The sequence below is a fragment of the Barbus barbus genome (genome assembly GCF_936440315.1).
Source record: "Barbus barbus genome assembly, chromosome: 39".
NCBI classification, from domain to species: domain Eukaryota; kingdom Metazoa; phylum Chordata; class Actinopteri; order Cypriniformes; family Cyprinidae; genus Barbus; species Barbus barbus.
In genome coordinates this window covers 1,205,553-1,277,641 of record NC_136717.1, presented here as the reverse complement: position 1 = coordinate 1,277,641, position 72,089 = coordinate 1,205,553, and the positions used below count along the sequence as shown (strand labels likewise).

The window sequence follows — 72,089 nt, the reverse complement described above, 5'->3', positions numbered from 1 at the left end:
CTTGATGATAATTCAGAGTAACATGATGTTGTGTGATATCCTCCCATTTTGCCAGTTTGTAGAATAGCATCAGGGAAATGTGTATTTGAACACATCAAACTGCTGTTCATTTGAACACAAATAAATCTCAACGGTAGAGACACAGAAGTAGTCATGGAACCAGAACAAGATGTTGAACAAAAGACCAATAGCAGCTCAAATGAGAGGGAACTGGACAGAGATAAAGCTGTTTTTGTTAATAAAGACCAGAAAACCCAAGAGAGAGCCCAAAACCACAGTAAGCAATCTTTTATTGTGAATCAGAAGTTATTTTAACTGTAGTTTGATTATTTTATTGGTGTGATTTGGTAGTTAAAATGTCTGTTTTATTGAAGTTTAGTTTAGTAGTTTTTGTTTTTAACCAATGTATATTTTCAGATATATTTATCATATTTATGGACACACTTTAACAGTTCATGTACTTTAAATTAAAAATGAACCTTCCTAATTTTGATTTTGCTGTTCCTGTTTTGCAGGAGTTGTCTTGAGTACAGCATGCTTTGGCTTCATATGCATTTTCCTTTTGGCTGCCATTGTAGTACTGCATATCAAGCTCATGGCAGATAAAGATATAAAAGTTACACACATGTTACAGTCCAATTCAAGATGTCAACCTGAGAAAGACCAGCTACAGAAAAACCTCAACTCTCTGAGTGAGAAGAATCAGGAGTTGAAGAAAAGAGTCAACGATCCCATTTTTGAAATAACCCAGTTACAGAGAAAATATGACTCTTTCAAACAGAAGAATCAGGAGTTGGAGAAAAGAGTCAATGATCTCTCTTCTGAAAAAAGCCAGTTGCAGGAAAGTCTAGACTCTTTGAATCAGACGAAACTGGAGCTGGACAAGACAGTCAACAATCTCACTTCTGACAAAAGCCAGTTACAGAGAAGTTTTGACTCTTTGAATCAGAAGAATCAGGAGTCTGAGAAAAGAGTCAATGATCTCTCTTCAAAGAAAAGCCAGTTACAGAGAGATTTTGACTCTTTCAAGCAGAAGAATCAGGAGTTGGAGAAAAGAGTCAATGATCTCTCTTCTGAAAAAAGCCAGTTGCAAGGAAGTTTTGACTCTTTGAATCAGACGAAACTGGAGCTGGACAAGACAGTCAACAATCTCACTTCTGAAAAAAGCCAGTTACAGAGAAGTTTTGACTCTTTGAATCAGAAGAATCAGGAGGCACAGAAAAGAGTCAATGATCTTACTTCTGAATACGGCCAGTTACAGAGAAGTTTTCAATCTTTGAATCAGAAGAATCAGGAGTTGGAGAAAAGAGTCAATGATCTCTCTTCTGAAAAAAGCCAGTTGCAAGGAAGTTTTGACTCTTTGAATCAGAAGAATCAGGAGGCACAGAAAAGAGTCAATAATCTTACTTCTGAATACGGCCAGTTACAGAGAAGTTTTCAATCTTTGAGTCAAAAGAATCAGGAGTCTGAGAAAAGAGTCAATGATCTCTCTTCAAAGAAAAGCCAGTTACAGAGAGATTTTGACTCTTTCACGCAGAAGAATCAGGAGTTGGAGAAAAGAGTCAATCAGCTCTCTTCTGAAAAAAGCCAGTTGCAAGGAAGTTTTGACTCTTTGAATCAGACGAAACTGGAGCTGGACAAGACAGTCAACAATCTCACTTCTGAAAAAAGCCAGTTACAGAGAAGTTTTGACTCTTTGAGTCAGAAGAATCTAGAGTTAAAGACTGAACTAAAAAAGATATTTGAAAAAGGTTTGTAGCACATGATTTGTATGTACTTGCAGTTCAGATAGCACACGTACGTCTGCAAGATGTCTGTTAAAGATCTCTTGATCTGGAAAGCATCTGCTGTCTACACACATCTGGCAGACGTCTTCCAGATGTCCGTTTTACATGCATTCTAAATCATAAACATCTTAAAGACATATAATAGACGTCTATTTGACATCTAAAAGGAAATGTCCTATAGACGTATTGCTGATGAGCAAACACCCTAAAAAATACGTCTTGCAGATGTAAATGCAGACATCAAATAGACGTCTCGGAGATGTACGTGTGCTATCAGGACAGTACAAATAAAACTACAATTGTATTTTGTTTTGTTTATTGAAAGCAGCTGGTTTTCTTTTCATATCCATTTTAAAAAGTGTGTTGCTGTGTATTTCAGAGTTGTTGTTCTGGTCCAGTGAAGCAATGAACTGGTCTGACAGCAGGCAGTACTGCAGGGATCGTGGTGCCGATCTGGTCATTATCAAAAGTGAAGACAAGCAGGTGCGTTTCGGAGCAATTCTGTGCACATCTTTAAATAGATTTCCTCATACAAACAACCAATCAGTAATGAAACCAAAATTAACTACAATGTCTCACATTTTAACATTTATATTAATGCTAGTAAAATGTTGTACAAATATGCATTGGACGTATCTTTTGTTAGTCCTTGCTGTTGAAAATGTATTATTAATATTAGCAACTGTCTTTGTTCTATATCAGTTAAATAATCCCAGATAAAGAACACAAATGTATTGAAGGTCAAAAACACTGAGATTCTCACTCATGTCTTGTTTTATACACAGAAGTTCATTTCTTCATTTGTCAAGGAGATTGTGTGGATCGGTTTGTCTGACATAGAAAACGAGGGGAAAATGAAATGGGTGGATAATTCATCACTAAGTCAAGGGTAAGTGTTAAAACACTCACAGAAAACCACTGTTGAGCGTATGCATTTTAAAGGAACACTCAATCTTTATTGAAAATAGGCAAATTTTCCAACTCCCCAAGAGTTAAACAGTAGAGTTTTATCGCTTTCGAATTCATTCAGCCGATCTCCGGGTCTGGCGGTAGCACTTTTAGCTTAGCTTAGCATAGATCAATGAATCCAATTAGACCATTAGCATCGCGCTCAAAAATTACCAAAGAGTTTCAATATTTTTCCTATTTAAAGCTACGCCAGAATGAGAGTATAGTTCCTAGCCGTATTGGTCTAGAAAATCGCAACTTTTAATTTTCCGTCAGTCTTAGTGCACGATGTAACTACAGAAGAGTCGAGTTTTAAATAGGAAAAATATCTAAACTCTTTGCTCATTTTTTGAGCGAGATGCTAACGGTCTAATCAGATTCAATGATCTATGTTAAGCTACGCTAAAAGTGCTACCGCCAGACCCAGAGATTGGCTGAATGGGTTAGAAAGCGATAAAACTCAACTGTTTAACTCTTGGGGAGTTGGAAAATTACCCTATTTCCAATAAAAATTGAGTGTTCCTTTAAACCCGTATTTTTATATACTTGCATGACTTAGTAAATGCTTAGAGTTGTTCAGGAACCCAATCTGTACATTTTTCAGGTTTTGGTCTGGGAGGGAGCCAAATAATGCCGGTGGAGACGAGGACTGTGTTGATCTGATACCTTCAAATGCTGTCCTGAAAAACTGGAATGATGCCCCATGCTCACTTAAGAAAAGAGGGATTTGTGAGAAGTAGCATTGCTTCCGTCATCTTCCTGATATTTAATAATGCTTTAACTATTTTAGTTCTTTTTATAGCATCATTTGCAGGTTTCTGACAGGAAAACTATTTTAATAATACAATTATAATTCATTTTATGATTTCACTGTTTAAAGGAGTTTCTTACTATCAATGATAAGTATGGATTACACAAACCTAAACCTATGGTTTAAGATCTGTTATTTGTAGGATCCAGATTTGCATAATTACCCTATAATTTGATTTACATAATGACTCTTTTAGTTTGATTTGTACATGTATCTACTTTTCATAACAATGTGTTTGATGCTTTGCATCTTTTCTGATCCAAACAATATCCTTACAAACTGTAATGGTACAAATAACTTTCTTTAGGTGCCGTTCTCCACCCCAGCGACAATAAACCTTTGTTGAACTAACCACACAGTGCATTTTGTGCAACTTTAATCAACTGTTATGAAATATTTTTCAAGGTAGTGAGGCACACCCGTTTTTCTGCTGTTTCACTACTTCATCTGTTACAAGTGTGATGCAAAAGGGGAAAAACTTGCAGCATTTCACAACTTTATACTTTGTTTTATCAATCTTTCTGGCCTGTGTTTGGCTTTTACTTTAGGGTGTGGACTGGATTAATAAATGGAATAGTTTCTCTGGTTTGTTGGTATAGTGACGTCTAAATAATAACGTGGAATATTGACCTTTTTTTCAGGGATAATCTAAGGATTTGCAAGTGTTTGCAGACCACTTACTGGTAACTAAGAAAATGCATTTTATTTACTTTCATTTATACTCAAACTGCTTACATCAACAGAGTGAAAAAGTCAGAATTTCTCCAGTATAGCAGAGGAGAATGAAATGTCCTTCGAGAATAATCATATATAGGGTTCTACGAACAATTAGCACTGCTTTTATATTTGGATATGTCACTACTGTTTGTGGAAATAAAAGATGCTGCTTGTGCAGGACAGGATGCAGAAGTGACTTCAGCTATTTTCTTGCAACTTGCATTTATACAAGAAAAAAAAATGATTTCTTAAATCTTAAGGTGAAACAGAAGTGGGTGTACATGTGCATACAAGAGCACAGGAAAAAACACACATATACAGAAAGAGAACACTCCACTCATTCAAGTCAGTTTAATCTGAGGTTACACATAAACTCAAGAAGACACAGGTAAGGATCATGCTTCAGTCCTTACTGTAAGTGAAACAATCAGCAAAGGGACATTTCTATTATAAATCATGTAAAACTGATGGAGTTCTGCTATAACATTAGGACTAATAATCTGTTTATCCTATCGAAATGAGGAGTAAAACAGAAAATCATTTTGCCATATGCTGACATAAAATGCTTTAATCTTATTTCTAAGGTCAGGATGGACATACTTGGGATTTTTTTGGCTGCACTTCTGTCTGGGCTGTGTGTCACTTATTTCATGTAATGTAGATGAGCTTCAGACATGAGGGAGAGTAAGATCCATGTGCAGTATTCATCAATAACCCTAAAAAAGAGCAGGTACAATGAAACAGGAACAGAACTGAAGCCACCAACACTAGGGCTGTATCCGAAATGCCCCCTAGGGGACAGCCATTTTAAGTGGTGTTTCGAAACCATAGTGGATGATCTCGAGTGCACTCATTCAATCCCACAATGCACCGCAAAAACGAGTGTACAACCGATGTACACTCAACAGCTAGAGAATCCCCAGAATGCACTGTGAGAGTCGCGCGCCGAGTGAATTCTCGCGTCTCGCCAGAAGATGGCGCCCGCAGCTGAATCATCCATTCATTCATTTTAGAAGCGCACGTCCACGGCGTAATACAACACAGGTACAAATGAATTGTAAATTGACTATTAGGGTTTATACATCATTTCCGTGACAGAGTTCAAGTTTAATCCTTAACACTAAGTGCACCGGAAGGACTGCCGCTTTTGCATAGTTTACTTGCTGTTTAATAATCATTTGAAACGGGCAGCTCCAGTAGTAAGACTTAGTGCACTTAGTTTAATCTTACTACTGGAGCTGCCCGTTTCAAATGATTATTAAACAGCAAGTAAACTATGCAAAAGCGGCAGTCCTTCCGGTGCACTCAGTGTCTGAATTCACTCACTCGTTTTCATTCACTCCTTCCATAATTGCCTCCCGGAACTAAGTAGTTAAGCTACGTTCAAGCTACCCTACCGTTACTACGAAAGAGTAGCTAGCTACATTGAAACTACTTTCAATTTTTTTCTCCTCCTTCTTTACATTAGGCTACAAATAACTGAATAATTGTTAATAAAGAATTATGAAGTCATAATCATCATACGATCTCTTGTCGGTGGAAAGACTGTAAAGCCGCGAGGTGCGTTATATCACCACAGATGGCGGTAATGAACAAATTTAGTTTGTGATCTAGTCAGAAGAAGATGCTGCGCTGCTTCAATGCATTACAGCTATTGCCCTCATCACATTTAAGGATTTTCTATATTGTTCTTCAATTTTGTTCCCCGTATATATCTACTATTAAACCAGACTCCTAAATATTTAAATGTTTCCACTCATTTCCACAAATGTTTCCAAGACTTTACCATATAATGTTTATTCGTGATGTTCTGGGATTTTCCTTTTATAGGTGTATAATATTCAACTATTCACTTGTTGACATTTTAAAAATCCAGTCTATAGTCCAGTTTCACCTTTTTAAAGGCCACCTGGATGCAAAAAATGACTGCAAAAAAGTTTGACCCCTCTTCCATATGGCACTATCATTGCATATAAGGTCCTACATTTTCAAATATATCATTAAACATAACATTAAAAAGTAAAGGACTGGTTACACTTCCCTGTGGTATACCTTTATCTGCATTAAATGCAGATGACTTACTTGAACCCACCCATACTACAAATGTACTTGGAAAACAAATTGTAACGAACAATTATACATTTTACGTGTTATTCCCATTCTAGTAGCTTTTATGAACAATCCATCTCTTCATGCTGTATCATATGCTTTTTCAATCTCTTTGTAATGTTTAGATTAGCTTTTTCTATAAGTGATATCGACTCATTTCTTGTATGAATCTAGCGGGTTCGAGTCTCGGGCGTGGTTCTGTGAACCTCAAGATTGTCTTGTTTCTGTCTCTCCACAGAAACTCCACAATTCCAAACTGGTGACATAAAATACAGTTCTCTCATATGTGAAAACTCATGTGGGACTTAAGGCCTGTTTTATACCTGAAACTCTTTCCACAGTGACCACATATAAACGGCTTCTCTCCAGTGTGAACTCTCATGTGCCTGTTAAGGCTTCCTTTTCGGTTGAAACATTTCCCACATTGCTGGCAGGTGAAAGGCTTCTCGCCAGTGTGAATTCTTATGTGGTCTTCAAAGTGTCGTTTATAATTGAAACTCTTTCCGCACTGAGGGCATGTATAGGGTTGCTCTCCAGAGTGAATTCTCATGTGGTCTTCAAAGTGTCGTTTTTGACGGAAACTCTTTCCACACTGAGGGCATGTGTGGGGTTTCCCTCTATGAGTTCTCATATGGACTTTAAGGTTTTCGTGTTGATCAAAACTCTTTCCACACTGATCACACGTGTAAGGCTGCTTTCCATTGTGAATTCTCATGTGTCTGTTAAAGCTTTCTTTTTGAGTGAAACTTGTTCCACACTGTTGGCAGGTGAAAAGGCTCTCTCCAGTGTGAACTGTCATGTGGGAGTTAAGATTTCCTTTCCGGTTAAAACCTCTTCCACACTGTTGGCATTTGTAAGGCTTTTCTCCAGCGTGAACACTCATGTGGACTCCAAAGTTTCCAAGTTGAGTGAAACTCCTTCCACACTGAGGGCATATGTAAGGCCTCTCTCCATTGTGAATTCTAATGTGTGCTTTAAGAGTTACTTTTTGACTGAAACATTTTCCACACTGTTGGCAGACATAAGGCTTATCTCCTGTGTGAACTCTCATGTGTCTTTTTATGCCTTCTTTTTGACTGAAACTCTTTCCACAGTGTTGGCAGGTGAAATAAATACTACTTCCTATCTTTTGAGCCTTCTTTCTTGAGGAAGTCTTTTCAGTCTGTGAACAACTAAAAGATTTTTCTCCAGTTATGAAATCATGTTGATTCTTAAATTGATCTTTCTCTCCCATTTCATTCAGTTCTTGACTCTCCTCTTTCAGCACCATCAGGTCTAAGGGGAAAATAGACAAAAATTAACCCCAATTTAATGGTACAAAGCAACAGACATCAAAATATTCTGACATGTAAAGCGACAAAACTCAACATTCAACTAGATACCCAATAAGCAACTGAAACAGGTGTTGCTGTTTGAGTATGAAAAAGATCTGCAAAGTTACAAAGCAGAAAGTCACTCCAAAATAAGTTATTCTCTATTTCAGTAAGCACTGTTTCTGAGCTTCCTCAAATGTCTAGATTGTAGTCCTGAATTTTCTTCCGGGAATGTATATGTCACAATATCCCAAATTTAAATAATTACTGTCCAAGGTCTAGTTGAGGTGCATTAGAGGTTTGTTGTCAGCATGTGATTTCTTCCCCAGTTGTTTGCATTTGTTCTGTGCTTTTAACATTACCTGTATCTGACAGTTGATGTGTAAAAGAACTTAGTTTAATACTCACGTGACAGCTGGCTTGCTGTTTGGGTACTTTGTGTGTGTGGTTAGAAAACGTCTTGGGTTACGCATGTAACCATGGTTCCCCGAGAGGGAACGAGATGCTGCGCCCTCTAGTAGACCCTATGGGGACTGCCGCCAGCAGGACTGATGTCTGAAGCACATGTGAAACAACTCCAAACAAATTGGCCCACGTAGCCCGTGACATCACAGGCGAGCACCCGGAGGGATAAAAGGATTATTGCAGAACACGTCACCAACTTAGTTGTCTGAAGGAGACGTGAACAGGCAGGCCAAAGGCATGGCGAGAGGATGCAGCATCTCGGGTTGCTCACATAGATTGGCAGAAATGGGGAACCCAGTTTCAGATGAAAGAGGGATATCCACACCAAGTTAGAACACAGCTACCCTCAGATAGCTATTTTATGTGAGCAACGCTTTAGCCTGAGAATACAAGGACTACAGAGGCTAGATAGAGGCTCCAGGGGACCACTACTTAAAAATCCTAGTAAAAAAGAGTAGTACTTAAACCCTGACAAGGGGGCAGTAAAGAGCTGAAACAGCTATCCTTGGATAGCTATTTTTCAAGGCAAGGACTTGGGGAGGAACCCAACCTACTCATAGAAGCCAGGCTGGAACACTGCTCTGGAATATAGCGGTCTGAGGGCAACTAAGTAAGTTTGAGCATAACTATCCAACGATAGCTACACTCTGAGCAGGTGCTGTCCACTTAAAATCCCCAAGATGGGATGAGCAGTCTACTCAGCCCAAATTTAACATGCGGAATTCAGAGGGACCGCTTAATTAAGTCCTGGGGAGGCGGGCCAGCTTATCACAGTAAGGAACATTCCCCAAAATTAGCTATGAATACAGCTGTCCTCAGACAACTATGTTCCAAAGCAATGGGCTATCCACTTGAAAAACCCTATCAAAAGCGGGGAAAACCCATACTTATGCAGGATTCAAGAGGACTGCCTCCTTTGAAATACCCTGAAATCAGGCGCGGCCACCCAACCTTACTGGCCAGCAATGAGAAACACTCTGGAGGGGGAGCGAGGTATCATCATCTGCATTCAACTCCTGCAGGGGGATGAGAAGGAGTACTGGCACATTAGCCCCGTCTATGATCCTCAGCTCATGATGGGCCAGGCCCCTCAGAGTGAACTTTTTAAGAGGTAACCTAAACTAAGAATGAACGCTTCCAGGCCTTCCTGAGCTCAAAGACCACTGCCTTGATGATGTCAAAGGAGCAGAAAAGCCAGTCTACCTAGAGATTCAATATCATGAGTGAGGCGTGGCACAGCAGCTGTTTCAGGGGACACCCCCAAACCAATCTGGGTCACCCTGGGAGAGAAAGCTCGCACGCTCAGTGAGACTCTCCACATAATAATATGCATATTAGAGAGACACAGCCGAGCGGAATATAGCTCCTCCCGCACACTCAGACACTAACACTAATCGTGGCATCAAGCAACCCGATCATAGAGGGTATGTGGATCCCGCAGATCAAAGCAATCACTGCAAGTTGAGATAAACTGTGCTGCGGCAATGTCCCGCAAGACACAAGCGCTTTGTCCCGCATTGCTCAGGAATAGGAACAAGCATGAGGGAGCCTTTAGATTGTGACTCATCACAATGAACTTGCTCCTGACCAAGACAATAATGCAAAAGTCAGAATATGCCCTAAAGTGTTAGAATCACCAGGATGATGCTTCAAAACACGCTGAACAAACAGACGGCTACTGAAAACAACAAAAGCTGGTGATATGTTCTGCAGGCGTCCTCTTATACTTCTGGACGCCCACCTGTAAAGTAAGGGTGTGGGATACGATGATTTTTGATTGTGGACGATGAAAATGTCTCGACAGTCTGCTTTTGAAGAAATATCGTAGTATCGTGCTACAGCACACATTCTATCAGCTGCAGTTCTGGTGCCTCCGTCTCAATGCTGTACAACGCCACATATATTCACATCTAATGTTAACTCAGTGGTGCAGATACTCTTACGAGACACTGCACTTATTCGCAATCACAAAAGTACATTGTGCATGTGCTTTAAAGCCTTTAGAGTGGATGAGACCGATCCCATTCCAATATTCTGCGTATACTATTCTGTGTTATTGTTAAGCCCCACGAAAGCCACAAAAACATCAAAGTTTTCGTGCACTATATTCCAAGTGTTCTGAAGCCGATTTTATATCATTATTGTGCACTCATGATTTTTCTAGAGTAACTTTGGGTCACCCTGGGAGAGGGTATTCTCTAACCTAGTTCATAATAGTATTATAGATTTTGTCATAGATTATGATTATATATATATATATATATATATATATATATATATATATATATATATATATATATATATATATATATATGTTCCGTTTGTTCATTTTTCTTTGTAAGAAAGTTGTATAAATTTAGTAGATTTTGTGTAACACAAAAGAGTGATGATCAGTTCAATACATTGAGGTAGGGATGAACGATATTGGATTTTTGCCAAGATCCGATATTTTTCAACTCTGCTGATAGCCGATGCCGATATATTTCCTTTTGTTTGGAAACAACACCAAGAAATTATAAGCAAATTATTTTTTAATTTTAGTTACTTTTTAACAAGAACTTATTTGTTATTATTAAATAAACAATGACGAAGTTATTTTATAATGACTATGCTTTGAAAATAACTATAACTCTCAATCACTGCATTTTTTTTCAGAAAGATGCAGTAGAAACCTTAACATTTTACTTTAAGATTTAACATTTGTAGATGGTCTAAAGCAAAAGAGTTGTAAGAATTCAGAAAATCTTGTAGAGCTCAATTTGTTAAAAAATATAACAGAGACAGACTAAGTCATTAACTTAAGCAATGTCAACTAACTGCATGTTTATAATTATTTATTTACGTTAATATACACTAATCAACATCTGAAGTGGATCAAAATCTTTCAAAGTCAAAACCTACAACTAAAATACATTCATGTTTTAGGACAACTTTGATAAACCTTTTTGATCCACTTCAAATGTTGACTACCGTATCCTTGGTGGACCTTTAATATTATTGGCTATTTTGTGTTATCGGAAAATATATTCTGAGTCAGTGTCGGCTGCAAAGATAAGGTTGAGAATGCTGCCTCGCCATCTCCGCAGTACAGTGGACACGTCATCAGAGAGAAATGTACCTTTAATACAGATAAACCATATCTGACGTTTGATGAATGATGTAGTGTAATTACCTCAAAGACTGATCTATCCATCCTGGACACAGACATTTTTTGTGACTAATAACACTCTAGTTGAACTAAGCCACTTCTCGTTGACTAATGAAGGGCAGCCCTAGTCGGGTGAAAGCAACTGCGGTCATCAGAGTTTATTTTGCATGCATCAGCATGAAATCAGACCAGCATAGACCACATTCAGACCACTATTCGTTATTAGTTAATCCTGACACCTGTAGAGGTGTAAGAAACATTTTCACAAGACTACCACATGTAGTTACTAATTTCACATGGTTCCTCAATCCTAGCCGTGGGCATTTACACTGAAGAATGAAGTACATGACTCTCTGAATGCAGTGTTTAAATCAGAGCATTAAAATAGGAGCAGGAAATGGCTTTTTAAGAGTACTTGAATTGAGAAAAGGTACAGGACAAAATCAGTTCACCTTTCAGAATGAAACCAACCTGTTTGTTCCTCAGTTTCGTCATGTTTGACTCTGAATGTGTCTTCTCTCTCCTCTTTAATAAACTCCATCTTTATAACAGTGTCACTGGATCTGAGTCTCTTCAGCAGGAGTTTTTCTGTGTTTGGACACTTTCTCCTGTTTAAGATCAGAAATATTAACACCTAAATCTCTCTGGGTGCGTCTCAATCAGTTCAGTAGTCAGTGCACTAATAAGGGATCAGAGTGAGAGTTAATGGCATTGAATCACTAGATAAAGATCACCTAGCTAAAACACTCTTTTAAACTTTAACAATAAATAATTATATTAAACAACTTAATAAAAGAACAAAGTTTACACAAATACTTTAATATTAGGTGTATTATTATATATATTGAGGTATATTACATTTAGAATAGATTAAACTTTCATAAAATGCTATTGTTTGTAAAAGTTGTCATTACTCATGTTTGTTGTTGTTGTTGTTTTGAGCAGCAGTGAATCGAATCATTGAATCATTTTGCGAACTAATTGATTCAATTGACTCGGAGTTTCAAAAAGGTCATCGTGACTGAATTCGTGTTTAATTAATGTTAGATAAAGTATTGCAATGTTACACCATTTACATTTGTAAACCATTTCAAATAGACTGTTTGTATGAATGCAAACAGTTTAAATGATGAAGAGCACAAACCTTTGTTCAGCTGAAGCTCAGACGCAGACTGATGACCTCATGCCGCCAGATCAAAATAAAAGTCCTGTTCACGCGCTGCTGCCTCTACAATCCAGAGACTGCATAGATATTTACATAAACAAAACACATACGAATAATACAACATGTGTCAGATATATGTGAAATACATATTTAAATATACTGTCTGAGTGCTAAAAATAACTACCAACGAAAGACTGTAGATTCTGTCTAAAAGGCAAAACAGGCATGTTTGATATAAACAAACAAATATGCAATATATATTTTTTGACATGCATTAATTTATACATTCATTTACTTCTGTGTTCATTCATTTCCACATTTATTTATTTACTCTTGTATTTCTGTCAGCATTTACTTACACAATTATTTATTTCCAAATGTATTTAATATTAACGTATTTTTGTCAGCACATATTTATTTCCACATGTATTTATTTCTACATTTATTACAAGCTGCTTGGAGCTGAATTGAGTAAAACAGTGGTTGAGCATCTGTACTAGGTGGCTTGATTCTCACATCAGTACTACCTACAGCAATTTTGACAATGACTTGGGCTCTTTGGCTCACAATCTTATCTGCCATGTACAGTTGACTGGGGTATGTCAAAGACTCCGCATACGACCCGATAGGAAGTTGCGCTGGCCGACCAGAACACAAAAACCCACACTTCAGGCTCAAGGCCCCAGCCATGATTATAATGGTCACGTAGGAATGAGAAGAGATTTGTCAGCGTCTGCCTTGAAAGCCTGTAGTCTGGTCTCAGATCTCTAACTCCATCATAGAAAACAGATAGAACTGGGATGTGATGAGCATGAGTCTCACTCATTTCTTAGGTGGTCTGACCTAAGAAATTGTGAAAATATCTCCATAATGTGTCTCATGCTTCATCATTTTGACCTAAAAACATGGATGACCTTTTATTTTTAAATGTACAGCCTTAAACTGATTCAAAAAGAAGGTGGTCATGTTTCCCCCTTAGAGTTTATGCATGTACAACTAGTTAATATGTAAAAAAACAAAACAAAAAAAACTATTAAGTCTTTATTTTTTACATTAGATGCTTAGGAGTTACTTGCATTATTATTGTGACATTACACTTTACCACCCAAGACAAGTGCTATAGCGCTGTCAGCATTTTTATTTTTTATCAACAAACAAAAGCGGCAGTCCTTCCGGTGCACTCAGTGTCTGACTCGTTTTCATTCACTCCTTCAAGTGAACCGTATGAGTGCACTAATGTAGGGAATGAGAGTACAGGGGGTGATTTCCCATTCAGCCTCTGTCTTTATTCAGTATCTGTGGTCAGATGAGTCGTTGTCGAGCTACATGTCAGTATCATTATCATTAACTTTATTTGAAGAAAAAAGTCTGTTTTAGCTCAGAAAAAATCACTTTCTTCTACTGTCAGCTGTTATGTTTGTTGAGCACACTCTTCACATAGTGCAGCACCTTTTAATTAAAGCAAGGGAACAAATTAATAAAACGAGGGAACAAATTCTGAATTTGTGGCCATGATAAATATAGGCCTAATATATACATTTGTTGTCAGTGTGTCATGTGCAGGGCATGTCAATTTCTTTTTTGCTTGTTATTTTTGCACTCTGCAACTGAACCGTAATTTTTTAAACTATGGGTGCGTTCGAAACGCATACTCAGGGGTTAAATTGGGCGATTCGTTCAAAACACTGAATCATCAGGTTCCGCCAAAAATGTTAGGGACCTAATAGTATTGTATTTGCTCATTGAACTGGTTATAGAACTATTAGCGAGTCGTAATGGTGAAAACGTTGAGTGATGTTGCCTAACTAACTGTATTTTAAATATAAAAACTTTCCTTTTTGAATTTTTACCGTAGTATGCTGAGTTTCTTAGTGTTGCGTGTTTTGATTTCTCCAGCAGCGCAATACTGTCAATAGATGCCTTATATACCGTAGCTATATCCACTATTCGCCACTTACTCTAATTGTAGTCAAATCAGAATAATACTTGCGTTTTGGTGTTTACATAGTTATTTTTGGTTAGTGATGTTTTAATCATGTTACTTGTCTGGCATTGATGAAGCGTTAATGTGGAGCCCTGGAGTCTATTATGCCCCGGACGGCCCGGCCCAATTTAAACCCTGCGCATACTCAATGAGTAAGTACTTAATTTCAATAAGTATGTACTTAACGAGCGCTTAAAAGAGCACGTACTCAGTCAAATCTCATTAAGTATGAACAACTTCATCCGCCACGTTGACGTTATCTTCTTCTTCTTCTTCAATGGCCGTTCACTCCTTAGGAGTATTACCGCCACCTACTGTACAGCTTGGGTGATGAATCTTTGTTGACATTATCATGTGACCTGCGACGTTATACCAAGCGCAACAATTTAAAAGGTATGACTGACAGGTGCACTAACACCTGATTTCATCAGTAGCAATAACGTCTTCACAAAGGAGACGTCGGGCAGCTGCTCGAAGATCTCGCCTTTGGAGAAGACTGTTGATTTTACACTCGAAAAATGTAAGTATCAATAATTAAAAATTGTAATTAACTCAGGATTAATTGCATTGTTAGCTCACCCCAACACTTATGTAATAATGATAAATGCTGACCAATAGTTAATTATATTGCATTAATTATATTATTTTTACTTTTTTCTTACTGAAAATTATATATTTTAGTAAAACAAGCCAAAATGAATGAAAAAACCTTTTTTGTATTGTTATATGACAGATAAACAGATTCAACCAATGTGAATACATTTTTAAAAAAAATCATTAATGCAATGAATTAATGAAATTATATATTATTTACTGCCAACAATAGGTTGGTTATTCACTCCCCCCCCCCACCTACAATCCCTGCCGGACCTGAGACTCGAACCCACGACCAAGTCTGACTCTCTATCCATTAGGTCACGACTGCCCCATGATGCTGGATTCTTTCTCGAAATATCAGTGATAAGCAATGGACGGGACAAAAATGCCTCAGTGATTTAATTCTGGAACCAGTCCTGGCCAAATGTCCACAGACGGCGCGCGTCCTGAGCTAGATCCAGTTCACAGAAAGTGTGTGTAAACGTTATTGAGATCGGGACATATTACCCAGTCATTTCGTTTCCAGTAATGAACAATAGAAAGTTCAGAAAATGAATGGTATGCGATTTATTACAGAATAGTCCCACTACTGATTGTTTATTTTTTCCTCGTGTCTCAAAATGGACAGATTTCAAGTGACACGGGAAAAAGACACGGAAAACTGCTCCGGGGCGTGAATAAAGGCCTCCTGTAGTGTTTTTGTAAGAAAAATATCCATATTTCAAGTGAAAAAAGCACTTTTCTCTCACTTCTGCTGACGGTCGTCTGTGGAAGCCGTTCCAGTGATGACGTATCCACCATACTTGATGCTCTGGTTAGTCCTTTAATTGGATGCTGTTTACTCTAAGTGCAAATAATTATAGATTCTATTTACACTGTTAAAATAGCAAGATTTTCTGTTATTTATACTACTTATTGCAAATAGTGGCAATTATTTGCACCTCAGTGTTGTAGTACTTTATAAAACAGTACGCAATAATAACAAATTGAATGTAAATTAACTTTATTCAAATTATTAAATTGATGCCACCTTATTAAGACAATAAAGCCTTCCCTACACCTACCCTATACTTTATTTTCAACTTTTCAATTATATGCTTCATTTTTATTGAAAATAATACCTTGCCGATGTGATATGAAATTTGAAAAAAGTTTGGCAAAAGGCGGGTTTGAACTCTGGTCAGTCGTGATGCCAAAAAGCAGATGCTTATCCATCTTCACTACAGGAGGTGATTTTTGTAGAGTTAACTAGTCCAATCACACGTCGCTGGGCAAAGTTAGTGTAAATATCCTCTGCCAACAACGTTAAAAATATGTTTTTACCCTCTATATATTTGAGTCCAAGAAAATGCATTCACATATGTCACATTTGAAGAAAAACTAGAATAACGTGTGAACATTTAAATAAACTTCAGCAAGAAACAATTTAAAATGCTCAAAACAATGTAGCTGGAGTGGCCATGAGCTCCACCAGAGGGCACTCTTCCTGTCTCTTTGATTTGATTTTACTGAATAAATCAGCCGTTTGAATGAATCAATCATTTTTAAACATTTACTTTACAGCCACCTACTGGCTGTTTTTGATGCATATTTGGCAAACATCATGCATTGATTCCAAACTTAAGAGACTATAGATAAATTTAGATTAATTAAAAAAAAGGGTTCATAACGAGGCTAGTTTCTGTGTTCATCCTCATGAATGAAATTGATTGTTTTATCTGATTTTTGAATGTGTTATTTAGCTGAACGTGGACTAGTCTAGTGTTTAAATCACACTTCATTATGAATATAACTGATTGACTTGAGTGCCTTGTTGCTTGATTTCAGTTTTCTGTTTCTTTGTGATTGACTTTGTTCCTTCAAAAAATATTTTTCCGTTCTTTAAAAATGCTGTTCAGTATTTTTTGTTTAATAAAACATGATGTGATCTTATTGGGAACGGGTGTGCTTAAAGCTTTGGCATTTAATGATGTATATCTTAATTAAAATGCTTTTGTCATTTAAAATGAAATGAAATATAATTGTGTGAGAGATTAATAATTGGTTTTAAGATAACTTCTTGCCGATATCTAGATTTTGGTGAGCTTAATAGGTACGTTTAGCCTAAATTGAAAGTCTAGCTCGTTCAACAATAAAATTAATCAACTGCCTTAGAAGTGAATTTTTCATTTGATTTTAAGAACAATTCATTCATTAAATCAAAAACGGATCTCGGTCTATATTCCACAAAGCAATGAAACACAGTCTCTCTTATTCCGCAAAAACACATTCAACTAAAAAGAAATTCAACTCCACAAACACTCACATTGTATGATGTCCCATTATTTTGACAAGCGAATCTTATGCGCCTATAGGAAGAGGAAATATTAAGAAACTCCCTGTAGTTGAAAACTCACATCTAACATTTTTTAAAATTTATAGAGTTATAGAAAAATAAGACGTTTATTATTATTATCGTTTTAATAAATTACAGCCATTTGGAAAATGATCAACGTCTCATTGGGTGGGTAGCCTTGCCACTGCAGCAAACCAAACATAGGAAAATTAAATACATGATGTTGAAACAAGCTATGTTTGGAAAATGCATAATTATACAGAAAAACATGACTACAGCTCGACTTCTCGACTACAACTGGGCCAAAGTAGGAGTCGACAAGGACAACCTCGACAAGGTAATTTACTATTTCTTATTTTTAGCATTTTGTATTATTTCTATTCGAGATCAAATAGCACATATGAAGTGAACTGTCATGTGAGAGGACAGTTTGTGGAAAATAAAGGTACTTTAATAAATAAAGTACTTAAAACTGTATTTTTTTAACAATAAAAGAAATTTAATTGTGACAAATGTCAGTTTTGGTCGAATTTGAGGTTTTCACAAAAATGAGTTCATTAAGCCCTCTTCTAGCGATCCCAATGCTCCAAATAGTATTTAAACATCTAAAATGATCTTTATTTGTACGTTTTCATATCGAATTCTCCATGACATGAGTCCAAACCAGTGAAATATGACATTTGCAAAGCATAAGTGCATAAGACGTGCCTTTCTGCAAGCACCCGATCTCCCTTATGAGCATTATTGAGAAATATGTATTGGCGAGATTCACATCATAATCTGTTATGACTGATCCATGCATTACAGTAGATCTTAATATAGATCTGTCTCAATGTTACATTAAAAGAAAAGATGGAATCACTCGCTGCTCTTGATTAAATACTGTTTATTTACATCTTTGTGCTTGTTTTTAATAACAAAGATAAAATAAAAATAGCTATATTGTGATATATTGAATAATATAGTAATTATTATTAAGAAAAGAATTGCAGGCAAATATGCAGCGTTGCTTGGTGATTCTGCTTTGGAATCTTTTCTCAAAATCAGATCTGCTGCTTCTCTATTGCCTTCAAACGGCTGTAGCTCAGTCATTTTTATCCGATTCCAAGTCATGTCTCATTTTGAAGGGATTTTAATGGAGAATGTGAAAATAAAAATAAAATGTGCGCATTCCGACTCATCTTGCCAGCACCGGTCACAGTTCAAAAATAGATAAATAAAGGGACCAATGAGGCAAACATCTGAATCACTTCAACTGTCTGAGACTGAAATATTCTGCTTTGTTTGCAAAGTGGTGAGTTTATGACTTTATTCGTCACCTGAAACTTATTTAAGCTTATCTTGGGTTGGCTTGAAATGTGCACAGAACAACTGTAAAGATTTTTTTTATTAGTATTTTGTTTTACACAACAATATACATATATTTGTTTTTTTCAAATTTTCAAAAACAAATTTTTTAAACTTATGACATTGATTTTTTTTTTTTTCATGTTTCATCATTACTTGTAGCACACAAATATTACAGAAATCAATTATCTCTCTGTCTCTGTATCTATCTATCTATATATATATATATATCTATCTATATATATGAAAGACTTTAAAGGGACTTTGATAGTGATATTATGCAAATTTCTATGCACTTTTGTGATTATAGACAGAACGGGACTTTTACTTTGGCGGGGCGCCATGACGTCATAAGGCCGCGCCGACTCCTGCTTCTGTTGTGATTTGGATGAAGAAAGGTTTGTTTTTAAGCCTTTAAAACGGTGAATAGACAAGATAACGATCAAGTGTTACAATGTTATAAGTAAAGCGCATTCATGCATGAGTAAGAGAAAAGCTGCGTCTCATTTTGCTGTCTATAGGCTATCATGTTAGTGAATAAGTTGATTGTATACTCTACATTAACTCTCTCTCTGACTCCCTCAGTAGTGCGCTGACTCCCTCACTAGTGCGCTGACTCCCTCACTAGCGTGCTGACTACTGAACTAGTGCGCTGACTACTGAACTAGTGCGCTGACTACTGAACTAGTGCGCTGACTACTGAACTAGTGCGCTGACTACTGAACTAGTGCGCTGACTCCCTCACTAGCGTGCTGACTACTGAACTAGTGCGCTGACTACTGAACTAGTGCACTGACTACTGAACTAGTGCGCTGACTACTGAACTAGTGCGCTGACTACTGAACTAGTGCGCTGACTACTGAACTAGTGCGCTGACTACTGAACTAGTGTGCTGACTACTGAACTAGTGCGCTGACTACTGAACTAGTGTGCTGACTACTGAACTAGTGTGCTGACTACTGAACTAGTGCGCTGACTACTAAACTAGTGTGCTGACTACTGAACTAGTGTGCTGACTACTGAACTAGTGCGCACCCAGAGAGATTTAGTTTGGCTTTATATTTCTTTCTGTTAATTATTCTGATCTTAAACAGGATAAAGTGTCCAAACACAGAAAAACTCCTGCTGAAGAGACAGAGATCCAGAGACACTGTTATAAAGATGGAGTTTATTAAAGAGGAGAGAGAAGATATGAAGATTGAAGAAACATTCAGAGTCAAACATGAAGATACTGAAGAACAAACAGAGATGGAGTTTATTAAAGAGGAGAGAGAAGATATGAAGATTGAAGAAACATTGATTGTGAAACAGGAAGATACTGAGGAAGGTTGGTTTTCATTCTCAAAGCTGAACTCACTCATTTGATCATTATTCAAATGTCCAGCTCTACAGAAATGAATGATATTTTTGAAGAGTGTCATAATTAAGCAGTTTTTATTTGACATGGAGCGGTTCGCTTATGACCAGACGTATACTAATACAGAAGTAGCCTCACACACACACACACACACACACACGAGTTCATCGAACCATATATCTGCTTCTGAAATGGCTGGGTGTGGAATATAACCTCGCGGCGGCGGGACTAAAACACAGACCTCTAGGGCAGGGTTAAAAAAATGAAGTTACATTGTGTTGCCCTGAATGTAGTAATGATCAGATGCTGAAAGCAAATAAACATCATCCCCCGGTTTCACAAACAAGGTTTAGGCATAATCCCAGACTAATATGTAAATATGAGCCGTTTCAATTTAAAGAAACTTGCACTGACTGATCTTGAAATATATCAGTGCCTTTGTTTTGTCTCAAGATACACATGAGTATTGTTTTTTCAAAGGCATGTTTATAAAAAGTACTTAAATGTCCTAATTTACCTATTGCCCAATCCTGTCTTAACCTAAACCCTGTCTGTGAAACCAGGCCCATGTGTAATACCCCCCAGCACTGAAAAATCAGTGTAAATCTAACTCTAAAGCTGATCACAGGCTGACAGAAGACAAGGCATCTCATCTTGTGCTGCGCTGATTAGATGCATCATGAAAGTGCATAAAAGTGGCTTGCTATCAATAAACAACAATGTCCCCTTTTTATTTTTCTCTGTAAATTTGTTACTTTTTAATCTCTAAGTAGACATGTTAAATGGTATATTTAGATCATTCTATAACTAGGTCTTTGGGTCAAACTGCATTTAAAGAAATGGTTTAACAGCCAGTTTAAAGGTCTTTGGGATGTGTCCTGAAGAAGGTTAAGAATTAGCATTATTATGAAGATCTTCTCAGATTACATGTTACTGATTGCAGTAGTGAAGTGGACAGACGTGTCCAATCCTGCTCCTGGAGGACAACTATCCTGCAACGTTTAGCTCCAACCCCAATTAAACACACCTGAACCAGCCAATCAACGTCTTTAGGCAACTTCTAGCAACCCTTTAGTTCCAACCCTGATCAAACTCACCTGTCTGTAATTATCAAGTGCTCCTTCAGATCCTAATTAGTTGGTTCAGTTGTGTTTGATCAGGGTTGGAGCTAGCTCTCCAGGAGCAGGTTTGGACACCCCTGTTTTAGGATCTAGCATACATATTTTTGGTTTTGATACATTACATATGTATGTTTTGTGCATTATACTGGGGTTAACTTTTATTTGTTTTTTCATCCTAGACCCAATAGCACTGAAAGAGGACAAGGAAGAGCTGAATGAAACTGAAGAGAAAGATCAGTTCGAGAATCTTCATGATTTCATAACTGGAGAACAATCTCTTTGTTGCTCACAGTCTGAAAAGACTTCCACACCAGAAGAGGCTCAAAAGACAGGAAATACAAGTCATTTCACTTGCTTTGAGTGTGGAAAGTGTTTCAGATTTAAAGGAAGCCTTAAAAGGCACATGATGCTTCACACTGGAGAGAAGCCCTACACATGCCTTCAGTGTGGAAAGAGATTCAGTATACAGCAAAACCTTACTTACCACCAGAGAGTTCACACTGGAGAGAGACCTTTCACCTGCGAACAGTGTGGATCGAGTTTCATTCAAAAAGTATGCCTTAACAGGCACATGAGAATTCACACTGGAGAAAAACCGTTCACATGCCAACAGTGTGGAGAGCGTTTCACTCAACCTGGAAAACTTACAACCCACATGAGACTTCACACCGGAGAGAAACCTTACACATGTCCTCAGTGTGGAAAGAGCTTTGAACAAAATGGAAACCTGACAGTCCACATGAGAGTTCACACTGGAGAAAAGCCTTACACATGCGCTCAGTGTGGAAAGCGTTTCGCTCAAAAAGGAGTTTGTAACAGGCACATGAGTTCACACTGGAGAGAATCCGTTCACAAGCTCTCGTTGTGAAAAGAGTAGTGATCAACACGGAAACCTTAGCGTCTGGAGAAAACAGAGTTCACACACCTGCCAACAGTGCAGAAAACATTTCAAGCAAGAAGAGAATCTTGTGAAGATTGACTCAAGAGGGAACTGTTTTAAATGTCGTCAGCGAGGAATGAATTTTACAGACAAGAAACATCTGGGAATCATGCAGGGAGACCAGAGAGAAGGCTTACAGAAACAAAGCAAATCTTGAGTTTTACATAAGCTGGATTAGGTGTGGGCAATCTTCACAAAATGTCATGATTTTATCACACAAAATCACAATCTGAATATCATACTATCATACTGGATTTTCATACTATCCAGAATATCTAAACCTATTTGAACAATTTAAAATATTGTTGCATTAAACAATCAAAATGTTCACGGCATGAATTATTGCATGAATGGTCACTGTATGAATCAAATATGTATTAATTCCTATTAAAGTTCAAAAGTGATTCAGTCAAGAGCAGTCTTCTGTTGTTTGATTAACATGAAGACCGCAGCATTAGGCTTTCAGACGGAATGCATGGATCTAATACTCTGACATGCATTCGATTTCTTTCCCAATTTTTTATGTTCACTTAAGACTTAAGTGACTGTCTTTATGTAAATACTTGCCAAGACAGACATTTGTGACCATTTATGCGCACTCCTGAAACCCCAAGTATATTTAGTTTTCGTGTTCAGCTCTGCTCAGACCGCGCCTGGGTCTCTTTTGCAGTTAATGCGCTTTTAATAAATTTTTTAAATAAAGCATGTCCCATGGGCACAAGTAGACTGCGTTTCAAGACAGGCACATTTCATTTGGTTTTAACATTATTATGAGGACATAAATTATCACAATCTCTTCGATTTGCTTGAAAAGTAGATCGTAGACGTCTTCAAGATGGATATGTATATGATATAAAATCATCAAATCGCCTATTCGTCTGTAAGCAGACTTGCTTTATTTGCCAGAACCAAAGAACTCTTAATTGTGCTACACAATAAAAAAAAAACACAAATCAGGTAGCTGTAGCCTTTCTTTATGAAATGTCTCTAAATATTTCACCACTTTTTTAATCAAAGGAGCATAATTTAAATTATACACGTGAGTATGCTGATGATGTTCTATATGCAGATGCAAAAGGCTTCACAGAAATTGAAATATATGATGGATCAGGTTTCACAACGGCTTACTAAATTATGTTTATATCTTAATGTCAAGAAAACTATGAGAATTTATTTTTACTAAAAGGGATATCGGGATGTTTGTCCAGGGAGGTAGTATATGAATTTAAATACTTATGAATAATAATAGATTCTCTGCCTTTTTTTTTTTTTTTACGTGATTAAAGTTAACAAAGTGAAATTTAATTTAGCACATTTTAGATTAATTAGAAATGGTTTGATTTAGGAAGCAGCAGGTTTGTTTAAGAATTACGTACTGTATAAATACCTGGACGTGCAAGTCTATTCTTAATCTGGTTGAAATAGTTTATAAACAAGCTATTAAGGTTTTAGATAAAAGGCTGAATAGTTGTCATCATTGTAATGTCTTAACCAAGTATTCTCTTTTAAGTTGGGAACATTAGATTAGATTAGATAATACTTTATTCATCCCTTTAGGGAAATTCCTTGATCCAGCAGCCTCCCCCTGTATACAAACAAGCTGGAGATGTATGTTAGATGTGTGAAAATCCAAGACCAACTTAGTCTTTGTGGTATTAAGAAGACGACAGTTCTTATTACTCCAGTCACTGAAGGCCTTTACAAGATCCCTGTACTCCCCTTCCTGCCCATCCCTTATACACGCCACAAGTTTATACAATGCACTCAAGTTTATCTCTCAGGATGGATGGGCCTGATAGTATTAAATGCACTTGAAAATTCAAAAAACATCATCCTCGCATAAAAGCCAGTCTCAGTCTCCTCCAAGTAGGAATAGGCCCGCTGCAGCATGTACAAGACCGCATCTTCCACTCCAATACGTTTCTGATAAGCGAACTGAAGGGAATCCTGTGCAAATGCAGTCACTGATCTTAAGGAGCGAAGAAATAGGCACTCCATGGTTTTCATAATATGCGAGGTGAGTGTAACCAGTCTGAAACCCTTAATTTCCTTCGGGCGTGCTAATTTAGTTACAGGCACCAGACATGTTGTTTTCCACAAAAGTGGCACCTTGCTTGTCCGTAGGCTTAGATTGAAAATCCTCTGCAGAGTATAAGCCAGTTGTGTTGAGGAGAGTGAGCAAGGCTTGTAGGAAGTTGCCCCAACATTACAAGCAGCAGATGAACCGCAGTGTACGCCGTAGATGATTGAATAACAGGGAAGTGTTAAATCCCTAGGATGCAGTGAGTCATGGCCAAAAATATCAGCACCCTTGCAATTCTGCCAGAAAATGCAACACTTCTCTCAGAAAATTGTTCCAATTGCAAATGTTTTGGTATTCACGAGCTTATTGTTTTTGTTTGCACTGCAACAACACACACACACACACACAAATTGAATAGAAAAGTCAAATTTGGAAAAAAATTCACACAGAACTCAAAAGTGGACTGGACAAAATTATTGGCACCTTGTCAAAATTGTAAGAAATATTTGAAATAATAAAATAATAATAAAAAGCAAGACTGGAGTTTGCCAAAACTTATATGACAAAACCACAATCCTTCTGGCAGAACGTACTGTGGACAGATGAGACAAATGTAGAGGTTTTTGGTAAAGGACATCATGGCACTGTTTACAGAAAAAGAAATGAGGCCTTCAAAGAAAAGAACACAGTCCCTACAGTCAAACATGGTGGAGGTTCAAAGATGTTTTGGGGTTGCTTTGCTGCTTCTGGCACTGGATGCCTTGATTGTGTGTACGGTATCATGAAATCTGAGGATTACCAACGTAGTGGCCAGTGTCAGAAAGTTGCGTCTCCACCAGAGGTCATGGGTCTTCCAGCAGGACAATGACCCGAAACACACTTCAAAAAGCACTCAGAAATGGTTACAAATAGGGATGTTAATTTGAACTGTTTAACCGTTAACCAACCGATAAGAATTTTGACCGATTAATACAATCAGTTAAACGGTTTAAAGCCTCAGTTACGTAACGTATTGGTAATTTTTGGTCATTTCATGACTTACCAATTGACAACGTAACTACGACGTTGCATGCCCGTAATTTAATTACCATGAAATTACCAACTCACAACGCTGTCAGTACGTCCTCCTAACGTCGTAATATTACCAAGCACATCCCGATGCATCCTCTATTGGTAATATATTGGTAACAACGTCGTCGCAGTTACTGACTGGCAACGTCACAAAGTTACATTCCTTTCACTTTTCCACGACGTAACTTTGATCACCAGATTACGTTGCAGTTACATAATTTTATTAGTATATAAACGACAAACCAAAACGAATTCATTTAGGCTCAAACAAAACTGAAACCAATGTTGGGTCTCTCGTTCGACACAAAATCAAATGTTTCCGTATTCGCGATGTATTTGAAAGTCAAAATATTTACCTTTTATGTAGGCCTGCTTCACTCGCGTTCCAATATCCACGTAAAACAAAATGTTTTGCATAACTTCACGGCAATATGGTGATAACGCTTAATTGCACAGATTTTACTCCATATTTAAACTGAGCAGTGTTTTTTTTATAATGATAATGAACAGGCTGCATTGTCAAGGTAGAATGCTTAACTGTGTGCGCGCATGCGGTGCTGGAGCAATCACTTTTTTTCCCCTTCTAACAGTGGAAGCAAATACTCCTTTTAGTCATGAAGATAATCAGAATTGTAAAAGGTTTGGTTTTATTTGTGTACATTCACAAAAAAATAATAATTTTGCGCGGCACAAAAATGAACCGAAACTTTCCATAAGCTACTTGAGGCACAGTTTTTATTTAGTTTTCTTAAATTATTATTTAAGTGAACATATATTTCTCGTATAGGCCTATTTATTCGTTATATAACTTTATAGTGTTTTTCTCCACTCGCAGAAGCGCTGCAGGCGCATGATGGGATAGCTATGATGACCATGTGAATCCTCACGTTCTGTTGTTTGCTGCTTTTTGCGCATGTAAAATTAATCCCCAGAAATTTTTTTTTAGTATTTTTAACGGGTCACAGTTATTTTTTCTAAAGGAGGTGCTACCAAATATTAAGTTAAGGGTGCCAATAATTTTGTCCAGTGCATTTTTTGGGTTCTGTGTGGAATTGTATCAGATTTGACTTTTCTTCTCTGTTTTTTGTGTTGTTCCAATGCAAAAAATAAACATGTGAGTACCAAAACATTTGCAACTGCAACAATTTTCTGAGAGAAGGGTTGTATTTTCTGACAGAATTGCAAGGGTGCCGATATTTTTGGCCATGACTGTGCACGCGCTCTCTCTCCCTCTCTCTCCCTCTCACTCTCTGCATGCTTGGCAGTTGCAAATTGCTCACAGGTGGTGCTCATCAGAGAGTGTGCTGCCGAGTGAACACTGCTTGGAGAGGTTCTCCCCTGCTCCAGACTTGTGTTGGGTGCTTCTATCAAAGTCTTTAGCTGTTGAATGTGGTGCAAACTTGAATTTTTTTTTTTTAAAGTTTGGGGAAAAATAAAAAAAATCTCTTGGACAAACCTTATCTAAGTTTTCATCTTGCCCGCTAATCTATATTCATCTGTATATAGATCAGTGAATTTGCCATTATGATGTCATCTAGTGACATTTAGCTACCGGTTTTAGCTCCTTTCAATTGAAAGCAGTTGGCAACACTGTCTAAAAGTGACAACTTTAGTTCACTTTCTTTAAGGTATTAAAAGGTATTGTCACTTATCTTGTTTATTTGATTTATAGTTAGATTGGAAGCTGTAGGGAGAGGGTTGTACTCATGTGTATCCCTGTTTTTGGTTAATGAGGGAGTTGAGGAAAGCTTTTGTTGTTGATTTCTTTTCTTTTACCTAGATAGGTTATTTAGTACTCATGCTGTTTTGGCCAGGTCTGCTCCTGAAGACATTTATTGCTTCCATGATTCTTGCTTTTCTAAATAAATGGGTTAAGTTTGCCAAACTAAGTGGTTGTTGTATTTCTGGGGCAGAGGACTGGAGTGATTCCTCCATGTTTTATTGATTTCTTATAAGTTTAGTTAACCTGTTACTTCCTAGACTGGGGGAATGGGAACGAAACAGAGGCTTTTAGCTGCGGTAGAAAGAGAGTACAAGGAGTAAAAATAGATCCATTCGAGGCTGGACAGCCACTGGCAGCTCCATCAAACCTGCTGTAAAACAGGTTAAACTCATTGGCCCTGTCCACATCACCCTCTATTATCTGGCTGTTCTTCTTATAGCCAGTGATATTTCTCATGCCTCTCCACACTTCTTTGATGGTATCTTGCTGCAGCTTCTTCTCGGCTTTCTTTTATAGTCTAGTTTGGCCTGCTTTAAACTCCTCTTCAGTTGAACACACTTGATCTTCTCCCTGTCACCTTCTCTGAATGCCTGCTTTTTCAGATTAAGCAGCGTCTTAATGTTGCTAGTAATCCAAGGTTTGTTATTAGGAAAACAGCGTACTGTCCTTACTGGCATGACAGTGTCCCAACAAAAAAGTATATAATATGTAACATTGCCAAACATCCGATCAGTATCTATGTCCCCACTGTTTTCCTGTGGCTCCTCTGGTGTGACTTTAAATGCAGACCTTGAGCCAAAAACTCGTCACCAAACACCCAATGACTTGTACATACACTATATGGGTAAAAGTATTGGGACACCCCCTTCTTCAGAACAGGAAAAGGCACTTCTAAAACTGTGGCAACAAAGAAGAAAACATAGAGACTGAAATACAATTTTTAAATACATGAACTGTTGAAACAGTTTTGGACGCGTCTAAAATGACTGTACCCATGTACAAGTCATTGGTGTTTGGTGATGAGTTTTTGGCTCAAGGTCTGCATATAAAGTCACACCAGAGGTGTTCAGCTGGGATCAGGACTTGGCTTTCTGCAGACCAGTCAAGTTCTTCCACACTGACTCAATCAATCATGTCTTTCTGAACCGTGTCTTATACACAGAGACACTGTCATGTTAGAATAGAAAAGGGTCCTGTCCAAACTGTTGCTATACAATTAGAAGCACTCAGTTCCCTAGAATATCATTATATGCTTAAACATGAAGATTTGTACTCATAGAAATTACTAAAGTAGTCAAACCTGTTCATTAGAACTGAGAAGTACCACCTTTGCCAGATATCATTTGCTTGAGGCTAAATCTGACACATTTTACATGTTGTATGTATTATTAATAATGTGTATTGTCCCTCATTAAATAGATAAAGAGAAATAATAGAATTAGAGTTAAATATCTGGGTATTTATTTGCAGCCTTAAGGCTAGTTCACACTACAGGATTTTAAGCCCGATTTGCAAGTTAACGAGCTCGCCGTCAGGTTGGGCTGTAATCTGGGGAAAATCAGCGGGTGATCAGCGCTCCGCAGTCTTTATGTGTGAACTACACAACGATGCATCAAAGACGATCGCTGACGCGTCGCCAACACCTCGCTGACGCCAAACAAATATCTAGCATGCCAAATATCTGGACCGGTCGGCCGACTCGACATCACGTGGTGTCAGGTGTGGTGACGAGCTACAGCCAATGAAAGAGCAAGGCATGGGTTGAGGTCACCGGAAGAAAAACAGCAGCAACTTTGCTTAAAGAAAAGGCTTATATTTTTGCACATAAGCGTCTTTCACAGGCTTTTGGCTGCTCTATTTTTTATTAACCACCAATAGTTACTGTTGCCATGACTGACAAACACTCTCACTACACTCCTGTTCTCACGCAGTGAAAAACACGTCGCAGAGCAGAGAGGAAACTGACCACACCGACAGAGAAGACCGAGCAGGTTACTGCTGATATGAAACAAGGTCTCAGGACTCTCAGCTTTTAAACTGAGTCAATTTTATATAAATTGAAACAATAAATACCTTTTTATGGCTCTTCAATGTGTCGTGACAGATCACTGTATATTGCCTCGTGTGAAAAAGAAATATGAATCGTCTTTTCATATTTACTTAATGCACGAAATGAACATGAATAAACATCAGAAGGTGTTTAATTTCAACCGCGGAACACACTATTTTAAGTCCACCGAAGTTAATCTACTCCTGTCTGATTTGGGGTTAAGGCTAGAAGAGATACAGCTGCGGCTACTGGGCATGCGCATTCACATATTTTCCGAGCCCACAATACAACATGAAACCTATGAAAATGGTTTTTAAAAAAGCACATAGAGCCATAGTTTCATCACTTTGCGAGTGTTGCAGTGACTGTCTTTTTGCAGTAAAGGACCTGTCATAGTTTAAAGGTCCCATGACATGCTGTTTTTTGGATGCTTTTATATAGGCCTAAGTGGTCCCTAGTACTGTATCTGAAGTCTTTTCCCCAAAATTCAGCCTTGGTGCAGAATTTCAGCCACTATGAGCCAGTCCCAAAATGAGCTTTTCTTAGGACGAGCCATTCCAGTGTCTGTAGCTTTAAATGCTAATGAGGAGGAGAGAGGCGGGGCAATCTGTGTATTCCTCTGAATTGATTGCAATTCATCTGGCTCTTCAATGCCTAGAAGAGGTTCGTTTAAATAAAGTTGTTATCTGTTCTGACTCTTTATCGAGCCTTGTTAGTTTAAAAAATGGAAAATCTTATTCAAGACAGGACATTCTAATAGAAATACTCTGTACAGAATTCACCGCTTGGGAGTTGAAGTATTCTTTTTATGGATCCCTGCACATGTGGGGGTTGTGGGAAATTAAATAGCAGACGAGTTGGCAAAGAAAGCTCTTAAGTGTTCTAGAATAAATGTTAATGTCCCATTGGGGAAATCGGAAATGAAGAGGTTAATTAAAAAGATAGTAAAGATGGCAAATGATATGGACTTTTATTTGACATTTGTTTGCAATAAATAACGAAGTAGGAAGTATGAGAAATGTTTGTGGCAAAAGAAGGGATGACAGTAATTTCACGCCTCCGTATTGGGCACACTGCATTGAATCAATCACTTCTTATAATTGGCAAACACGATACAGGTTTGTGCAATATATGTGGAAATCCAGAGACAGTCGAGCATGTTCTTCTCTACTGTTATGGTTATAAGGAAGAAAGATCTCAGCTTATGGAGGAAATTAAGAAACCAGGAATCAAAGAGTTAACATTAAAGAGCTTACTAGATGGTAATTTAAAGGTGCCATAGAATGAAAAACTGTCTTTACCCTGGCATATTTAAATAATAACAGTTCTGTACATGGAAATGACATACAGTGAGCCTCAAACACCATAGTTTTCTCCTTCATATGTAAATCTCGTGATTAAAAAAGACCACTGAAAAACAGGCGAATCAGAACATAACACCGACTGTGACGCAACAGTCAGGATCACTACGCCCCCAACATCTGCATAAACCCGTCCTTGTTCTAAGCCGGCCGAACCATCAGAAGCTCTGCAGGTATTGTAAATAAACAAGCGCGGACAACAGCGAAAATAACTAAATAAATGTTATGTTCCAGGCCGTGCAGGGGGTGTGAAGTGCAGGGATGGGTTGGTGTCTGTATTCAGAAAGGCACAGAAAGCAAATAACGCGAGCCACTAAAGGGACATGGTTAGCTCCTTGCTAGCGGTAGCCTGTTACAGTGCATAAGATTTCACTCTCAGTAAGGAGAGATGAGGATGATGGCGAATGACTTACAGATCCTGAGCACCACTGACAAGCATCTGATCTTGTGAAATGTGTGGTAAGTACTGTTGCTCCATAATGTAAACATAGTTTGTGTGATCGCGTCTCTTGGAAGTGAAACTATAACGCGATCGATGGATCGTTCAAAAGCAGTTTCAATGTCTCGCATATATTAATAACGGCCCTGATGCCTGCGTTTTATATACAGTATAATTACCCGACGATATAACTGCGAGAGAAAGTATTTAAATATATATTTTCCTCCCTGTGCTTCCTTCTTGCTGATGAGCCTGTACTGTGAAACAGCCAATCAGAGCAGAGCTCAACATTGAGCAGCACTGTGAAACAGCCAATCAGAGCAGAGCTCATTATTATTCATGACCCTGCCAAATAAGCCAATAACAGACCGTTTCATTCTAGGGAGAAATCCTAGGGTTGTAAATGGACATGTAAAATCGTTTCTGGAGATTTTTTGCCCTTACCTAAGCCACATACCTTCTGTGTAGATATCAGAGAACAATTTAAAATACTGTATCAATGCATTCTATGGCACCTTTAACAATAATTAAAGCGTTATTAGAGTATTTAAAAAAGACCAATTTAATTAGACGAATTTAATCGATGTAGTAATTTTAAGAAATGTAGGAATTAATCTTAGTAAGAAAAGGAGCCCCCCCCCCCCCCCCCCCCCTCCTTCTCTCTGTGCGTGGTTTATTTATTTCCTTCTATATCACTGCTTCACACTCCACCCCAGTAGGTGGCGGAAATGCACCAAAGCTGGTTTGCCAACCGTCATTAAGTTCAAAGAAGAAGAAGAAGAAGAGGCGGGGCAAGGTGGAGGGTGGGTGTGGCCTGCAGCTTGCGGCCACAGTACCATGCGCTAATGTTGTCAGTGGATGTATGGCAATGGCTCGTAGACACGCAGTCCTTCAAGCTTTTCAGTTTGACCCAGAATCTGATCCGGATGGAGAAGCACCGGATGAAGAAGTTGCAACTCAGCGGCTACAGCAGGACGTCTCCGAATGGTTAGTTTAAAATATTGTGTCTGGATACAGTCAGTGTTTCCCACACATAGACTTTACCTGAGCGGACCGCAACAATATCCACCGCCCGCTGCCATCAGCTCCCGCATCTCACACACACGAGCACGACTTTAGAACAACATTTAGTAATATTTAGTAGTTTTTCTGATTGGAAACACCCCAAATGTGTGTGAGCATGAAAAAAGTACCGAGCACTATAATTGCATGTTGGCATTACTTCTGTGCTCATCTGTTACTGGGAGCGGGACTGTGAATGCTAAACAAAAATGAACCATGGTTTTATTACAGTAAAAGTGTAGTGTCGTGGCACAAGAGGTTGTCTCTCGTCCGGATCTCAGTTGGTGCAATTAGAAAGGCTCAAAACAGCAGAGTTTCAAATGTGGAAGAAAAGACTTTATCATAACAAGATAACAAAGCCGAGAAGCAGCCGCCACATCAACTGCCTCTGAGTTCTGTGAGTGTCAGTACAGTATATATATGCTTTTTATTGCCCATATTTGGTAGTTCCTGTTTTTCTTATTTGGCCTTGTCCACTTTTAATTACTAGTCCACCTGGTCATTTTTCATATTCGCCATTTTTAAAAAGTAAAAGTTCTTCTTCTACTCCCATTGGTTGGCAGTGCTCCCAGAAGACATTCATCACAGTTGTTTACACGTATTTGTCATATTCTGGAAGTCACCCAAAGTTCCTCGGGTTATTCTAAGTTCACAGGCAACACCTGGACCGTTGTATGTCCCTCAAAACATTTATACTCAGTATGACCAGTAGATGGCACTCCAAGACCATTAATCAGCATCCAGACATCCAGTATAATAGTAGGATATCACACCTTGCATTGGCAGTACATGTATTACATTTTTAAACATGTCTATTATTTTGAATAAGATAATGTTATAGTGAGTAAACAAAAATATACAATAGTAGCAACCATGTTTTTTGGTGTATTTATTACTATTTGTATAACCACAGTTTTACCACAAATACCATTGTTAAACTATGGTTAGTGTAGCAAAACCATGGTTAATTTGCGATTACCACGGTTTACCTATAGTAACCATGTTTTTTGGTTTTATTTGTAGTAAAACCATGGTTAATTTTCGTAAGGGAAGTGGGCTGCCTTTCCATGGTGGCGATTAAATGCTTGGATCACCACACAATGGTAACTTTCTTGGCATTCTGGTAGGGCTGCAACTAACGATTATTTTGATAATCGATTAGTTGGCCGATTATTCTTTCGATTAATCGGATTAAAAAAATATTGACCAAAAAAAACACTATTCCACATTCTGCCCAATGTCCTTCAAACAAACGTTACAACTGAATGCTATGAAAACATACAGTGCTTAATTTATTAGACCACTTAGCATAATAAAGAGAAAACATATTTTAGAAATTTGTCAAAAATTTGTTTAAATTTAAAAATGTTATTGTCATTTATTAGACATAATAATAAAAAATGGCCTCATAACAGCTTGCATTCTTGCTGGTATTGTTTATGTACTTTTTGACTGCAATTGGGTATCGCGAAAAAAAAAATACAAGAAAAAATAAGTGCTCTGGTTTTCTTTCATAGATAACAGCAATAATGATATTATAGCATTAAAAATAGCCTACTACTGTTACTAAAGAGCTTACACATATTGGAGTACTAACCAGTACAGAAAGCCGAAAAATGATTTTGGTTATCACCAATACTGTTACTTTGGAGCAGCAGTGGCACAAACCTTACATAAACACATTGTTAAACTTACATAAATTTGTTAAGCATTGTAAAAATTGAATATAGTTTAAACCTCTATTAAAAATTAAAATAATAAAGATAATAATAAAGACGAATAAGAACACAAACTCAGTGTTAAGCAACAGGTAAGAGTAATGTTCTGCAGGAACTACTTTGATCACAGTCACCTCGTCATTTCTTTATCCTGTAAAAGGCCGTTATGGAGCGTCTCATGTTTATATTCAGACAATTACACGCTGTTATCCCTTTAAAGTTCCTACTCTCATAAAATATTTTAATTTATTTTAAACCTTAAATTAACTTTCAACAACAGATAATTCAGCACAATGGATATGTTTGCGCTGAAAAGCCTATTAATTGTCTCCCTCTCTACTGTGTTTTGTCCGTCTGACGCGCCGGCGCTCATTCGGTATTTTAAACTTAACACACCTTTATGCAAAAATGGATATGCTCGCGTGAATTTGTGGCATTTATAGATAAGGATATGACCGTAAACTGAACGTTTTTGCGCTGAGGACGCACACGCATCTGTCAAAGCGCCTGACAGGGCAAGCCATTACTCTTATGCATTAACTTAAAGCTTAAAATAAAGAATTATCATGTTTTGGGCAGCTTGGATCACGTGCTTCTCCGGCAGAATCTCATTCTGTTTCCTCCACTATTTTTAGATGCATTTTGTCCATAGAAATGCATTATTCAGTGCCGTAATTTGACTAACCAGCTGAAGTTGGACGTACACTGTGGGCAGACCCGATTAATCGATAATGAGAATCGTTGTCGATGATTTTCATAATCGATAATAATCGATTTTATCGATTAGTTGTTGCAGCTTTACATTCTGGAAGTCATCTCTCAGTTTGATCCCTTACTTTCTGAGCACATTAATAAGTATTGACAAGGGTAGGGGCAAAATAATCTGCCAATGGGGTAAGAAAAATGATTTTATGTCAAACAGAAAACAAGATTATTTTTCTTACCCTATTAGCAAATTATTTAGCTTGTTTCAAGTAAAAACTCACTTAATTTTGACATTTTTTCCTGAAAACAAGACAATAATTTTTACTTGTCTAGAAAATCCTTCTTGATTTAAGGATTTTTAGATATTTTGGCTGGAAACAAGACAAAAAATCTAAGTAAGAAAAGCATTTTTAGCAGTGCAGAACCGGGCTAATGTGGTCATAATTCATGGTTCTAGTAAGAACTTTAGCTGCTGCATTTTGAACCAGCTGGAGTTTTATTAAATGTGCAACCACCTAATAAAGCATAACAGTAATCTAACCTTGAGGTTATGAACCCATTAATTAATATTTCTGCATTTGACATTGAGAGCATAGGTCGTAATTTAGATATATTTTTAAGATGGAAAAATGCAGTTTTACAAATCCTAGAAACATGTTTTCGAAGGAAAGATTGCTATCAAAAAGTACGCCTAGGTTCCTAACTGATGACGAAGAATTTACAGAGCAGCCATCAAGTATTAGATGGTTATCACCAACAATTAGGACTTTATCTGCAGCCAGCACTAACTCCAATAGAAAATCAGCAAATTCTTTAATAAAGTCTGTATGGTGGCCTGTATACAGTAGCCAGTACAAACATCACAGGGGATTTATCATTAACACTTGTTTCTTTGGATAACGTTATATGAAGCACCATTACTTCGAACAAATTATACTTGAAACACGACCTCTGAGAAATACTGAAAATATTGCTATAAATTGTAACAGCACCGACCCCTTTACCTTTTGGACGTGGGTCATGTTCGAGTAAACTGCTGCGAGCAACTGTATGACTTGTGGCTCGGTGACCAATATCTGGTATGTATAGTTTAATGAATGATTGATTTGATTAAGTTAATTTATGGTTTGTTTTTAGCAGGACGAACTAAGCTTATACAATTAAACTAAATTATTTTGAAAAGTTTAGAACAAAATTAAGATTTTGTTCAATTTGTTCATGTTTTTCACCCACTGACGAAGTTAAACTGTTATGGCCAAACCATCAAGTCAATAAACACACAGAAATAAACACTGAAAGTCAAGATTAAACTGTGTATTATAGCGAACTGGCAGGATTTTACCGTTGTGATCCACGTCTTCAAGCACCATTTTGACTACTTCAATAACACCAGTTTTACTGCTCAATGTTGTGAGAACATACTCGGACAAAACTCTCCAGTTTTAAAAACACATTCCAGTCAGTTTCAAAAATCTCTCCTCTTTGCTTCGATTAGTTTTGTGGTATTTTCGACACATTCTTGTCATGAGCACCGCAAACACGGATAGACTCGCCTATAGAGACTCGCAGATAGAGTTGTCTCAAGCACCATTCAAGCTGTTTCCAGTTCCCGATCATCACATTCACTGCTCCTGTTTTAAACTAACACGGTTTCAAAGCTGTCCCTCGTCTGCACTTCGATTTTTATTTTTTTTATTATTTTCCGCATGTTTCCATCTTCAGCAATGCAGACACGGATTTCGTCGCACATAGAACCGTTCGCGCTTGAACCTCCACATTCCTAACCAGGGTTGCCAGGTTTTCACAACAAAACCCATCCAATTGCTACTCAAAACTAGCCCAATCGCGTTTCGAGGGGGATTCCCCGGTAAAAATTCCCCAGGAAAACCGCGGACTTGGCAACACTGTTCCTAACCCAGTACCGTCGGGTTATTTTTATTACTGATATCGACCCAAATTGGGTCAAATCAGCTTCCTAACGCAACAGTCTCAACCGAGCATTTGGATTTAAACAATCAAAAACATTATAATTACAAAAAAGTTACACTGTAAATTCTGTTTACTTACGCAGTACATTGCGGGTTGTAATCTAAAGTTTTTATAAACTTTCTGCTTTGTATTTCTTTTTCTTTTAAGTGACAATTGTCTATCGTCAATTGTGTTGAATATTGTGTATTGTTAATCATTTGAGAATTCTGAGTCGTGGTTGTTTAGCTCATTTGAGCTATATTTTTGGCCCATCTTTTTAAGTGTTTTATCTAATTATTGTGAACTAAATAAACATTTTGCATACTGATATCTATGTCTTTGCCCTTCATGGTAACGAACCTGTGTGTCTGATTTCTATCAAGTATTCAGTTCCCCTTACTTTAAAGGGGTGGCGTAGTCAGCATTAATACCTTTTCTTAAGGTATTGGAATTATAATGTAAAGTACTCACTCTAGCTACGCTACATTCTGGCGTTGTCAGCAGGGTCCCGAGCGTTCGTGTCGAGTTGGTAGGAGACTCCGAGTGCACGACAGCGGAATCGGCGGCAGTGTTAGTGGCTGCATCTAGATGATCTGCTGGCTGCTGCATGCCTCTTATAGTATCCGCCAGACCCAGGTAATCTGTCCAATGCTGAAAGTCCTGTTTTCTAGATTCCATACATAGATAGAGGAAAAGAGAAAAGACCATGGCCTCCTCTTATTGGTAAGTGTTATCGTGGGCAAAGTTATGGGGAAGGAGTTGCAAGAACTGAGAGAAGTGGTAGCTCAGTTGTGGGCAGAGAATGAGAGGTGGCATCAGGAGCACTGCCTGGCCCTATTGATGCACCTCCTATTGTACCTGGTCCTTCTGTTGCCATTCCCTGTCAAACAAATAATGCACAGGCCATCCTGCCAGAAATATTTGTTTTTGTACCTCGAGACAGGAAATGTCCAAAATTTTATGGCAGGGTTGGCCTGAGCATTGATGAGTGGATTGAGGAGGCCCAAGCTTGTATGCAGGCTCACCACCTGTCTGTCTCTGACCAGGCTTTCTTCTTGTTTTACCATTTAGAGGGGAAGGCAAGAGAGGAAATTAGATCGTTCAGAGATTGTATACTGAAGTATTCAGTTCCCCTTACTTTAAAGGGGTGGCGTAGTCTGCATTAATACCTTTTCTTCAGGTTTTGGAATCCGTAGTGTAAAGTACTCCCTCTAGCTACGCTACATTCTGGTGTTGTTGGCAGGGTCCTCGTGTCGAGTTGGTTGGAGACTCCGGGAGCACGGCATCGGCATCAGCGGCCGCATCTAGATGATCTGCTGGCTGCTGTATGCCTCTTACAGTATCCGCCAGACCCAGGTAATATTTCCAATGCTGAAAGTCCTGTTTTCTAGACTCCATAGCTAGATAGAGGAGAAGAGAAAAGACCATGGCCTCCTCTTATTGGTAAGTGTTATCGTGGGCAAAGTTATGGGGAAGGAGTTGCAAGAACTGAGGGAAGTAGTAGCTCAGTTGTGGGCAGAGAATTGAGAGGTGGCATCAGCGGGCGCGTCTGGATGCTCTCCTGGCTGCTGCATGCCTCTGAGTGTAGAAGAGGCCTGGACACAGAGATACCTTTTTGCCAAGCTGGCCAGCATTGGCATTTGGTCCATCTTCTGCCACCACCACCGGATAGGATCCACTGAGCTTAGGACTGCTGGAAAGCTCCGGTACACTTGTATCTCTTTCTTGGCCTTTTCAGTGACTGAGGGGCCACTGACGTCCATCTTCACCCTTTCCAGCAGAGCTCCCAAGAGCTGTCTTCAAATATAAAAAGGCCTTATGATAATTCATCAAGCATTATGTGATCAATACAAGTATGTGAGTAATAATGTCGATCATACATGTGCTGCTGCTGGTTTTCTGTCTTCTGTGAACCGATGATACTGCTCCTGCTGCAGCAGCTCTTCTCCTTTTTCCTCCTGGGTCACTTCTCCACCCTGTTATTAAGCATACACAATAGTAAGTTAGAACAATATGTATACAATAGAACACATAAGTCTACTTTATAATCATGAACAAACCTTGTTTCTGCTTGCACATGTGACCGTTTCTTTCTCTAAGCGGGCCCAAACAGCCCTATCCTGAACCTTGGTTTTGAATCGAACATCCAGGGCTGTAGCCTGTGTAGGATATCAGAGACTGAATCAGTCAAATTTAAGATTCGATCAGAATATCGAAACATGAGAAGCTGAGGGGCCTCAAAGCTGTAACAGGACAATGTCATAAATCTGTCCAAATGCTAGCGCCAACTAGTCTGAAGCAAGCAAACTAACCAGCAAGTCTCTTTCACAGAACAGCTTACAACCTTGAGACAAAAGAACACTTATTGATTATTCCAATTCAGGAAGGAGACCGTCAAATTTGGTGCAAGTAATCAAGACGTGAAAATCACGATCTACAGACTCTCTTGGGCTGGTCTCCCCCCATACAGGACAAAGACTTAGACTGGAATTCCTTAGGAGACCTTTTAACCTGGAGGAGAATGAGGGCAGATTAATCTAAATTGTGAGCATAAACCAAGTTATTTAATCTTTTCTATTGAGAGACGCTTCTGAGCCGAGACTAGTGAGTGTGACCCCGCTTGAATGAAGGCAGAGAAGGCTGTACCTGGAGCAAAAGAGCTTCTCAAACTGCAGTAAGTGAACTTACAGTTAACATCTGAGATCGTACAATATGGTCGAAATTGAGCGTGTTCCTCGCTTTCTGTAATGCCTGGTTTTATAGCTGAAGTGATGTCCTGCGGGTTCCAGATCAGTCAGTAGCTATTCTCCTGAATCTCAGCCTGTAGCAGAACGAAGCTAAACTGCAGTGAGTCAAAGGGAAATAAATCAGTGGATAAAGAATAGTTTTGAGCGTGTTCCTCAATCCTATTTATCAGAGCCATTATTATTCATAGTTTGATTAGCAGTGCGTGTCCCATTGTTAAATCATCTATGACTCCCTCAGTTAAACATTAGAGAATACGCTTGTCTGTTTGTGTAACGTTACACTGTTCACTGAGTGAAGTTAATCTCGCTCAACACTGCGTGTGTCCGGGAGATTTGAATGGGAGTTTTTAAAAGCTTTATCAAGTAAAGTTTCACTTTGAACCAACAGAGAATCACACCAAGCTGTGATTTTAATTAGTTTAACTCTGAACGAACTGAGAGTTTAAGCGCCACATCGCAGAACAACTAAAAGCGGTGTTGTTTATTTGTACAGTGTTGAAATGCGCCAACATTTCATGTAACATGCTTAACTGTACTGGCAATGCAACGGAAGTCTTAACCTACTTCCGGAGCAACGTTGAACTGCGCACGCGCAGCACATCGATGCTTGCAAAACAGCGATTTAATAATATTGCATGCCTCCTTGATAACATTTAATTGAAAAATAAAGAAATAATTTTCCTCATTAAAAAAAAAAAAGGAATTGTTTTTTTAATTGAATTAGTTTTTCACCTTTTTCTCTTTTCCCTCTTCCTCGTTAGAGTGACGAAGTCTTCACATCTTTAGTCTACCACCTAGACACCCTGAGACCACCACAGTCATCACCACGCTACACTAGTGGGTCAAAATCACATTGAACTGTTATTATTTTTAATAATAATCCTAATCCTGAGAAGATTCCTGACACAAGATTCAAGCCAGAACAACAACCACGAGGAGCTAGTCAAAATCACCAGCTCTCTAAGCTATGCCTTCACAACCCAGCTGAAACTGAGCGACAAGCACGTCACCCACCTTCAAGAGGAGCTGACACGTGCTCAGCGCCGCATAGACAAACTGGAAGTGAGAGTTCAAGATCAACTCAAAGCACCCAACGAGAGGGAGCAGGAAACAACAGAACAAGTTAAGGAGCTCCAAGCAGCCCTGACAGCAGCTCAGCTCGACCAACAACCTGCAAAGGCTGCAAAGTTCAACCCGAACTCCACAGAGGGCCACACCATCCAGGCCCACCTTCAAGATATCCTTGAATGCCTTGTTGCTTGATTTTAGTGTTTAGTGTTTTTTATTGACTTTGTACCTTCAAATAAAAACATTTTTCAATTATTCTTTAAAAAGTTATTTTTTTTAAATAAACGTGAGCTTAATGGGAACATGTCTCAATGTATATGTTGGTGAGCTTAATAGGTACGTTTACCCTATATGTAATTCCTATGAAGTTTCTCTTCCTTTACTCTGTGTATTTAATGTCAAACTTCTCTAAAACAGCTCATAGTGTGTTTTACTCACTGATGCTACTCAGTTTGGCTGTGATAGGAGATCATATATATGCCCTAAGCTTGTGCCCCCCTCCCTCAAATATTAAAGTTAAAAAAAAACATACTATAAGGGTCAAAATAGAACTTTAATAAAATATAAAAGTAAATGAATAAATAAATTGTAATTAAATGTTATTATTTACAAATTACAATTGTATCTCTAGAGTTATCTATGGCTATTATATTAATACAGTTGTCTGGTTGATTTGATAGTCTCAAGCATTCAGAAATCACACTAAAGAAAATTAAGCAGTTTTACTACGATAAACCCATGGTTCATTTTTCAAGTGTTGTGATGTCCACGTGTTGTTTGTTATGTAATTAGAGGCTGTGTCATCTATAGCAAAAAGGTGGCAGAAAATGAAAGATTAAGTGGATATTTGAAATAAATGTTTGGTCAATAGCCTATTAAACAAGGATATGATCATCCTGTAAGTATAACAATAGCACTTACCAGGCCTTTGGCGCCCTTTACGGGCATCTATAACATGTAATGTTGAAAGACACCATCACAAAATTAGTAATGGTTTTACTGGTTATAATGGACCCTGTTGGTCTCAACTGGTAATTGGTTTCCTTCTATTGGTGGCTTTTTAAAACCAATAAATCCTAATGGAATATGACCCAAAACACACTACAGAAGAAAACCGTTGTTTTTTTAATGGTTAAAAGTTGATGGTATTAGAATTTTCTGTGATGGTTCTATTGTTTTATTTGTTTGTTTATTCCAGCAGTGTTGCCTCATTGTTTTTATATAATGCATAAGTAATTTTAAAGACTTGTTGGCTAAGGTGTGTTTTTATAATCACAAAAATATATGATCTTAATACTACTTTGTATATTATTATTTGAAGTAACAAAACCAAGGTTAATTAGCGGTTACCATGGATACAACAACCATGATTTATTTTTATTTTTGGTTTTATTCGTGTTAAAACCATGGCTTTCGTATAAGTGAACATGGACACTTGGAGAGAATATTAGATGCGTTCGGTGGTGGTGAAATTATTACCGACATTAAAACACATTATTAACCTCAACACCCAAAAACGTTTCACAGGATTATGATTTTATTAATGTAGCCTTTTTTCATGGGCATAGTTGTCCATCAATTATGATCATTTGCATTCAGCCACAAAACATGAGGTGCGAGCGCGCACACACTTGGATGGGTTAAATGAAGAGCACAAAATTCAGAGTATAGGTCACCATACTTGGCCACACATCACTTCACTTCCATAATATCAATATATACTATTACTAAAATAATAATATATGGAACCGATGGATGTTTACTCATAGTTAGTCATTTTCTGATTCAAATTCAAACATATATTCTTTAAAGCCTAAAAATCATTTCAAGTAAATAACGAAGACATGATAAATAAGTTTCCAAGAAAGTTTTAATGTGACCTTCATAATACAAAAACACAATTATTATGTGATGTTCCACATCTGCCCATCGCTTTAAGAACCGATGCATTTTGAATTCCTGTCATTCTCTTTTGAATGGAGTGTCTTACTGAACTCAGACTTGACTAATTACCCTCTAATCCCATGAGCCTCACCTAAACACATACAGTACCACGCAGCAGATGCACGGTCCGAACAGCCATTAAAATAATCACTTCCTCCTCACTTGATCAGAGGCAGAGTGTATTGTGGATGCTTAACGCTTTGTTTTTAATAAAACCTGTTTGTAAAGAAATTGCATGTAAAGGGATTATATATTTTATAAATGAATTGAAGATATTTAAATGTGTGTTTTTGTTTTATTGCATAAATATGAAGTTCATGCAGTTAATTTTAAATTGCTCTTCTCACAGATCCATCTAAATCCATAACTGCATTGAACATCAGCCCACCCTGATGCATAAGACATGACACAGTTTTCTTTTCTATGTCCATTTGGCTCTCCAGACGCCCAGAACCTGCAACAACAGATCAGCATTAGATGTTCAGTGCTGCTTTCTGTATGATATGATACTGACTGTGAGAATCATTTATTAGATAATAGTTCATTCTCACTCAGAGGTCAGTGTGCTGCCATCAACCCATTTCCATATGCCCTCCACATTGCTGTCAGTCAGACCAATCCAGACTTTTTCTACACCAAAAATCTTGCTTCAAGAAACCTACCTGCTAAGCTACAGTACTGATAAAAGTGTTTAGGCACTTACAGTATATAACAATTCTGTAAAATTAGACTGTCAAAAATGTCATACATAAATTTTCTTTATCAAGTAACTTCTATTAATAAATTAAATCAACCTTTGGTGTGAGCATCCTTTGTGTTTAAAGCAGCTTTTGCCCTCGGTGCACTTGCGGGGGAGTTTCTTGAAGCGTCTTGGAGACGTCTCCACAGTTCTTCTGGATGTAGTCTGTCTCGGTTTGTTCTGTTTCTTCGTTCCAGACAGACTGGATGATGATGACCAGATCAGATCTCTGTGTGGAGCACAAAAATCTCACTGGATTATTACAATTAATGAATGTTTGGAAATGTAAACTGATATTACTTAATGAAACACTACAGCAAAAGATAGAAATAACTACATTAAAACCGGTAAAAAATGCTGGTGTTCTACCAATTTTGGACACCACTGTATATGGAGCCCACAAGAATCAGTAGAATATTGTGGATTGATATAACATTATGTGGAAAATACAAGACAAAGCTATCAGCAAACAGCACAAATAGTTTTTCTCGACCCATCTCAAAGGTAAAATTATGATCTCATCATGAGAGTAACCCTAACTATTTAAATACAATTACTGCAGAAACACACAAATATCTGTCTAAATTAATGTGTAGCTTTAGAAAGCCATCAACGTAAATGTCATTTAAATGTTGAAATGAATCTGATTTGCTGTTGGTGTGTGAATACAAATGTAAAATCAGTCTGGTCTGCGATGCTCTTGTGTTTCTGTAATAGGTGTTGATGCTAATCAGTATGTGATGAAGTAATGTTAGTATAGTTCTGCTCAGTGATTCAACTTCACATTATTTGCATACAAGCTCATGATCTGAGTGCTTTGAACAGCCAACTGAAATCTGTAAAAAAATAAATAACATATATATTACTTGAAATCTGAGAGTTTCATAAGCAACTTTTAATCACATTTTAGCACAAATAATCTGGGGAAATGTAAATAATTTAACCATTTTAACCAAAGATTTCCATTCAGACGGTCAAAATACTCTGTTTTAAATTTACCGTCAATGTAATGCTTTTACAGTCATGGCGCTTTAATGAAATCCACTTCAAACTAGAAACTAGATTTATTGTGTTGAGAAACTGAGATGGAATAAGATGGTTACATTGACGTAGGGATTCTTTTAATAAATTCAATCTATGCAAACACAAATTTAATTTTGTTCAACAAATTATTTGAAACATTCAGAAGTTTTTCATCCTATGCCTTATTATTTATATTTGTTTACTAATATAAAGTTCTATGCATTTATCAGGACTTTTATTTTGGTGTGGTGATGTGACGTCATAAGGACGCGCCGCGCTCCCGCGTCTGTGATTCTGCTGAAGAAAGGTGTGTGCTTTTAATGGTTTAATGTGTTCAAATCAATACAGCTCGTGTAGAAGATTCAGTATTACCAAAAGCAATGTGTAGTGCATGTTATTTTGTGTTAGTAAAACATTCGCACTCGAGTAACAGTAAAAGTGCGTCTCGTTTAGCTTTCTGTTCATCAGACAAACAACAGTCTCAGTCTCTGGCAAGAAATGTTGGGGAAAACTCAGTCAACTGAATCTTTTGATTCTCAAAATCACTCGAATCTGCTGCTCAAAACACTGAACATGCAACGATCTGAAATCACAACTTTTACAAACCAACTACAAATGTTTCATGAAAGTGAGATATATGAACTTGATCTATAATGTGTCCTTTTATTAATTTGAGTGCTAAGTTTGGTTGCTTGTTTTTGTCTCTTCAGGTGATTGAAGGCCATTAACACTCTCTCTCTGACTGACTTGTTAATTATTCTCTTCTTAACCAGAACAAAGTGTTCAAACACACAGAAAAACTCCTGAAGAAACAACTCCGATCCAGAGACACTGTTATAAAGATGGAGTTTATTAAAGAAGAGACTGAAGACATGAAGATTGAAGAAGCATTCAGAGTCAAACATGAAGAAACTGAGGAACAAACAGGTTGGTTTTCATTCTGAAAGCTGATCTCCGTCACCTGTGTGGTTTAATAATAATAATGCATTTTAATTATCATGCGCTTTTCTTAACCCAAAGCACTAGAGCAACAAGCATAATAGTATACAACAATAAGCATCACAAAAAAGAAACCATATAAAACACTCAATTACACTAAGCAGTTTTAAAAAGATGAGTCTTTAACGATTTATTAAAACAGATGAAGGTTGGAGAATCTCTAATTCCTGCTGGTAGATTTCACAGTCGTGAAGCTGAGACAGAGAAAGCTCTACGACCCATAGAGTTTAGTTTATATGCTGAAGGAGACACGATCCAGGTGAGCAGGAGTATAAGGGGCAGTCCCGGGAATCGCTTGAATTTTAAAATCAAAACGCGCTTGAATAGGAAGCCAATGTAAATTATGCCGTACCGGAGTAATATGTTGACGGCTGACTTCTGAATATATTGTAATTTCTTAATAGACTTATCAGGGAGACCGATGTAAAGTGCATTGCAGTAATCAAGCCTTGATGGGGTGAAGGCATGAATAAGCCTTTCTTGCAGCTGGCAATGATAGAGAAAGATGGAGTCTTGCAATATTTCTCAGGTGGAAGAATGCAGTTTTTGAAACCATTTTGATATGGCCATCAAACAATAGTTGAGGGTCAAAAATAAGATTGCGTACTTAGGTAGACGGGGTAGCAAAGTCACAATCAGTAATCGCATTAGAACTATTCAATTTATGTAAAGCCGTCGGCATACTGACACACACAAATCTGTTTTTGACTCACTGAGCTTGAGAAAATAAATGTGCATCCAGGCTTTTATCTCATCCAAGCAAGCAGTAAGCGTTATAATCGCAACATTAGAATTAGTGTGCGTGCTGAGAGAGATCTGAGTATCATCAGCATAAAAATTACACCCTATCCCAAACTTACAAATGATCTGACCCAAAGGCAACATATAAACGCTAAAGAAGATAGGCCCAAGCACAGAGCCCTGCTGTACTAATGTTGGTTCAGATTGACATTTCCCCAAACAAACAAATTGATAGCGATTTATAAGATAAGATTTAAACCATTCAAGTGCAATACCAGAGATCCCTAACCATGTATGCAATCTTTCAAGAAGGACAGCATGAGGTATTGTGAAAAGCAGCAGTAATATCTAACAGGAGTAAAATACTACAAGCCCCCTTGTCAGCAGAAGTGAGAAGATCGTTTGTAACCCGGATTAGAGCGGTCTCAGTGATATGACCTGATCTGAATCCGGATTGAAAAGGTTCTAAGGTATTGTTTTTGGACAGGTATCGCTGTTCAAGAACCTTATCTAAAAATGGAAGATGGGCAAAAGGCCTGTAATTTGACACATCCTCTACATTAGAACCAGTCTTTTTAATAACTGGTGTGATGGCTGAAGAAACCTTTCCAGTAGATGGTTATTAATGATTGCAGTAATAGAGGGGCAAAAGAATGTTACGCACCGTTTCAAAACCTCAGTGGCATGGGATCAAGAGGGCTTGTTGATGAATTCATAGACATGACTAATTTCAATATATCTTCTGAACTAACAGTTGCAAAATTTGAGAAATTTAATTAATGCGTTACGATTGATTTAATTTGAATTTGAATCTTTAGGGCTTGTAATTAAACGTCTGAAAGTAAACGTCTAATGGGGCTATTTGTAAGAATCTTCATGCATTAATCGCTTCTTTATTGCCAGTAATGTAAACCGCTTGAGACGAAACAGACTGATTTTTATGTGAAGTACTCTGACCGTTTTTGGAAAATCAGAAGGATGTGATGTTTGTGCGCTCCTGAGAGCTTTCATTCTGTGACACATGAAATGAATGCAGTGTTCAGTTAAAGTGGTCATATGACGATGCTTATAAGAACATTATTTGATGCAATGCGTTTGTTTCAAAATATTATTTTCCACACACCGTACATTATTGTTGCTCCTTTCTGAAACCCATCGATTTACAAAACTCCTCGTTCTGATACGTGTGGTGTGCTCTGATTGGCCAGCTATCCAGTGCGTTGTGATTAGCCGAATACCTCAAGCATGTGACTGAAATGTTACGCCCCTTACCATATTTGGAAACACACAGCGTTTCCACGATATGGTGGCAGCGGCAACCATACTACATCAAGAATAAAAGTTATACTTTCGTTCTTTGCGTAAACATTTGGGCGGTGTTATGCAAATGTAGATTTGTGGGGGCGTGTTTAAATGAGGCATTTTAGGAAGCAGTCTTAACTTTTATTAAGAATATCTCTTTGAATTTGAGACTTTAAGATTTGCGAATTTACAATTTATCTATATATGAACGAAGGGTAAATTTTGGTTCTACTCCAGAAATGCATATCTATAATGCTTACAAGAAGACATTTTATAATATAAATAGAGGTACAATTATCACGTTTTCAAATGTACCTTGATGCTAATTAGTTTTTTTGCTTAAAACCCACTTTAAGCCATCATCGAGTGTTTAACTTCCAATTGAGAGATAAAGTGGATTTTGATTCTATGATAGGCAGACATGCACTCTGTATGTTTTATGATGGATTGAATGCGACACCTGCTTCTCATTTGTCATAAACATCCAGAAACTCGTCATAATCACATGTCTGTTTGCTTTAGTATTTCATGTGTAGAAAAATGTTTCTCTCATTTCTTTCATACGTCATCGCAGGAGATATTATCCCATGTTTGACAGATCTAGAGAGTGAACACGCTCTGACTCATAACACTCGTGAACGTGGAAGAAAACGGACAGTGCTCTTCAGATCCCATTCAGTGGAGAATTAATAGAAATTATATTCTGTATAAAGAACATGCTTGCATTTCTTCTGTGTTTGTTTACACTGGTTTTCGAAACAGCGCCACCTTAATTTGTAGTGCTTCCAATTAAGTGATAAAAAGTTGCAATTTGTTGCAAATGTTGTACAAAATAAATACACTCGTCTTTGCACTAATAAAATGTGCAACAATTTGTTTTACTAACAAATTATATGTAATCTAATTATTATTAATAATAACACTGAAAAGGGTTCAATGACCTCGTGAGATCTCGGCAGAAAGTCTACGATTTATTTCCAGAACGTGATGCATGATGGGATACACTAAGCCTCGAATAGCACTCCAGATAGTCTGCATTTAAAAAAAACCTGGCTACATACAGTATACTGGGTTAAATGAGACTTGTCACAGCACTTGCATGTTATTGCCTTTTTGTTGGTTTTGATTGCTTCTATTGTCCTCATTTGTAAGTCGCTTTGGATAAAAGTGTCTGCTAAATGTAAATGTAATATTAGAACAAAAGCAGAGGACCTATTACCGAGCCCTGTGTCACTCCATACTTGCGTTTGTGAAACATCTGGTCATTTACACAAACAAAGTGGTAGCAGTTGGATAGATAGGACCTAAACCATATGCCAATTTCATTCTCAGGCTGTCCAAGAGAATGCTGTGGTCTGTGTTGTCAACCTCTTTTAGTAGCTTAATTAGCGATGTGCGACATAAATCATCTGCGATATTGTAATTGTTGTTTTAATGATATTCAATTTGACTGAGTATTTAGCAAAAACTATGCATTTAGAGTTTGTTCTTTCACTGCATGATTCAGTCTATTAAAATACATTTAGAATGATCACAAAATTCAAGATATGGGGACAGAAAATGTATATAATTTCAAATAGTTAATCAATATCACACAAAGTGCCGTTTCTTTCTCCAAAAATGACCATGATTACAAATGTAATATTTTTTTTTATTATTTTTTTTTACAACAGTTAAAAAAAAACACGTTAATTAAGAGACTTTCGTTTTAGACACCATATTGCCTATTATTTTGACAACAACAAAAAAAATCCAAACACAGCCACAGCACTATTTTGTGTCTCTGAGGAACATGACGGTGTTTCGTTCCTGAATGAATCAACCGTTTAAATGATTCGATTCAATCGCTATGACTCGCTTATTAACAGTGACTTGCTGCCACCTGCTGTTGGTTTTAATTTCATATATAAAGTTTCTTTTTATAATTTAAAATTTAAAATAACAGTGTTCAACGTTTTATGTTTAATATATCAAAACATTTCTGGATGTGTAACTGCAGGTTAAATTCATTCATGTTCTGCATTAATGTGTAAAAACATCTAAATGCTACTTCAGATGCAGCTTCTGTGTTTCCTTCTCATTGCAAAGATGAATTATATTGATACTGATTTAATTTGCTTGGTAACAGCCCAAATAAGAATTTGACTCAAAAGATAATGGGCACTTTTAGAATAATGGCTTTATAAAGGTAAAAATGCCCATAAAAGGTAAAAATCAATTTAAACTTGTTAAAAAAGATAAATTTCTATCAGTGTGAACTGACGACCACACAGAATTAGAAGAATATCAAAAACTTTAGGAGTCAGCTGTCCAAGAAAATATTGAGATTATTTTTTGTCAATATCACACACCCCTAAGATTAATGTATATAAAGTGTAGCATACATGCTGTTGGTTTTATTTTTATGTTTGTTGTTTTGTCCCATTAAAACTGGTGTTAAATTGTATTTGTCTTTTTTTGTCTTAGACCTGTTGTCACTGAAAAAGGAGAATCAAGAACTGGATGAAAAGGAAGATAAATATCAGTATGAGGAACATAATTTCATAAATGGAGAAAAATCATTTAGTTGCTCACGTACTGAAAAGACTTCCTCACAAAAAAGAGCTCAAAAGACTGGAACTACAAGTCATTTCACCTGCCAACAGTGTGGAAAACATTTCAACAGAAAAGGAAACCTTAATTACCACATGAGAATTCACACTGGAGAGAAGCCTCACACATGCCCTCAATGTGGAATAAGTTTTACTCAAAAAGTGATCCTTGACAGGCACATTAGAGGTCACACTGGAGAGAAGCCTTACACCTGCAAACTATGTGGAAAGAGTTTAATGCGAAAAGCAAACCTTAAAAACCACATGAGAATTCATACTGGAGAGCAGCCTTACACCTGCCCTCACTGTGCAAGGAGTTTTTTACATAAACAAACTCTGAAGGACCACATGAGAATTCACACCGGAGAGAAGCCTTTCGCCTGCCCTCAGTGTGGAAAGAGTTTCGCCGGAAGAGGAAACCTTGTGGTCCACATGAGAGTTCACACTGGAGAAAACCCTTTCACCTGCCAGCAGTGTGGAAAACGCTTCTCTCAAAAAGGAAACCTTAAAAAACACATGACGGCATACTGTAAAGAAGCCTTCTACAAATGATCACAATTTCAGACATAGTTATCTTTAGATGTGTACGATCACATTGATGTGAAATTTCAGTGGGTCATGAGATAAATTCAAATCTGCTTTTGTTGCACATTAACTAAATGCACGTGGCTTGTTGATCAAAAATAATGAGTTAATTCTCAGTGAAACTGTCAAACTCTTCACAACTTCTAAACATTCTTTCATCATGTGAGCCGTCACATGCAAAACAATCCATTCAATCATCGAAATCTCTCATGAATGTATATTCCATAAAAATTTACATGCAATGTTTATAATGTCTGCCATGTTGGCAAATGGCTTGCCATTGTAATGAAATGGAATCACAATCATGTTTGGAAGCATATATTACCTACCATTTTGAACAAGGAGGAATGTCACAACCCTAAGCCACAGCAGTACTGTATAAATAAGATTATATTTGTTTGATGCATTCATCCATGTGTCAGATTTAAACTGAACATTCACAGTTGCTTGTTGTGGAAGAGCAATAGGGAGATATGAAAGCATGTGGTGGTGATAGGGGAAGACAACCAAGTGTGTAAAAATGAATAAGCAATGGTGAATTTTCACTTTACATAACACATTTCTACAGAAATAGACGTACTGTAAATAAAAATGTTCATTTTGTTTTTGTGTACTACAGTATTGACTTTTCCCAATACATTACCTACTGTTGAAACACTCGATGTGAAGCACAGACAAAACTGACATTCTTGTACAGTATGAAAAGCAGTCTGTCAGGAAAAGAAGAATTGCATGACTAATATGAACTGAAATGTGCATAGAACAAATAAAACAAAACATCTAAACATTTTGACCAGGATGGCTCACATTTCACTTACAGTTTACAGAATGTTAAGACTGGTCAGAAAAATGTGCCAAAGCAATTGCAAAATATTTTAATGTATTTACCCTTTCTATGACTGAGTTTGTTTAAAAGGTTAGTTCACCCAAGAATGAAAATTCTGTCATTAATTACTCGCCCTCATGTTGTTTCAAACCCAGCAAGGGTCCTTACACGATCCAGGTCCAGAAACGTAGCAAGGAGATCGGTAAAAGAATCCATGTGACATCAGGGGTTCACCCGTAAATTTACGAAGCTTCGAGAATACTTTTTGTAATCAAAGAAAACAAAAATAATGAATTTATTCAACAGTTCGTCTCCTCTACGTCAGCGTAGAAGCATTTTGGAGAATATCCACTGGATGCAAACTGCGTACACCCTTCTGTGTCAGCCGCACCGCGCAGAGACGTCTTCTGCGTATATTTATGCTTTGATTAGAACGAAAACAGCACATCTGGTATGTGGCTAACATAGAAGAGCGTAGTTTTCGTCCAACGGATATTAGTAGGGATAAAAGTTTAAGCGCCATGTTGCGTTGATTTCATGTTGCATTTTCATTGGCTGGTCAGTAAACGTGGATCGTAGAAGCAAGCACACTATGCAATAATCATGCTGAATTTCTGACACTGTAGGCCATCCTTGGTCGCAAGACTGTGACAACAGCCATCTTTGAACCTCTCTCACTGTACAGGACCACCAATTAGGATCCACGATCACAGAAATCACCACGATAGTTTCATAATGTCAATCTTTTGTCTAGGACAGCTGAAAATCGTGCTGTGTCTCGGGGTTAAGACCCGCGGGATTGCTTCTTAATGAAAAAGATACGAGAGTCAACTGTTTCTGTTGGTGGTAAATTAATATAAAATGTTGTGATGGGCTACTTTTACACCGATGTTTCAGGAGTTTAGGCAGGGCTCCAGACTGCGACCAAATAGTTGCATTTTGTGACCATTGCGCCTGTTGGTGCACTGGTGGGACTGCAAAATGTACAAATATTTTAAATTAATGCACAGGTGTTTACGTTAAAGGCTCATCCAATCAATCTCCGTTTTCGCTTCCCTTACCCACCATTCTATCATTTATAGAACAGTATTAAAATGTTTCAAACATCCATTCATATTTGTGAATTTGCCGTGGTGTTTATAACAGTATCAAATACTTCATTAGCAATCTATTTATAAAACACTCGACACATTTGATGTTAAATATCGATTAAAAATGTTTACGTTATACACGTTTTGTGTACTGCTTTTTTATTTTAACGTACACATTACAGTATTTTTTAAATAAAAACAGTTAAACCTGCTAAGTTTTGCAACTTAATATAATATTATGATGAAAATGTTATTAGTAATAATAAGCCTAGGCTATATATTTCTGACTGTACAGCAATCTCATATGATGTGTATGTGTGAAAAACACCAAACTGACAAAAATCTGATGACTTTAATATGAGGGAAAAACTAAAATTTCGAGAAATACAAAGTAAACAGCAGAACTATTGGAAACCAACTGAAAAACACATATAAACGAACAAATCAATTATCTATATTATACAAGCACACAAACTAAACGGATGAACAAATAATCTTTTAATAAAGGGGGCGGGGCTACTCCCTTAACCAATTAAATTTGAACCTATATCATTTAACACAGAACTTTCTTTTTAAATTCTATTCATTGGTTGTTAATGTGTTTAATTTTAATTTTCAGTGGCAGCTGTTCCACAAGGTCCTCAACGTCTCCTGAACACATGGTGTCTGGGACAGCGTACTCCTCGTAATCCTCCCCCAGAAGCACGACCACCTCCACCATCTCCTCAACGAGCCGCCTTTCTGAAATCTGTGTATTCATAGACATATTCAAATAAGCTCTGTGATTAACATTGCTTCTCACTTGTCTTTCTCAGTCTCTCTCACTTTCTTGTAACCCCCCCCCGTGCACACACACGGGGATTTCTATCATTATAGGGGCTTTCCATAGATGTAAGGATTGGTACAAACTGTATATTCTCTAAAACCTACCCATCAGAAAAAACTTGCTCAGATTTTGATTTATAAGCCATTTTCCTCATGGGTACCAAACAGATGTCCCCACAAGGTCAAAAATGACTGGTATTACTATATTTGTGAATACCAGTACACTCACCTGTTTTATCATGACATGAGCATTAAAAATAATAATGCATAATAATAAAATATACAAAACCAAAGGCAGATGTATAAGCACTGATGTTAACAATATGGCAGATGAGTGTAGTGATGGGAGGGGCTCCAGTTTGAGAGACTGCTTTAAAGAAATAATATTATGCATTACATAGTGTAGCTTTACAGTGGTGTGTGTGGAAGAATTGAATCCTTGCATTCTGTTTGCTGTTTGGGTGGAGATGGGTCAGCTCCACAGTATCTCCATTTATCAGCTCGTTAAGAGCCTCGTCTCGCCAAAGAGAAAGTCCAGGACGGGCACTATGCCGAACTGCAGCTGCGCCATCCTCACCTCCTGCAGCTATAAATCACACACCAGAGGTAACATTATCGGCGTTTTGTTACAGTTCAGTACAGCACTCTGAACATGCTCCCACCTCAAAGCATGAAGGTTGCCCACATGTATTTTATGCTATATTCTGCAGATTTATAATATCCCAAAAAGGATAGTTCAACCCAAAATGAATATTGTCATTATTTTCTTTGCTCTTCTAAACCCAAAGGGAGATGTTTGTAATCTGACAGTTCTGGGGCACCATTTCTATATATTTATATGAAGAGTTTATTTTCAAAAACCAATAAACGCCACTTAAAAAAAAGAAAAGTTAGATAGATAGGCAGATGGATAGAAATAGTCAGATGATAGACAGATAGAAATAATCAGATAGATGGATAGAAGTATTGCCACATTGTTTAGAAGGTGTCATTTGTTTTTTAAATATATAAAAAAACATATATATTTATAACTAATGTTACCCTAACCCTACCCAGTACTTTATTTTCAACTTTTTGATAATTCCTGCATTTTTATTTCAAATAAATGCATTTCCAATGCGATCTGAGATTTGAAAGGGAGAAAAAAAAATCGTCAAAATACGGAAAAAAAGAAAAAGATCTAATAATATGGTTAATATATTTTCGTCCGTGGAATGCGCCACTTCCGGTGATTTATGGATAAATTGCAGTCAACATTTTTTGTAAAAGGCTAGCACTGGAACAGAGGAATCTTACCCGTACAAACTCTTCACCATGCCTGCATCCCTATCTGCCGTCAATAGTGCTGAAGATTACTATCATCACATAGAATTTAGCATGGATAGCATGCACTCTGGGACGCAGGCTATGACTCGAAATGCAATGTTAAGTCGCTCTGTTTTTTTTTTTGCGCGCGTGACTTTTATTTTGGTTTGGCGACGTGACGTCATAAGGATGCGCCGCGCTCCGGCAATTAGTTGTGTTTCGACTGAAGACAGGTTTGTGGTTTTAAGCGTATAAATGAACGCCATCCGTTTATTGAATGTAACGTTGTAATACTTTATCTAACATTAATGCTTGTTATTGTGTGCGAGTAAAGCGAATCCGCACATTATAATGTCTTATTTCGATTTGTAAACAATACAATATGGAGAGACTAACCTATTTTATTAATTGCCAGAGCTAGTTTTGAGTGTTTGTTTGTAGTTAATCAGGTGATTTAAGGTCATTAATACTCCCTGACAGAGCACTGAATTAGAGATTTATTCATCTGATAATTACTCTCATCTTAAACTCACAGAAATCCTTGTATTACAAAGATGGAGTTCATTAAAGAGGAGACTGAAGACATAAAGATCGAAGAAGCATTTGAAGTGAAGCTTGAAGATAGTGATGAAGATATAGGTTTGTTTTCATTCTCAAGCTGCACTCATTTGAGCTCGTCAGAAGTCCATGAGATTGTTGAAGAATGTCATATGGTGTTTTTCTAAGTTATGCTGGTTTCATGGTATATGACGTTTGTTTTTTCATGCATGCTTGACCAGGTTTTCTACTTTATTGCGGGAGGCAATATTGCAGTAGATTGACTTATAAGTAAATTGATAAAAAATATAACACACAAACTGATCTTAGGGCTGGTGGTGGTGCTTAAGATATTGTTTGTCATTTAGTGTATCTATATAAAGTATAAAACTCAAAATAATACTGATTAGATAACAATACTACTACTAATAACAACATAAAATGCACGAAGCATTAATGAGCTGTTAATAATCATGTTTTCTGCATTCGCTTGAATTGTTTTGCTGAAATCACGATAATAGGTGACGCCAGTTAGGGCTGCTCAAGTAATCGAAAGCGATTGTCATGCATCATGGCAGTAAAGACGGTTCTGTAATCCGTAGTAAATCTCCAACTGCTTGCAGATCGAGCAGCATTCAATACACAGAGCCGTAGTTCACTGAAAAGCTACGCAATATCGTGTTCATAATTGCGCACCGATTTAATCACACGATTATGAAATTGAAGAAATTGTTCTGCGATAATGACCGCTGCTTGCGTAGCTTCTCGGTGAACTACGGCTCTGTGTAGGAAATGCTGCTCCATTTGAAACCACATGAAAATTACACATTTAATAAAATGTTTTTACTCCAAACTCACTTCATAACATCAGTCAAGTGTACAATATTTGATAGTATTCTAAGCAGTGATAAAAGGCTATGTCGATTAGCATTGCATTATAATTTATGATAATGAAAATTATAATAAGAACTCAGCTAAATCATATGTTGTCGTAGTCATGTGTTTATTAGTCACGTTGAATCAATGAAAGCAGTTAAATCTTCTGTTTATTCTGCTGCATCGATAGGCATTTCCTGGGTTTCTTCATTGGGGTGTATTTGGAGTTTCTGGCCTTCGGATGGAGATTACGACTGATCACAGAACCGTGCTTCACTGACAAGATGTGCATGGCAATCGCAGCTTTTGCCTAATCGCACCTGCGTTTTCATTTCGATTAATCGAGCAGCCCTAGCACCAGCCAATGAGATTGTCGTTTGCGCTTTAGTTCCGCCCACTACTGCAGAACCCGGCAGTTCTTAAAAGATGAAGAATTACAAAGGAACTTCATTTTTTTTTTTAATAGAAAAATGCAACAAAGAATATCATCAATTCTGCATGTTATGCAAGACTCTCTCGCTGTCTTTCTTTGCGTGTGTGAGACAAAGCAACGGCGAAGTGTGCGCATTACACTATAATTTACAGTAAAACCATACATAAAACAAACACAACAAAACTATATAAAGGCTTTTCACGTGAGCACATTTAAAATAAATGATTAACACATTGAATAATTTAAAACACTACTCCACATAGGACAAACAGGTATGCCAGCTAGTAACGGACTGATGCAGAAACATACAGCTAAAGCTGACTGATATGATCTCTGTCTGGAGCGAGATTAGGTCATGTGAAAATAAGCGGGGCAGTCTCAAAACTGCCTATATGGCTCTCAATTAGAGTGTGGTGCATTTCCACTTTTCACCACAGATTTACAGTATAAAAGTTGAGTTTGGGAGGACACCAGCACGACTGTCCCACTTAGTATCATTTTACTTCAAAGCTTGCGATGACTTTAAATATTCTGTGCATTTTTTGACTTAACATTGTCAAGAAAATCCATAATTTGAACACATTTACAGTTTATTAATTGTATATATATATATTTTTTCTAGTTAACATTAACTTAAAATAATGAAAGACAACATGTTTTATAATCACGTCTTCCCCCTCAGATAGCATGTTTTCTTGTGTGGCTGGATGTTGGGCTCGTGAAGAGTAATCACTTTATTTGCATTCATCAAAACTGATTTGCCAAAATCAAAACAAAGACCGTGAAAAGGAATTTCCATTAGCACAAGTGCCACTTGCTGTGAAGCAAGAGTGACTGAATGATTTGTCTAGAAAGAATGATTAATTCTCACTTTACAGTTTATTTATATGTTGTCATACTGCATATACAAACTGAATCCTGGATGGCTTTCATTTGGTGATCTGACTATTTTATATCATGATCAATCTTGAAGACAACCACAATCTGCGATTCATAAAGATTGTGAACTTTTATGTCCGCATAATATTGTTAAAACCACAACAGTGACTGCCTACTAGATGAATGTGACTGGCCAAATTAATTCATACATCTCTATAAGGGCGTTCACACCACAGGAACTAGGAAAGGTTTCAGTTCTAGTAACTATTTGGATAAGCTAATTTTCTAAATCAGTTCAATAGGAACAACGAATGACGAAAGTTTAAGCTGATTGGCCAAACGCATACGAAACATCGGCCACCCGATAGGGGTGGGCGATATGGAAAAAATATCATATCACGATTTCTTTTTAGAAATTTCACGATTTTATCATGATTCTTTGACATGTTAGTTTTACTATTTTGCAAGTTGTCTGAGCATTACAGCCAAACTAATTTCCCTATTATAAAGACAAAGCCTTTCTAGGTAACAAAAAAAAAAAAGAATGGCAGATATTTAGGCCAAAGTGGGCAAAGATAAAAAATCTGTCATTATTTTATCTTTCTTATTAAAAAATAAGAATAAAGATACATATTATTAATACACATGAAGCAATCAAGAAATTGAATGAACATATGAAAATAAAAAATTATATAGATGGATTCCTAAAGCAACTGTATTAATGTTTTTCAGTCAAGAGTAGTGAGTGATTTTTCTCATTGCGTTTTGTTGTTTTATTAAAGTTAAAGGAATAGTTCACCCAAAAAAAAAAATCCTGTCATCTGTCAATTCTATTTTTATTCCATCATTTACTCAAAAGTTGGTTTAAACCTGAGTGAGTTTCTTTCTTCTGCTGAACATAAATGCTATTTTAAAGGAACACTCCACTTTTGAAATAGGCTCATTTTACAATTCCCCTAGAGATAAACAGTGGAGTTGTACCGTTTTTGAATCCATTCAGCCGATCTCCGGGTCTGGCGGTACCACTTTTAGCTTAGCTTAGCATAGATCATTGAATCGGATTAGACCATTAGCATCTCGCTCAAAAATGACTACAGAAGAGTCAAGTTATAAATAGGAAAATTATCGAAACTCTTTAGTTACAGACAGACGGAAAATGAAAAGTTGCGATTTTCTAGGCTGATATGTCTAGGAACTATACTCTCGTTCCGGCGTAATAATCAAGGAAATTTGCTGCCGTACCCTGGGTGCAGCAGGCGCAATGATATTACGCAGCTCCTGAAAGTAGTCCCCGGCTATATCATAACATGTTACCTAGCTGGGGACTACTTTCAGGCGCTGCTAATTTTAGAATTTAGTCCAAAGAAAGAATTTAATGCAAGAAAATTACCAACCATCTAATATTTGATATTTTTAATATACACCGTTAACTTGGAAATTTGTGTTTCTTCAAGCTGTGAGGAAATCCAGAACTGTGTCATTGGTGTAACAGTGACATCTAACGATAATGTCTCTCAGGGAAAACATAGACAAGGAGAAAAGCAGAGGGGCCTAATATTGAGCCTTGCGGCACTCCATACTTGTGTTTGATGACTCTCTTCATTTACACAAACAAAGTGGTCATAATCATATTTGGAAATAAACCATATTAATTTCTTGTCCACAAGTGCCTATGTAATTCTCAAGCTACCCATGAGGATGTTATGATCTATGCTGTCGAAGATCTAATAGCTCTAGAATAAATATAACTTTAGTAAGCACAGTTGCTGTTTTATCTTAGTATTTGTCTTGTTTCTAGATAAAGTTTCAAGATACTTTTACTAGATAAGCAAAATGACTTAATCTTGTTTCCAGTTCGAAAAAAAAACTAAATTAAGTATTTTGCTTAAAACATGTAAAATTATCTGCCAGTTGGGGTAAGTAAAATATTCTTAAAACGAGCATTTTACTTACCCCACTAGCAGATAATTTTACTTGTTTTAAGCAAAATTCACATAATTTAGTTTTTTCCCCCTGGAAACGAGACTAAATATTAAAGTAATTTTGTTTATCTAGTAAAAAATATCCCGATTTAAGAATAGAAACAAGACAAAAATACTAAGTAAGATAAGCCGTGTGGGGCTTAGATCTTGACTTATATCAGCACATTTGCAAAACTGAACATTGTTTAAAGAACAAATTTAGTTTTTCTAATATTTAAGACCAGGGATGCCCCAAACCCACAGTTTTTAGCTCCAACTCCAACTGAATCAAGGTCTTCAAAATTACTTTAACTACAGGTAGGTGTGTAGGAGCAGGTTGGATCTAAACTCTGCAGGACTGTGACCCTCCACAAGCTGAGTTTGACACTCCTTAATAAATGGCAGGGTTATTTGGGCCATTGTTACTCTCTTCTTTTGCTTTTATTAACTTGTATTTGTCTCTTTTCGTCCTAGACCTGATGGCACTGATAGAAGAAAGTAGAGATCGGTATAAGAAACTTAATTGCAGCACTGAAGAAAAGTCTTTAAGTTGTTCACAGACTGAAGAGACTTCCTCACAAAAAAAAGCTCCGAAGACTCGAATTAGAAATAGTGTCATCTGCTCAGAGTGTGGAAAGCGTTTCAGTCATCAAGGAAACCTTAAGGTCCACATGAGGGTTCACACCGGAGAGAAGCCTTTCACCTGCCAACAGTGTGGAATCAGTTTCACTCAGCAAGGAAACTTTGATAGACACATGAGAGTTCACACCGAAGAGAAGCCTTACAGCTGTGAACTGTGCGGGAAGAGCTTCACAGCACAACTAAGCCTTGACTATCACATGAACAGTCACACAGATAGGCCATTTTCATGTGATCAGTGTGGAAAGTGCTTCAGACATAAAGCATCCATTAGTAATCACATTAAGATTCATTCAAGATTGGAGAGTTTTACATGTCGTCAGTGTGGAATGAGTTTCACAGACCCAAATCACCTCAGCAATCATGTAATAACTCACACTGGAGAGGAGCCTTACATGTGCAATCACTGTGGAAAGGGGTTCACAAACAAAAGATCCCTCAAGGTTCACCTGGTAATTCACATGGGAGAGAAACCTTTCAACTGCCTCGAGTGTGGAAAGAGTTTCAAATTTAAAGAAAACTTTCAGACTCACATGAACGTTCACAATGAAGAAAGGTCTTTCACCTGCCCAATGTGTGGAAAGAGTTGCAAACTTAAAGGAACACTTAAGCTTCACATGAAGCTTCACACTGGAGAGAGATCTTGAATGTGTATCCAGTGGGAAATGTTTGCAAACTCATTCTGTGACATTGCCATGTTCCTCAGTGTGATGATGTTTCGAAACACCCAATTCTTCATTGACTGAGTGACGTTTCTTCCTCTCTGTGGGTTTCCTTTGTTGTTTTGAAATGAAAGTATTAAGAGCTCCATCCTTATTTGCACACTCTCTATTTTGTGATGCTCAACAGTCTTAGGTTTTACTCCTTGTGATGGATGACTAGGGGAATTTGGTCTTTGTGTTCCTCATATTTATAATCCTGTGGAACAGGAAGTCATGGCGGGACAATTTCATGCTCCTAGTCATCCTGGTGTGCTAAAACATTTAAATATGAATGGGAATATACTTCAGAGATATTTTACTCATAAAAAGTTCTAGTGGTGCCAATAATTGTCCAACATTCATTGGAGAAAAACATTTATTTCATCATGAGATTTTCTCCCCACTTTCAGTTAAGTTGGTATGAGCCACTACAGTGATTTAAACATACAAAAAATATTTTTGGGTGATGGAAACAACAGTTAACATGGTGAATATACAATAGTAACCTGAACTGTTAATGAAATGTAGACACTGCTCCTGAATAGAATGAATATCATACCTTCATGCAAATCCTTCCCAGCTAACACACGCAGTACCAGTTATTTGATTTATCGGTACTGTACTTTTATTTCACGAGTTTTATGCTTGTAGTTTCTACACTTTAGTGAAGTGATATACAGCGTGGTGCCACGTTCACACGTGCTATAGAAGAGTGCGCGCTACGAACACGGTATCTGGGAGGACAGGATAGTTCGCTTTTCTGAGGTGATCGACTTATTTCATAAGTTACGAAAATAATAATGATTATTGACATTAAGCCTGTCAACATCTCATCTGACTGCAGATACTGAATCAGGACAGCGGTTTAAAATAAAAGTCTTGCATCAGAAAAAACCATTAGAATGATATTTTTTGTTGTTGATGGCGTTTCTTTTGGCCGTACACTCCGCGACCCGCTCAGAGCGGTCGGGTCGCGACCAGTGGCGCCTCCAGGATTTTTTTTATGGGGTGGCCGAAAGGGGCATTTTTGGCGTTTAACTTTATTTTACAGTACGTGTACTTCCCTGGTACATACATGGTAAATATATTCTACAGGCATATAACACATGAACACATACAAGCAGTAACACAAGGTACTTACCTGAAGTGTATGTACATGATAACACATAAGAAACACGGCTGTACTTAAGTCATACATGCATGGTAATTAGTTTGTACATACAGACAAGTGTGGGTAAGAACGGTCACTTACAGGTAGTGCCCATCCATGGTAACTAATTAGATACCTGTAAGTGACCGTTCTTACCCACACTTGTCTGTATGTACAAACTAATTACCATGCATGTATGACTTAAGTACAGCCGTGTTTCTTATGTGTTATCATGTACATACACTTCAGGTAAGTACCTTCTGTTACCACTCATTTTCCTGTAGGTACAATATATTTACCATGTATGTACCATGGAAGTACACGTACTGTAAAATAAAGTGCTACCGCAATTCATTAAGTATATATCCATTCATTATAATTATTTTATTTGAAAATAATATAAAATCATTCTAAGACCCCCTTGGACGTTTGTTGTGGCCCCCTGATTGAGAAAAGCCTAACACCTTCAGGAATGTTTGCTAGGTGTGCCGTTAGTGAGTGCAGCACAGCAGTCTGTACCTGATGGGTCACAGTCTGTATGTGTGTCTGTCTCTTCCAGCTTCTCTTCCAGCTCCTGTCTGTCTGTCTGTCTCTTCCAGCTCCTGTCTGTCTGTCTCTTCCAGCTCCTGTCTGTCTGTCTCTTCCATCTCCTGTCTGTCTGTCTCTTCCAGCTCCTGTCTGTCTGTCTCTTCCAGCTCCTGTCTGTCTGTCTGTCTCTTCCAGCTCCTGTCTGTCTGTCTGTCTCTTCCAGCTCCTGCCTGTCTGTCTGTCTCTTCCAGCTCCTGTCTGTCTCTCTCTTCCAGCTCCTGCCTGTCTGTCTGTCTCTTCCAGCTTCTCTTCCAGCTCCTGCCTGTCTGTCTGTCTGTCTGTCTCTTCCAGCTCCTGCCTGTCTGTCTGTCTCTTCCAGCTCCTGTCTGTCTGTCTGCCTCTTCCAGCTCCTGTCTGTCTGTCTGTCTCTTCCAGCTTCTCTTCCAGCTCCTGTCTGTCTGTCTGTCTGTCTCTTCCAGCTCCTGTCTGTCTGTCTGTCTCTTCCAGCTTCTCTTCCAGCTCCTGTCTGTCTGTCTGTCTCTTCCAGCTCCTGTCTGTCTGTCTGTCTCTTCCAGCTTCTCTTCCAGCTCCTGTCTGTCTGTCTGTCTCTTCCAGCTCCTGTCTGTCTGTCTCTTCCAGCTTCTCTTCCAGCTCCTGTCTGTCTGTCTGTCTCTTCCAGCTCCTGCCTGTCTGTCTGTCTCTTCCAGCTCCTGTCTGTCTGTCTGTCTCTTCCAGCTTCTCTTCCAGCTCCTGTCTGTCTGTCTGTCTCTTCCAGCTCCTGCCTGTCTGTCTGTCTCTTCCAGCTCCTGCCTGTCTGTCTGTCTCTTCCAGCTCCTGCCTGTCTGTCTGTCTCTTCCAGCTCCTGCCTGTCTGTCTGTCTCTTCCAGCTCCTGTCTGTCTGTCTGTCTCTTCCAGCTCCTGTCTGTCTGTCTGTCTCTTCCAGCTCCTGTCTGTCTGTCTCTTCCAGCTTCTCTTCCAGCTCCTGTCTGTCTGTCTCTCTTCCAGCTCCTGTCTGTCTGTCTGTCTCTTCCAGCTCCTGTCTGTCTGTCTGTCTGTCTGTCTCTTCCAGCTTCTCTTCCAGCTCCTGTCTGTCTGTCTCTTCCAGCTTCTCTTCCAGCTCCTGTCTGTCTGTCTGTCTCTTCCAGCTTCTCTTCCAGCTCCTGTCTGTCTGTCTGTCTCTTCCAGCTCCTGTCTGTCTGTCTCTTCCAGCTCCTGTCTGTCACATTCTGTACTCTCTTGCACTCGGTCCTCCACCCTAACTGCCTCATCACCTTTCTCAGAAGTTGCAGACCTTTTGCTGAAGAAGGTTGATATATCGACCGCCTTCCTCTTCATTTTGATTATTTATCATAAATCCTGCATTTGTGTGGAAATATACTGTCAGTGCTTAATTTACACATTTTCTGTTTCTGTTGTCACTTGTCAGACATAAATTAATAAAATATTACTTGTCTATCTGTGTAACAAAAACTATGTGCATATTTACAGACGAAATGCATTCATGTTCATATACCCAAACAGTAACACAAGTTTTTGCAAACGCTGTTTTACTAGTTCAATCACAAGCCAGCACCAGTTTGATCAGTTGAATGTGATTTTCTGAAACATCGGTCTCTGCACAGAGTAGACGCGGAGAAAGACTATCCTGCGTCGGGAAAGCAGTGGCGCCTCTCTCTGTCTGTGTGATGGGGAGGTATGACTGCGTTCACCAGACGCGACTTGCTCGAATAAATTGCGCTATTCGCGCGTAGTTGGACGCTTGAACATTTTGAGTTTACTCGCTTCATTCGCGCCTGAACTTCACTGCACAACAGAGGCGAATTCGTGTCATGGGCGGGGCTTCGGCAGGCGGCACAGGTATGACTGCCACAGACAGCATATATAGAATAAAATCAGCCCTTTGTGTGCTATGGAAACACTGGACGCGTGTATTTCAGCCGAGAATGTAGTTGTTTAAAACTCAAATCTGCGGTTTATTTATGCGCCTATTTGAAAATGTGCTTCGCCGATTTCGGAGCCGTGAGCTCCAGGCGATCACCGGGCGCTCAGTGCTCATGTATCCCGAAGAGAGGAGCATAACCTCGGCTAGTCCTTCTGATATTTGCCGCTGGCTCTGATGTCTCTGCATCCCCTCTTAATCACGTCACTACTAGAGCAAGCTCCTGATTGGTTAGGTAAGTTCAGATTTTTCAACTCGCGCAGCAAACGCCTGAAACGCTCAATTCGCCCGCAGGATGTCTATTCGCGTGTAAATCACTCGCGCTTAACGTTTCATTCGTGTCTGGTGTGAACGCACCACGAGGGACCGTGTGAGTGACAGACGACTTGTTTTAAATCTGGCGGAAGAATTATGGCGGGCAGGTCACCATATCTAATCAATTAATAGTAAACACTGGCTAACTGTTACATGTGACTTTAAGAGCCAATGATAGAGCATTAAATGTTGCCCTAATCTGCACTAATTTACAGATCAACTGATGTAGTAATATTATATTAATCTACCAAAAACTTAGTATTCGATCCATATGTGAGAAACAGATACATTTCTAATTGCCTTGGTGACGCCTAATCTCTGTTAGCCAAACAGTATTGTATTATGTTTGACACAATATTTTATTTAACATAAGAAAACTTTTAAAGTTTTACTTGCATTGTAAGTTTCCTCTCCAGCGTTGCTTGCTCCTCTCGAAATTTCCGAACTTGAACAGACCATGTGCAGTTGCAGTGTGCTTTAGTTTGCGGTAGTACACATCAATCATACATATTTATTATATTTGTTTTTAATATAGTGTTTTGTCAATATCCGTGTTAATTTATCAAATAAAATAATTATTCTAAAAAGCTCCACTCTTTCTGGTTGGGGGGGCCAATGGGGTGGCCAGTGTCATTTTAGCGGGGGCTGTGGCCCCCCCTAATCTTATTACAGTTACTGAGAAAAAAGTGTGTAATTAAATTAGTTACTAATAATTTAATTTTAAAACACAGCCACCACAAAATCTCACTTTAGCACCTCTTTTTACTTTAAGGTCATTCTGAGGCTGAATACAGATTTAAAATCAGGAGATATAGCTTTGATGAGCTATATATAGCTATTTAATAGCTTTAGATGAGATTAATAGCTATGATACTGATTTGAAATAAAATCTTTGCATAGCTATGACAAGAAACACAGGCATCTAACAACGCCTTGGAAAAAATAAAGCATATGCATAAACCCAAATAGGAAATTGAATCGAATCAGAAACAGTGATCAAATAAGCCTAAACTCAGGGCTCCAGACTAACATTTGAGAGTTGTGGCGCTCGGCCTTAATTTGGTGGCACCAGCCATGGGGTAGTGTAAAAAAGAAAAAGAAACACTGAGAAACATTCTGTATGTACATCAGAGGAGAAACTTGAAAGCTGTTCTTCACATAAATGGCCACTCCACCACCACTCTTATTTGCCAAATGGACGTAGTTTGTGTAGGATGCATGTCTGTTGCGTTTGTACATGGTATATCCATCCAGCTGGAGGTATGCAGGAACAGCTGAGCCGTCAGACACAAAACATCAGCCAGTAAAAGTTCATGGTGGCATTTCAAATCATCCATAGGACACGCCAGTCTCTGAACTATTCTCTCATTTGCATCGGCAACAACTGCAAACTTTCTACTGTTCTACAAACCATCTTTAAAAAGTTACAACTTCAAAACTAAAAAAATTAATTCCAATAAAATGAAAGTGATGAGTGGGCCTACTATATATATATACTGTATATGTGACAGTGACAAGACAGACTGACAACTGATGTTGTGACAGTCATTGTTTTAATAATTGATGAGGATTTGTACTTTTTATTTACAAGTACCCTTCTCTGTATTCTCATTTCCACAGAATGGCAGCTCCTACTTCTCCCGGGTGTTTTAGAGGTGCAAGTGCGTGGACACCCGTCTCAATCGACGCGCGCTGACCTACACTATGAAAGGCAAAAAAATAAAAGTTGCTTAAGTTAAAACAGAAATGGTTAGTGTATTAAGTGATGGTACAACTGTGTACCTTAATAAAAAAGAAGGGATCACCCCTGAATTTGAAGAAGGGGTGAGTTACATCCTACAAAATTACACCCGTCCAACACATAGGCTATGGACAAATGTATTTATTCATCGGGCCTGGAACGCTGAAATTTAAAACCGTTCCACAGGACATCAGCGAAGAATGCTGCAAACGAGGCCCTGTGTCCATCTTCAGCGAGTGCGACGGGTGAAGAAGAGGACATATTTCAAGCGGAGGCTACCTCAAATCAAAGAAGTGAGTGAATTTTCTATTTTCTTTTGATCTAGCAATATTTGCAGTGTTAAATTCATTCTTTTAAGAGTTTAACCTTCAGTAAATGATCTGTTTAACAGTGTTACCTCTCTATCATCCTGTTCATCTCCAAGTTGCCTACAATACATAATTAGTTAATTGTGCAATACCTTAAATTATATTGTTTTATCAAGAACTGTTCAAATCTCAGAATTACTCGGACTGTAAGAAAGATCAAACATAAAAACTAAAATATCAGAATTAGGGCCGGGACTTTAACGCGTTAATTTAGATTAATTAATTACACAAAAATAACGCGTTAAATTTTTTTAACGCATTTTAATCGCACTTATTTTTGCACCGCGGAACGTTTCTCACTGGATGAGTTTCGGCAGACCGATTATACTGGAGCACCAACTAGCGTTCAGACAAAAACAAACCGCAGTGAACATGGACAAAGCTGATGAGACCGCTTTGGTTGGCCCTGTGGATGGGAAATTCTGTTATAAAAAACGAATGGATGGAAGCGTCGATAAGAGCATGGTTGTGTGCAAGCTATGCAACAAGGAATTCGCATATCACCGCAGCACATCGAGCCTCAAGTATCACCTCAGTGCTAAACATATAGCAGCTAGCGTGGACGTTAGCCCGACTCCGACTACAAGGACCCACACCCAACCCACACTCCACCAGATGACTGGTTTAAGGACCAGGATAACTAAGTCCACGTCTGAAAAAATAACCAACGGCCTGGCTCACTGGATTGCACTCGACTGTAGACCACTTGGAGTGGTAGAAGATAAGGGCCTGCAAAATGTACTACAGATTGCGTCGTCTGACACAACATACGAGCTGCCATGCAGAAAGACAGTGACAAAAAGAGTCCAGCAGCTTTATGACAATGAAAAGGAAGATAAAGAGAATTTATTGGGGAAAGCCGAGTGTGTTGCCCTGACTGGGGATCACTGGACCTCGGTAAGCAATTCAAATTACCTCGGTGTGACGGCACACTTTATTGATGTCAAGTGGCGTCTTCACTCATTTGCCTTAACTATGCAGAAGACCACCACTAGGCACTTTGCTGAAAACGTGGCAGAAGATTTTGAGTCTGTGTCAGATGCCTGGGAAATCACACAAAAAGTCACCACAATCGGAACAGACAGTGCCCGAACCATGGTCGCTGCAATGAGACGGCTCACATTCCAGCACATGCCGTGTGTTGCTCACGTGTTGCAGAGGACCATCACAGTTTGCCTTGCTGACAGTGGGTTCACAGCCACACTGGCAAAATGTCGTAAAATTGTGGGGCACTTTAAACATAGCCCCTCAAACACAGAGGAACTGCACAAGGAGCAAGCACAACTAGAACAAGACAAAGAGTCACTGATACAGGATGTTTCCACAAGGTGGAATTCAACACTGTTTATGATCTCTCGTCTGCTGAAGAACAAAGAGGCTGTGAATGTTACTCTAGCCAAACAGAAGCACAAGCTCACCATGTTAACTACAGCAGAGTGGGACAGATTGCAGAGGCTCGAGACCCTCCTTAAACCATGCAGGTAAATACCCACCGACTGTTTTTAAATTTATTGTACTGAATATCAATATCACTATGACTATAGTATAAAGTTGCTACTGTTTTTAATCTACTATTAATTGGCACAATAATTAATCAATTTCCAAAACTATCCTCTGCAGATATGTGACTGAGCTCCTTGGGGGTGAGACTTATGTCTCGTGCTCTGTTGTGTTACCTGCTCTCCGCCACCTGACCCACACCATGGAGGTCTCAGATGACGACCCAGCCTATGTGGTGAGGTTCAAGGGTGACTTTAAAAAGGACCTGTCTCAACGCCAAGATACACTCAACCATGGATGGCTCAGGGTAGCTACAGCACTCGACCCACGCTTTAAGGTAACGTGTGTAATGGTCTTCTTTGTTTTTCTTTTCTTTCTTTTTGACCCCCTTTCCCCTGCCCCCCCCCCCCCTTCTTCCCTCCCCCTCTTTCTTTCTATGGGAACCATGTATGAAATTAATTTCACCCATCTTTTTACTCTGTAAATCTGTGATGTGACAAACCTGATTCTGATTCTGATTCTAAGAACCTAAAGTGTCTACCAAGAGGAGAGCGAGAAGGGGTGTGGACCAGCATTGAGGCACTGCTGCGAATAGAACCAAACAGAGCCACTCCAGAACCCACAGAGCAGCCAGCAAGGAAGAGGAGCCTCCTGCTGTTTAATTCAGACAATGAATCAGAGGATGAAGATGGGCCCAACGGGGCTCTGGCCCGCTACAGGGCAGAGCCCACCATCAGTGAGACAGACTGCCCACTGCAGTGGTGGTCCACTCATGAGGGAGCCCATCCACAGCTTTCTGCCCTGGCCCGCAAGTTTCTGGGCAGCCCTGCCACTTCTGTCCCTTGTGAAAGACTTTTCTCGTTGGCAGGTAACATAGTTCAAAAGAAAAGGGCAGCCTTGAGCTCTGAAAATGTGAACAGGCTAGTTTGTCTCAGCAACTGGCTGAAAGAGAAGTAGAGGAATAGTCATACAGGTATCCTGAAACCAATGGGGTTGTTCCTGAAATGTTGATCAAAAAGTGGCCTAAGCAACAGAGAGATTTATTTTTCATCAGATTATTGGAAGAATAGGGACTGAGGTCAATCACTGGCACTTTTTTTATTTTATTTTAAATGGTACACTTTATGTTGAACTATGTATTATGTTGTTGGTGCAATTGAAACTTTATGTATTATGTTGTTGGTGCAACTGGCACATTATGTTGAACTCTTTATTGTTTTGGCCAAGGTTATTGAGAGTTGGCCTGAAATTATTTTTTTTTTAAACTAGCTGTTGGTAAATCAACAAAGTCTGTTATGGCCTCTGAAGCAACAGAGATGTTGTCTACAGTAATAGTCAGGGTTTCCAATGTTCTGAATGTACTTGAAAGTATTGTTTTACTTAAAAAAACAGTTTACAGAAGGTATACCTACCTATAGGGTACCTGAATTTCTGAAATGTAGGCTACTATATTTATAAATATCTTATTGCTACACTTAATGGCAATATTGCACTGGTCTGTTGGACTTGGTTGAACAAAAATAAACAATATTTTGTTGCTTAAGCTTATGTATTCAGTCATTATTCAATGGTATACTAAAAATCCATATGAAAAAACTTACTTCTCACTGTTCTCAGGTCAAATATTTATATGCGATTAAAATGCGATTAATTTCGATTAATTAATTACAAAGCCTCTAATTAATTAGATTATTTTTTTTAATCGAGTCCCGGCCCTAATCAGAATATATCATATTATTATCATTAGTAGTAGTATTTATTATCATTATTAATTTTCATCTACTCCTATGTAATAATGTTACTGGGTTTGTAGAAAGGCACAATTTACAAATAATAAGATCTATTAGTATACATTATTGTCATTATTCTATTCAAAATGTCAATCACTACCAATTAATTTTGCTTGTTAATTTCACACCCCACAAAAAACTTTCACACCTCTGCTATAAATGAGACATTAATTATATTATTTTTTTATTCATCAATTATTTGTCTTTATTCAGTACAAAACACTAAAGTGGGGGTTAATTGTTTCATAAAAGGTTGTAAATAGAAAAATAACAATGAAAACAATTCTGTTTGAATATTTCAGGGATAGCACAGTTTAAAGGCACCAAAAGTTTTGAAAAAATAAAAGTTAGAAACTAATATGTAAAGACACCTTAGATATTTTGAAGTTAATGATGCAGAAGGTAAATCTGACAATCTTCACCAACTCTATTTATAAAGATTTAAAATAAATGTGCTTGATTAACACCACAAATCTTCTATCCATCTATCTATGGTAACACTATAGATTATGGAACACATTCAATAATAACCAGGAGTTTTTCCCCAAATAACGGTTTATTGCTGCTTACTGATAGTATGGTAGTTGTAGTGGTTATGTTTAGGTGTGGGGATCCAGAATAAAGCATTAATATGTGCTTTATATGAACTAAAAACAGCCAATATGCTAGTAATATTCATGCTAATAAGCAATTAGTTAATGATAAATGTGTTCTCTAATCTAAGAATAATTAACCTAAATCGGGAGAGGAACAGGACTGGGAAATGCTACACTCACGTTCCCATCCAGGATCTTCACCTGATGCGTGCTGGAAAAGTCTTTGAGGTTTCGTAGTGGAGGGATGAGGCGCTGAGGGACCTGTAAGCAGGAGATGAAGTGGTTATCACCCACCTTCGTCCCTGAATCCAGGGAAAATGTCACTCCGCCACATACACCTCTGTGAAGGTACATAATGCTCCATCTACCATGGCCATAGAACATGCATTTTTGAGCTGTAACTGTAAATGTCAATTAATGAATATCACATGAACATAAGCACAACTATAATCTGAAGTTCTAGTCTTTGTTTTAATACATAATTGCACTTATGAGTAATTATACTAAAGGTGTGAATATTTATTGGGCAGAGTGAATTGGGATGCAGTGTAACACTTGGCACGTCCAGTACTACTTTTATTTAATTTATTTGCTTTTTTTGTACAGATTGCTCAGGGACAGGTCAAAGAAACCGTGGCTGAAGTCATCTGTGTCTCTGAGATTTTTCAACAAGTGACTCCATGGTCTGTGTGATCCCCGAAAGCATCTACGCCGGCAGCGTTGACCTGATCTCCAGGCTGCCCGTGAGGCTAATGTTAAAACATATCAGCCGACGTGTTTTAGAGATTCGTTGAACAGTAAAATGTAAATGGTTCTAGCGGTCGGTTTAGTTTCTATTTAACATTTGATGTTTTCTTTGTTTAGAGCTTTGCTTTTGTTTGTTCTTTTTTAGTTTGTATATAGTTTGTTCTAAACCGTTTGTCAATAACAATAAAACTATAATTCTGTGTTTTCACATTAGTTGTCTTTAACATTCATATCTCTCATCTTCCTTTAGTTGAAGATTAACCAGTGCCATTTGGGTTTGAAAAGACATGAGGGTAAGAGTTTTCATTCTGGGGTAAAGCATCCCTTAAAGGAAACAGAGAAGCACATCCTTTACAGACGCTATAATTTACTACTGAATCTAAAACTATCATCCTGCTGCTAGAAGATCTGAAGAGAATAGGTCATCATTCACACTCATTACTCACATCAATGAGTGGGATGAACTCTAAAAGTGCTGATCTTTTTATTTGGTAAAACATCTGTGTTGAAACGGCTAATAATAAAATGTGACATTCTGTAGTTTTGTCTCATATTCATCTTTTAATCATATTCGCAAATGTCTTGACTCCACAGCCAACAGAGCAATTTTGTCTTTACTGTTCCAATACTTATGGAGGGCACTGTATATATACACACACACACACACAGTGGTGGACAGAATTACTGACACCCTTGATAAATGTGAACAAAAAAGCCTGTAAAAATTAATCTACATCATTAATCCTTTTGATCTTTTAGTGAAGTGACATTCAGCCAAGTATGGTGACCCATACTCGGAATTCGTGCTCTGCATTTAACCCATCCAACGTGCACACACACAGCATTGAACACACACACACAGCAGTGAACACACACACACCGTGAACACACACCCGGAGCAGTGGGCAGCATTTATGCTGCTGCGCCCGGGGAGCAGTTGGGAGTTCGGTGCCTTGCTCAAGGGCACCTCAGTCGTGGTATTGAGGGTGGAGAGAGCGCTGGACATTCACTCCCCCCACCTACAATCCCTGCCGGCCCGAGACTCGAACCCACAACCTTTGGATTACAAGTCCGACTCTCTAACCATTAGGCCACGACTTCCCCTAGTTTTTTTTAAATCACAAAAATGTACTTTTGTCCATATGGCATAACTTTTCTAATGTGTTGGATTGGTGCATTGTGTTTGTAAGGTAATCGATTATACGTTGATGGGTTATTGTTAAGATTAGCTAAATTTTTGGGTGACAAATAAATCTGGTTTATTGTTATAGCTTGAACTTGATCCTTTTTGTGGGCATTATTTGTCATATTTTCTAGGTGAGTGAATGTGGCCAGTGTC

At 38.0% G+C, this 72,089-nt stretch overlaps 5 protein-coding genes across 7 annotated transcripts in view; all 5 read left to right on the top strand.

The window, feature by feature from the left end:
- Positions 1-4,451, top strand: part of LOC306858403 (uncharacterized protein) — a 4,458-nt gene extending 7 nt beyond the window's left edge. The window contains exons 1-5 of the mRNA XM_079398933.1: positions 1-277; positions 516-1,751; positions 2,167-2,270; positions 2,573-2,676; positions 3,340-4,451. The exon at positions 1-277 is cut by the window's left edge and continues 7 nt beyond it. Coding sequence (XP_079255059.1) covers positions 154-277; positions 516-1,751; positions 2,167-2,270; positions 2,573-2,676; positions 3,340-3,475 — 1,704 coding nt within the window. The 5' untranslated portion in view covers positions 1-153 and the 3' untranslated portion in view covers positions 3,476-4,451. The remainder of the gene's footprint in view (positions 278-515; positions 1,752-2,166; positions 2,271-2,572; positions 2,677-3,339) is intronic.
- The window catches only part of LOC306858939 (uncharacterized protein), a 429,579-nt gene extending 407,018 nt beyond the window's left edge, over positions 1-22,561 (top strand). Inside the window, exons 1-3 of one of the 2 annotated variants that reach the window (XM_079399752.1) lie at positions 19,053-19,124; positions 19,821-20,053; positions 21,384-22,561. In XM_079399752.1, coding sequence (XP_079255878.1) covers positions 19,888-20,053; positions 21,384-22,072 — 855 coding nt within the window. In that variant the 5' untranslated portion in view covers positions 19,053-19,124; positions 19,821-19,887 and the 3' untranslated portion in view covers positions 22,073-22,561. Of the gene's footprint in view, positions 1-19,052; positions 19,125-19,820; positions 20,054-21,383 lie in introns of those variants that run through there. The other variant, XM_079399753.1, reaches the window with a different exon arrangement.
- A 21,459-nt stretch (positions 22,562-44,020) lies between these two features.
- Positions 44,021-50,787, top strand: LOC306858240 (uncharacterized protein). 2 transcript variants are annotated; one of them, XM_079398672.1, is made up of 3 exons: positions 44,021-44,092; positions 44,496-44,712; positions 49,294-50,787. In XM_079398672.1, the coding sequence occupies exons 2-3, from the start codon at positions 44,628-44,630 to the stop codon at positions 49,968-49,970; spliced, it is 762 nt and encodes a 253-aa protein (XP_079254798.1). In that variant the 5' UTR covers positions 44,021-44,092; positions 44,496-44,627; the 3' UTR covers positions 49,971-50,787. The 2 variants fall into 2 exon arrangements, with proteins under 2 accessions (XP_079254798.1, XP_079254797.1); XM_079398671.1 differs by having other exon boundaries at positions 44,036-44,092; positions 44,559-44,712.
- A 3,438-nt stretch (positions 50,788-54,225) lies between these two features.
- Positions 54,226-63,213, top strand: LOC306858239 (uncharacterized protein). The gene is made up of 5 exons (XM_079398670.1): positions 54,226-54,283; positions 54,586-54,689; positions 59,211-60,609; positions 61,683-62,010; positions 62,940-63,213. Exons 1-3 carry the CDS (start codon positions 54,240-54,242, stop codon positions 60,020-60,022), a joined length of 960 nt encoding a protein of 319 aa, XP_079254796.1. The 5' UTR covers positions 54,226-54,239; the 3' UTR covers positions 60,023-60,609; positions 61,683-62,010; positions 62,940-63,213.
- A 3,366-nt stretch (positions 63,214-66,579) lies between these two features.
- On the top strand, positions 66,580-68,574 carry LOC306858506 (E3 SUMO-protein ligase ZBED1-like; the record flags this gene model as incomplete). The annotated part of the gene is made up of 3 exons (XM_079399072.1): positions 66,580-67,598; positions 67,738-67,954; positions 68,143-68,574. The coding sequence occupies 3 exons, from the start codon at positions 66,580-66,582 to the stop codon at positions 68,572-68,574; spliced, it is 1,668 nt and encodes a 555-aa protein (XP_079255198.1).
- Positions 68,575-72,089: the final 3,515 nt, after the last annotated feature.

Coding starts and splice junctions, on each gene's coding strand:
- LOC306858240 (XM_079398672.1), top strand. CDS start 44,628: ATGGAGTTTATTAAAGAAGAGACTGAAGACATGAAGATTGAAGAAGCA. Junction 44,713..49,293: donor AGAAACTGAGGAACAAACAG/GTTGGTTTTCAT, acceptor TTTTTGTCTTAG/ACCTGTTGTCACTGAAAAAG.
- LOC306858239 (XM_079398670.1), top strand. CDS start 54,240: ATGCGCCGCGCTCCGGCAATTAGTTGTGTTTCGACTGAAGACAG. Junction 54,284..54,585: donor TGTGTTTCGACTGAAGACAG/GTTTGTGGTTTT, acceptor TTAAACTCACAG/AAATCCTTGTATTACAAAGA. Junction 54,690..59,210: donor AGATAGTGATGAAGATATAG/GTTTGTTTTCAT, acceptor TTTTCGTCCTAG/ACCTGATGGCACTGATAGAA.